Source organism: Eschscholzia californica, unplaced genomic scaffold (assembly GCF_041429995.1).
Source record: "Eschscholzia californica isolate CP2 unplaced genomic scaffold, dmEscCali1.0.p SCAF_1, whole genome shotgun sequence".
Taxonomy (NCBI): Eukaryota; Viridiplantae; Streptophyta; class Magnoliopsida; order Ranunculales; family Papaveraceae; genus Eschscholzia; species Eschscholzia californica.
This window is the reverse complement of record NW_028238198.1, coordinates 66,490,513-66,562,229: the sequence shown is the minus strand read 5'-3', so window position 1 is coordinate 66,562,229 and position 71,717 is coordinate 66,490,513. Positions and strand designations below refer to the sequence as shown.

The following is a 71,717-nucleotide window of genomic DNA, read 5'->3' as shown; positions in this document are numbered from 1 at the left end:
ATTAGTCATTGTCACTACTTTAAAGTTCACTGTATACATTTGTGTCATTTCGTTTGTTGACAGGTACTCAACCGGCTTTGGGGTCTCAGGTGGTAGTGCACTGATCCATGAATTTTATTCAAGAGAAGTACAAAATCCTGTTCATTTGACTGTTGATACTGGATTCAAGAACGGTGAAGCTAGCATCAAAGCTTTTGTTTCAGTTAACTTGAATTTAGGAGATCGACAGCTTGCAGCACAATTTCAGGAAATTCCTCTTGATCTTCGCATGATTGAAGCGGAAAGTGTTGGGTGTATGTATTTATCTCTCTTTTCTTTATAGACTTCTCTTGTATTTTAACAATTTATGAGTAAGATCCCTTCTTATATAGTATGTTTGCATAGATAGGTTGATCTTTTTGTATAACCTAATCAGTAAAAGTTCAAAAGCAAAACAGAACGCTAATGGAACAATTTTCTACACATCACCTCTATCTTTGTAAAATTATTAGAGTAGAAGATAAAACTAAGAAAACTTGTAGTGTTTCTCATACTTCATCGACTAAGTTTTATGTTCTTGTAGATCTCTTACACAATTTTAGTTAACAGCAATCTGATTATGTGTGTTTAGTGGTTGTTTGTATCTGATTCTGTATGTAGTTTACCTTCAAGTTACTCACGTGCATCATTTGAGTTTGTGTTTGAGAGAATTAAAAGTAGAAGAAATTGTGGTTCGGTACTGATCCTGTTTCTTGGGTGATTTCAAATTTTCACTTCTTTATATCTTACTGCTGTGCTATGCTTCTGTCATTTAGCATTAGGAATCATGTGTCCTTGACAATTGCCATTGTGTTTTAGTCCTGTTTATGAGGAATTCTTTTTGAACCTCCATTAATTTGTAACATTACAAATCCGGTGAACTAATCTATTTTTTTTTAAAGTGTGAACTAATCTATTGCATCTGTACTTTCAGTTGATGTTTTGAAGAGCACAATTGTGGACAAGCTTCCTAATGATTTGGAAGGAATGGAGGCTTCGATGGAAAGGCTGCTAGCTCTGATTGATGATGTTGCTAAATATGTTGACGATGTTGTGGTAAACACTCTTTCTAGTTTCTCTTATTATCACGTGCTCTCCCCAATTTTATGTCTTTTCAATTTCAGTAAATTATTGTCCCTTTCAGGAAGGACGAGTTGCTCCTGACGATAATATTGGGAGATTCATATTGGAGACTGTATCTTCCATTCCAAAAATATCACCTGGAGCTTTCGATAAGCTAATCAATGACAGCATTCAGGTATAACCCATATTAAAGATCCTTCAATGGAAATCATTTAATTTAGTTTCATATATCACTTTTGATCATTAATCTTTGATTTATGTGCTCTTCGCTAATATGCTTTGGGTTCTTTTTTTAGGACAATTTGCTACTACTATATTTGTCAAGTCTTACAAGGACACAACTCAGTTTGGCAGAAAAGTTGAACACAGCTGCTCAGATACTTTAACTTCAACAAATAGCTACACATTCTCAGTCGTGACAGCTTTCGATCCCAGGTTGTCAAGGAGCACCAGGTATTTTAGTAAGATTAGTTATCGTCCTTGTTCTGCTCGCACTATCTGAATAGGGGCATTTTGTTTTCCGGTTTGCTAACTGTAAAATTTTGCCGAAGATATTTTTTACAGACGGGAAGATATTTAATCCCTGGAGAATATTGTTAAACTATGGTTTATTACTTGCATCATCAAATTTTGCTTCTCTTAGCCACAAGGTTTTATTTTTGAACATGAGATGTTTATCGTCAGACTCGTGTGCCGAGGCCCGAGCCTGAACATTTAAAAGAAACTGCAGAACTAGGGCCGACAACGGCTCCTACTAGAGTTGTTAAGCTGAATATCAGTGAGGATAATAATTTTGTGATTTCTCGTTTATTTTAAAAGTTCTAGTATGTTGATGAAGGAGGCTTAGGGTACACTAGGTTGGCATTTTTCAACCCTCAATAACACAATATTTTTGTACCTCCATATGACTTGGGTGCTGTTTGTTTTTTATTCCTGCCTGAGTCTTTTGTGGTCAGAGTTCAATTCGGGTTAAGCTGACTTGCTCGGGTCCTATTTAGCTTAACCTTACTGGCTTTGTTTTTTTTTGAATTGTACCTTGCTGGCTTTTGTTCCTTCGGTCATGAAGGCCGAAGTCATTTCCGATTCTCCTGACATATTGGTGTCTGGTTATTTTGGCATTAAATAGAAGGAAAATCAGTTAGTCATTCACACGAGTTAAATGGAAAAAGAACAAATATTCTAAAGTTCGACTTGACGCAGATTTAGACTGGCTGGCACTTCTGGGAAACAAGAAAAAATTTGGAAGTACAAAAGTAAAGTGAAATTCAGTACAAAATTTTAAAGAGAAACAAGACATTTTCCTATCTTTTTCATCTCCTACTACGAGCATTGGCCATCACTAACGTTTTAGTCTTTTTTTTCTTTTCTTTTTTCCTCTTCTTCGCCCTTTCTTTCTCCCTCTCTCCCTGTTTCTCTCCTCAACCTTTTTTCTTCATCTATTTCACGGAAGGGGTTATCCTTTTGCTGGGAAACGGATTTGGTGTTGAGCCCAAATGATTTTGGGTGTTCCCTAAACAGGACTGATTTTCCCAAACCATTGGTTGGCGATTTCACTTAACTTAACTAATGCATTGGTCTGAGGAACCCCAAAACTAGTGACAGATTCACCAGTTCGGAAGAGCGCTTAAACTAGTATCTGTTTTTTTGACGAAGGGGATAAAGAATTGAGGAGAGACAGAGATATGAAGAGGAGAGAGATTGAGAGGACAAAGACAATGATGGTGGCCGGAGTAGGAAGAAGATGTTTTCTTCTCCGTAAAATATTGTATCTTAGAAAACGTGACAGTTTCTCTATTTTCATTTTTATTCTCTCCAACAATAAACAGCTTAGAGCATCTCCAATGGGACACTCAATCTCTAACACTTAGAGTGCCACATAGACTTCTTGGAGTTTTTGTTAAAAAATCATCTCCAATGGAACACTTTATTAGACACTCTAATATGAAGTGAACACATTTATTATAGAGTGTCTAGAGAGAGAAACTCTAAAATGAGAGTGTCTACTTGAGACTCTCTAAGTGTTACTTTTAAATTTCAACCAATAGAAAATCTTGCTTTTCAACTACTTTTTATCTATTGAATTGAAGAAGGATTTGTGTATTAAGTATAGACACTTTAGAGATCTCCATTGGAGACCAACAAAAATTAGAGTGTCTCTATATTGACATTTAGGAAAGAGAATCTCTATTGGTCCTTGACAACTAGGACTTTTAGAGTGTTTATTAGAGTTTCCCATTGGAGATGCTCTTAGAAATAGTTATCTGGTGCTATCTTATCGAAAGTTTGAAACATTTATTACATCTTTTTGTCTTCTTAAATTTAATGGCAGGTTAAGGTATTTTTGTTCACATTTTTTAATAATGGGGAATATATAGATTAAAGTTTAAAAAACAAGAAAACAAGAAACTAGATTTAGCAAGTGCACACCATTTTGCAGTCTGAAACTAAAGATTCAATGATTAGTTAATTTGTCAGGTCCTCAAATATATTAATAAGAGTAAAGACTAGTAGAGATATAACACGTCAACGGTTCATTAACATTAACATTCTAGTGTTGAAGTCTAGAAAACCTTTAGCATCCTCCAACATCCCATTTTTCCCTAGAGATTACAATAAAAATATCATCCTTTAGGTTGGATTGTACCATGGTTATAAAAGCCATTGAGTTTTTTTGGTTGAAAGATAAGCCATTGAGTTAGACTTCCACAATACATAAAAATTTGATGAATTGTAACAAAATGACACTATATATAGACTTCCTTTGAAGGGGATTTGCATGATACATAACATTACACTGAATAATTTGTTAATAGGTCATTCAATACTAATGTTATGAAGTATTGTGACGGTCCTTCAACAAAAAAAAGTATTGTGACGGTCACATATTTTTTCTTTATTTATTATCCCTAGAATATTTAAGGGGCTTTGACTAAAAAGGTCAAAATAATAGTGAAAATAAGTAAAAAAAACACAAAGCATTTCATAATTATTAGTCAGGTCAAAAAACATACAAAGACTAAAGTACCTTTTTGTCATTTTGTATAACTATTTTTTTTATTTCTTTTTAAAACTTTAAATCTATATAACTTGTTTTTGAGATGTCAGATTTTTATGAAATTTATTTATTTAGAAAGGACTTTTCATTGCTTTCTAACAAATGCACTTTCAATTTTCTTTTTTAAAAGAAAAAAAACTCAGGAAAAAAAAAAGTCATTTTTTCTGTTTTTCTACAAACTGGGTTTGCAATTATTATGGGGGTTTGCAAAATGTAGAATGTAAACTGGGGGTTGCGAAATGTAAATTGCAAATTGGGGTGTGCAACATGTAAATTGCAAATTGGACAGACTGTAATCTCGGGCTCAGATTTTACAAATTCGATTCTCAACACGATAATAAAAAACTGAAGTTTCTTCTTCAAATCTGAAAATTTTCATATTCATCATCACCAGATAAATTTTAGTTTCAGATATAAGGTTTGCAAGTTCCTTGATAGTCATGGATCTGAATCATTTGCCTTCTTCTGTTTCTATCTTCTCATTGCAGTAATAGCAGGGGTCATGATTCTTGGTTTAACGGAAAATCTGGGTTAGTGCTTGTTTATTTACTTCACTGCGGTTAGTGCTTGTGTATTTACTTAACTGAAACTCTCCACTTTTATTAATAATTACTGAACCCCTCCCCCCCCCTTTCTCTATAGAGAGAGATAATTTCGAGGTGTCTCTCTCTAAAGATTGTCGAATCCTGATAATACATCCCTCTCTCTCGTACTGATCGAACTACCCTTCAATCGAAATAGGGTTCTTCGAATTGGGGTGAAGTCAATACACAATTTCTGCAATTTCGAGTTGTCTCTCTCTCTCTCTCTAAAGATTGCCGATTGGAACCACATTTATTCGAGCTAGGAATCTTCGAATTAGTGGTGTACTCCATTAGAACTTCTTCAATTTCGAGCTAGGATTCTTCGAATGAGGGATTTGTCCAACTAGGTTTTCATTTTTGTCTGGAATTGACCATTAATTTGTTCAAAGTAAAACAAAAGGTGGGGGTTTCAGTAATTACTAATAAAAGGTGGGGGTTTCAATAAACGCATTACCAAAAAGTGGGGTAAAATGTAAGAGGGCAAGAAAGTAATATTGAAAATATCAAAGTTAAATTTAACGAAAGTGGGGGGTTTCAGTAATTACTAATAAAAGTGGGGGGTTTCAGTAAACGCATTATCAAAAGTTGGGGGTTTGAGTAATTCTCCCTTTTCCATATCATTTTATTAGTTGATTTATGGATTTAATTTTACCAATCTGGATTAAGGCGGGATGCAACTCTTATGAACTCTTTTTTATTCAATGTGGGACACATTAGGTCTGTAAAATCTATCTTCTAGCCTCTTATTTTGAATGCAGACTTTGAGATCTTAAATGGCAAACCTTTTCTCTAAATATTACTATAAAATAGATGATGTTATTGGTTGAGGTTCATGTCATCATAAAACATGTTTTAGTTGGTTGATAAGTGATTGCTAACGATTTATAAACACCACAAAAAAAATAACAAAAATCAGAGAAGAAGAATGATGATGGCGAAGAAGATTTGGACGAAGATGATGATGCCTTTGTGCCGTGTTCGCTCTCTGAAAATCCTCCTAATCCCGAGCTCCATCATTTGTTTCTCTCTAGAAATCTCATTTTCTCTATCTCTATCTCTATCTTAGTCAGTGAAGAAGAAGAAAAAGAAAAAGAAATCCCTAAAAAGAGAGCTTGTTGTCACAAAAATTGATTTAAATATATAAGGGTAGTTTGGGGATGAAAAAATACAAAATGACCTTGGGATCCGTTTGTTACGTGGAAAAGTACATGTATGTGAAAACTAACCTTTTGTGATCGGAAAGAAAATAGTTTTTCATATGTGAAATTAGCTTATAGGTGTTTGATGGGAATGTTAGAAAATAAGGGTGCCTCCAAAAACAATATCGAATTAGCTTTTAGGTAGGCCTTTATAATTTTAGCCTTGATCCCATCTTTAGTACCCCTAGCATCCTACTAGATCGAGAGAGATCGAAAGATCGAGAGAGAGATAGAGAGAGAGGGAGAGAGAGAGAGAGAGAGATAGTGAGTGAGTGAGAGAGAGGGAGATCGGGTAAATAATTTCAAATGAAGAAAGATCGGTACATAGAGAGGGAGGTCAGTCCCATACTTGAAGTCAATTGGTTTTTGCTTCAATCTGAGTTACAAAAAATTACTTGAATTTGGTTTCTGCAAGAGTGACCACAACTTCTTAGAATCAAATTGGGTTTTGCAATTAAGGTTACATGAATGATACTTAAAATCAAATTGGTTTTTGCAGTTATGGAAAGGGAAATCATACTTGAATCAAAGATTTTTCTCTCCATTGGTAGTACGATACCTAAGATGGTTAGGACATCAGAGATTTTCCTCTTTTTGGAATCAAATTGGGTTTTTTAATTAGGGTTACAACATCTTTGATGGTTATGCTATTGATTCACCAAAGAAGATCTGAAATTCGAAGAATTAGGAGTTTAAGGATCAATCTTAATCACAAAAATTGGAGAAGCTTTTGGACTATAATTGGATTTAAGGGTTGTAGTTGTAGAACAATTAGTGTTATTAGAGCCATGGGAGACAGAGCTTGCGACCATGGAAATAGAGAAGATCAGAGAGAAAAAATGATATTAGAGAGATAACTAAAGGTTTGCAGAGGTGAAGGAGAGAGAAGGAAGTTTGAGAGAGAAAGGCAGAAGACTGGAAGAGGAGAGAGCGTTGTTTGGAAGAGGATTAGGTTTTCCCACCTTCTTTTGGTAAAACAAAACATCATTTTTCCCACTTTTTTTCACAAGGATTCGGGTTTCTCACTCTTAAGGACCAATCATACAGAAGAGAATTGATTTTCTTACATAACTCAATTTTCTTAGGGTTATTTCCCTAATAGCCTCCAACTTTGTGATCAGTTTCCTGCCTAACCCCTACTTTATCAAAAATACCTAGATGGCCCCTTTTTTTAGATTTCGTTATAACACCGTTAACTAGTCATCATCTATCTCTCTTCCATCTCATCTCATCTCTCTTCCATCTCATCTCCTCTCTCTGCCACCTCATCATCTTCACCGGCGACCTTCAACATAAAAAAAAAAATTATTTTCTTTTTCCTCTCTCTCTCTCTAATTTTTTTTTCTTTTACAGACCAGATTTTGGTTTGTTCTTCACGGGCAGACCCTTTTCATGGTATGTTCTTCACGAACAAACCAAGATTTGATCTTCGTGAACAAACAAAGATCTGATCTGTAAAGAAAAAAAATTTAGAGAGAGAGAGGAGAGAGAATTTTTTTTTAATGTTGAAGGTCGCCGGTGAAGATGATGAGGTGGCAGAGAGACGAGATGAGATGAAGGAGAGAGAGATGATGACTAGTTAACGGTGTTATAACGGAATCTGAATAAGGGGGCATCTGGGTATTTTTGATAAAGTAGGGGGCTAGGCAGGAAACCAGTCACAAAGTTGGGGGCTATTAGGGAAATAACCCATTTTCTTACCCACTTTGCTCACGTATTAAACAAACCCTTAATGACAACTAATCATATTATTTTACACTTTATGTATCATTAATCGTAATGTTTTGACAACTTTTAGTTAATAGAAAAAATGTAGGCTTTTTTTATAAGTATGATAATTTTTTCAACCCAAAAAGTCATTTTCTAAAAATTAATATCACCATTTCGATGGTTGTTTGAACCTTTTCCTTAAGTTGTGAGAACCTGGGGGCAAAGGGAATGTTATTTTGGTTTTGGGTAATGGCTTTAGTTGGAAAAGGAGATTCCGCAACAGTGAATTTCCTCTTTACCTAATTTTTTTTGTTTTTCACTAGAGCAAGTCTAACTCAAGAGGGGTTAGGCCTATAAAAACTCTTTTTCTACCCAAAATTAAATCAAGGGACTCAATTTAAAAAAATCAACTCCAACCTTGAGGGACTCGGGCCTAAAAATTGTGTTTGTGTTAAACATATGTGTGAGTTTTTTGTGAGTGTGTGATCTTGTGTATTGATAGGCCCAAAATGGGTATACTTCCGCAAGTATACGAGATCAAGTTATAGTAAATCTGCTTCAACAAAAAAAAAAAATTATAGTAAATCTGGAAATCCGGATCGATCCATGAGGATAAGTATATTCGACTTAAATTTCATATTAACACCCCATTCATAAATTTGGTTTTGTTTTGAAAATTATTTTAATAAAAAAACAACAATAGACTAAAGAAGAATGAAGGCAATATGAGAAATGATTTAGGATTTTCAATTCCACAACATAAATTCACTCCCTAAAATATGCAACTAATTAACTAATCCCTTTTTCATTATCACTCGAAATCTAACATAATGGACTATTTATTGGTCGCGGCTTTGGGGAATAAAAAAAAAATCTCTGGAGAACGAAATTCTCTACAAAATTGGTCTACCAAGATTGACTTTTTTTTATATTCATTTTTGTTATAGGGCTCCCAATTTTAGAGTTAACCAAAACTAAATTTTTAGAAGATCATATAAACGAATTTAGAAAGAACTTTTATAAATTTAAGCAAAATCTTTCTAGGGTTCTAAATCCTAAACTCTTTCCAAGTTTCTTCTTTTCTTCATCTTATTTTTCAAAGCTTTGTTTTCTTCTAATTACAAAACCCTAAAAACATAGGAGAACAACCCAATATGTTTAGAAGTGAATATGTTTTAGGGTTTCAAAATTAATTAATTTTTAGGGTATAATATGTTTATCTTGGGGAGGATTAATGGAGGAAGAAACTTGCTTTGGACATCCCATGGAAGATGTATTAAAAACTTCAAAATATTTTGTTTGATGATTTCTAGGGTTTAGAATGTTTTTTCCTCTTTATCTCTCTAACCTTGTTGTTGATTTTAGAGAAATAAGGTTAGTATGTATTTGAGATTTGGGGAAGATAAGTAAGAGAAGTGATATAGAAGGAAAAAAGATGAGATGAATAAGTTTTTTTCCGGAGAAAGAAAGAAGAGAGGAAGAAGAAACATGTGTAAGTTATAAAAAAAATTGTGTTCCTCATAAAAAATATTCCCTAGAGATTTCACAAAGAAACATGCATTCCCCGGAGAATTTATTCCCCGGAGATTTTTCTTTATTCCCCAAAGCCGCGGAGATTTCGGAAGATATTCTTGATTTACACATTTCATAATTATGTATTTCTAATTGACTATCATATAAAGACTATACTCTTTTAACAATTATTCATCATCTAACAAGCATATTCTATCTAACAACTAAATGTAGCATGAGATATCTAATTATGAAGCATGAAAAATGAAAAGAATATAAGATCTAAATGGAATGACAATTAATAGACATTTAAGATCAATTGGAGGATTGAATCAATCAAATACACATCTCAAAATGATCCAAAATAGGTTTCCTCTACAACCCTATATATGAAATTAGTTATTCATTGAATATAAAGACACATTCATTGATAAAACAAATTACATGGAAATAAATGAAACAAAGAAAAGAAGTCACCCAAATCCTTGCTCCAAATATTCTCCACATATAATCCACATTATGCTCCAAATCCAAATAATATCATCTTTTATTGCAGGAGAATAGGTGAAAGAAGAAAGTTTACAAGAAAGAAATAGGTTGTAGAAAAGAAATGGGAGAAGAAGATTGGCTAGAAATAGAAATTAGATCTAGAAATTAAAAGTAGAAAAAAATTGAGGAGATGAGATGAAGGTGGCTAAAGAAGGTAGAAGAAGATGGATTTTAGGATTAGAATTAAAGTAGTGGTACACAACTATTGATATCATGTGTAACAAAAGCTATTAAGCGTTAGTTGAAGACGTTCATGGATCTAGGCGCGTATGGATGACCAGGACCACTGAACTCCGTGTTACACTGAATCGCTGGCCTAATAGACATTATTTGATGTTTCACGGGTCACTGAAAGAAGCTGCTTCGCGCTACAGATCCTCGCCACCTAGCTTATACCAATCCCGCTAGCCCGAAACTTAACCGAATGTGTGCCTTTCGCCCATTTTTAGTCATTTTTCACATTTAACTCCATAAAAAACACCTACTCAAGAAAACCAATCATTTTATTATAATAAAGACTTGAAATGGACTAACTTGCCCAAATTAAGCGACTCAGATGGATTTTCATGACCCATCGAACATCCACAAACTTAGGTTTTGCTAGTCCTCGAGCAAAACAAAATAATAAAAGAAAAGGCCAACTCACTTTCGGAGAATGCCGGTTGCATTTAGCATATGCAACACGCCGTTAAACCCCTAGGTTATTGCCTAGTTGATGAGTGTTGTCCCGTGAGGGTTTGCAGAGAATGTACCCACAAAATTTAAAAACTTTTCAAAAATACAGTAGGATCCAAAAGTACTCATAGTAAACTAAGATGGACAAACACTATTTATCTCCTAGAAAATTTTAGCAAGCTAATAGGAATCAGACAAAGTTAAAAATACTATAAAGACGTTAAACATTTCTTCACTAGTAATCTAGACTCGAAGTGTACGTAACTAGCCACAATGAGAATCACTTCAGTTCCGAACATACAGAATATTGATCTCTATCTTAATACATTTCGCCTCGACTTTGGCCTCACAGACATATGCTCCAAGATGAAATCACTCAAGAATGGTTCACTCGTATGCATGAGTGTGATCATTAAACTGGACTCAACGAATAAAAAGGGGTGAGGACAACAATTTAAAACAAATGATCTCTGAAAAGTAAAGTAACCACTAAATGGAATGGGGAAGCCAACTTACCCTTCTCACCTACTCTACCCTCTAATAATGTTTCCTAAAGGTCAAAAGATACATTGATGAGATGGATAAGTGAGATCCCGAGAATGTCGACGTCTTCAATGTTCAAGAACTTCAAACAACTTCCAAACTTAGCTTTTTTGCTTCGAACCCTTATTTAACACAACAAACTAAAGTTCACATGAACTTTTCAAAACACAACTACAAACAATACAAATACCAACACTAATATTCTCGTCAATCAACTTTTTTTTTTCGAACTTTGGTTTCACATTCTTCTTTCTTTACTTTTCATTATTTCATTCTCGAGAGTTGTATGATGAATGGATGGTAGAGTATCTGTCTTCCTAAGATTGACACTATTATCGAGTTTCATGAACTACAAGAGTAAGGTTTATTCACTATCATGATGTCACTCCTAGTTGCTATGAAAGTTGAGCACACGAGATCAAATGAGATCTTTTTATAATAGTTGTGGGGTTCAGTAGTTCTTCATTCTACTCAGAGTCAGCGCAGGAGAGTACGCTCAAAGATAATCGAAAGACTCAGATATCTCACGCTCAATTAATGATTAATCTAGTTCTCTCAGAACCATCTATCCTTCACTTCCATAATACTCACATGGCTAGAGCACAAACGACCTTAAGACTCGACATTCATGAATAAACTTTTACCAACTGGATAATGCGATCAACTCGACTTTATAACTATTAACAAGCCAAAAACAACTATTAGACTCACATTTTCAGGCCAAAATTTAAAAAATTTGAACCCTCTTGAATTTTTGAAATGAAGGACTTAGCAAAAGTTCTTCCATATCTCCAAACTTAAACCGAATACTGTCCTCAATGTTCTGAAGGCTATGCCAAAATAAAAGATGAGAGGAAAGATATTATATTACTCCACTGCCCTATACCAAATGCATGGGTTGCCTCCCAAGAAGCGCTAAATTTATCGTCTTCGACCAGACGATGATGAAAGAAAAAAAGAAAATTACTGTAAACCTACTGGATTTTAAGTTGAAGACTCCCATACAATAGTAATTAGAAAATTTGAGGATGAACCTAAAAAATGAAGTATCCAGGAAGGTTCAGTCTCACGTCTATGAAATGATATGACGATTTAAGTGAGACTTCCACTGTGGATGAGTTATCCCCAAACTTAGATGAAGCTATAATCATTAAGTTCAGCGATAAACTACAGTTGACAGACAATTGATAAAATGTGTCCTCATAGACATGACAAATGGGTGGAGAGATCATGTTAGAATTCACAAGTAATTGCAGCGGGGTAACTTGAACTTCCGAGGAACATAATGCATAATTATTTAAGAGATTGGACTCATCTAGATCAACACTCAAACTAGGAGTTTCTAAAATAGCCTCATTGGCTTGTTGCATAATTACTTCCAAGTTAGGTTCTAGTTCTTCAAATTCCGACTTAGGTAAAGACTCAGACAAACTTTCTAAACTTTCTTTCATGATACTCTCATTAGTGTCTAGGCTGCACCTGAGTCAAGTGAATCATCACTCTCTTTAGACATTTCAACTAGCCATAGTTCTTCATCTTCATCTTTAGTAAGACATCTAGTTTGATCCAAAAGATTATAATGGATAAGATGAGTAGAAGGTTTAGACTCGAGAGACAACACAACCTCAGGTTTTGGTTTCTCTGAAGGTGGTTAAAGAGTTTTCTCATCAATGGACTCATATAATGATAGTGGCGACTCTATAGTTGACAAAACACTATGCTCAGAAACTAAATATGGGGTAGAATCGAATAAAGTATTTGCCTCACTTATACTACGTTCTCGTCATCATAAGACTCATGTGTTGTGTATTGTAATCCATATTATCAAAGAACTCATCTTCTATGATGTTGAGTTTCTTATTGAGGGGCAATTATAGATTTTTACCAATTCTTTCATTTAGAGCTAATCTTTCAACTCGTAGCTCTTGACCTTTCCGCTCAAGCTGTATATTAGTCCTGACAAGACGACTATAAAGTTGGTATAATGAAGATGATGAAGAGTCATTAGTTTGAGTGTCATCCCATTGAGGTGGTTGGGACATGTTTGGATCATAAAACTCTTCATTATATTGCCTATAGGATGAACTATTGACATATGCATAGTGTATTGTAATCCATATTATCAAAGGACTCGTCTTCTATGATGTTGAGTTTTTTAGTATTCTCATTATATTTGATTCAACAAATCGTAGTTTGGATGATAATTATATGGGAGTAGTTGCTTGTAAATAGATCATAATCAACTTAAGGAAAGATATTCAGGACGATATTCATAGTGTGACTCGGTTCATGTTAATGGTTTATTATTCTTGTAGATCTCTTACACAATTTTAGGTAACAGTGTGAGAGGCAGTTTCAAGATTGGATTCAAGAGGCGGTTTCAAGATTGCTCATAGGCGGTTTTGGTGGTAGGAGGCAGTTTCCAAAATTTGAAGCAAATCCTTTATAATAGTCGATGGATACAATTGCCTAATTGAGTCGGCTTATAATAGTTATAAATAAGGGGGTCTTGAGTGCTTCTAATCACAACACCACAACAACTCAACAACAACTCTTCTTTAGAGAGAGCTAGTTAGTGAGAGCAAGAATGAGAGAAATTTTGTTCATAGTTTTGAGCGGTGTTTAATTTCTCGGTCGTCGAAGATTTAGTATAGAAAGTTAATTTTCTATACGGTATCATCTTGGGACGAACTTGCGAGTTGTGTGAGTCGTCTTCATCTATCTTCAATAAAGATTTCTTGTTCGCCCGAGGACGTAGGCTTTAGGCCGAACCTCGTTAGATTTCTGTTTACATATTTAGTTTTGGCATAGCTTCTCGATTAATTTTCGTAGTCGGATCAATTTCTAGAATAGGTTCGAGCTTCCGCGACTTTTAGTTCTAACAAACAGCAATCTGATTATGTGTGTTTATTGGTTGTTTGTATCTGATTCTGTATGTAGTTTACCTTCAGGTTACTCACGTGCATCATTTGAGTTTGTGTTTGAGAGAATTAAAAGTAGAAGAAATTGTGGTTCTTATCCTGTTTCTAGGGTGATTTCAAATTTTCACTTTTTTTATTTCGTACTGCTGTGCCAAGCTTCTGTCATTTAGCATTAGGAATCATGTGTCCTTGACAATTGCCGTTGTGTTTTAGTCCTGTTTAGGAGGAATTCTTTTTGAACCTGCATTAATTTATAACATTACAAATCCGGTGAACTAATCTATTACATCTGTACTTTTAGTTGATATTTTGAAGAGCACAATTGTAGACAAGCTTCCTAATGAATTGGAAGGAATGGAGGCTTCGATGGAAAGGCTGCTAGCGCTGATCGATGATGTTGGTAAATATGTTGACGATGTTGTGGTAAACACTCTTTCTAGTTTCTCTTATTATCATGTGCTCTCCCCAATTTTATGTCTTTTCAATTTCAGTAAATTATTGTCTCTTTCAGGAAGGACGAGTTGCTCCTGACGATAATATTGGGAGATTCATATTGGAGACTGTATCTTCCATTCTAAAAATATCACCTGGAGCTTTCGATAAGCTAATCAATGACAGCATTCAGGTATAACCCATATTAAAGATCCTTCAATGGAAATCATTTAATTTAGTTTCATATATCACTTTTGATCATTAATCTTTGATTTATGTGCTCTTCGCTAATATGCTTTGGGTTCTTTTTTTAGGGCAATTTGCTACTACTATATTTGTCAAGTCTTACAAGGACACAACTCAGTTTGGCAGAAAAGTTGAACACAGCTGCTCAGATACTTTAACTTCAACAAATAGCTACACATTCTCAGTCGTGACAGCTTTCGATCCCAGGTTGTTAAGTACCGCCAGGTTTTTTAGTAAGATTAGTATTAGCTGCTATTCCCTCACTCTATCTGAATAGAGGCATTTTATTTTCTGGTTGCTAACTTTAAAATTTTGCCGAAGATTTTTATACAGACGGGAAGATATTTAATCCCTGGAGAATACCGTTAAATTATGGTTTATTACTTGCACCATCAATTTAGCAATGAGTTTTTGTTTTTGGACATGAAATGTTAATCGTCAAATTCGTTTCCTCAGTCTAGAGCCTAAACATTTAAAAGAAAATGCAGAACTAGATCTGACATTGACAATCCCTGTATTAGATTTGTGAAGTTGAATATCATTGAGGATGATAATTTTGGGATTTCTTGGTTATTACTTAACAGTTCTTACTCCTTAGTATGTTGATGAAAATAAAGAAGACATAGGGTTAACTCACTTGGCAGTTTGCAATCCTCATAACTCCATATGACTTAGGTGGCATTTGTTTGCTTCGTCCTGCCTAGTGTCTTATGTGCTTGGGTCCAATGCGGGTTAACCTGTCTTGCTCGGATCCAGTTGGCTTAACCGTACTTGCTTTGTACCTCCAATGGAGGCAAAAGTCATTTCAGACTCTACTACCTAATGGTATCTGTAGTTATTTCATTAAATAGATACAAAAACGGTTATATGCATTCACACAAGTTTAATGAAAAATAACAAATATTCTCAAGTTTGACTTGAGCCTTTGATGCAATTTTTGTTCTTTCCAGACTCCAACCATAAACAAGAGCCTCTTGGCGGTCAAGTAGTCCCTGTAAATTTTCCATGTTAATTTTCTATTTATTTTTATTTATTTTTATTTATTTTTTAATCCAAGGGAAACATATCCATTAATAAGTGATAAAGTCACAATGATACAAGGATGATAATAGTTATTTCTCTCCTCAGAAGACTTCATGAGAGTTACATACCTTTAAATGCAAAGTGTCTCATGAAGGGAAAGAAATTGGACTAGACACAGACACAAGGGATCCTAAAGATCCGAGAAAAAAGACTTTAAAGGTCTGACAAAAGGATCCTAAAGATCCGTGAAAGGAGACCCTAAAGGTCCGACAAAAACGAAATTATTATAATATTAATACAAATAAACTCAAAGGACGACAAAATAACTGGAAGAACCACCGCCCTGTCACCGGAAAACGCCGCCGTCACTGGAAACCGCCACCGGACAACCGTCGCCATCACCAGAAAATCGTCACCGGTAAACCGCCGCCATCACCGGATTATTTATCTTCTCTCAATCTCTTGTCTCCCTCTGAACTCTCTCTCTCAATCTCTGATTTAAGTCATGAACTAATGTTCAATGTCCTTCTCATGAATTCCATCCCATAAGTTTGAATTTTTTGTTTTCTCTACATTCTAACATTCATTAATTACCATTGAAATAGCCATGAAGGAAGAGAAGAACTTTGAGAAATGGGATTAACCTTCTCTAATCACCATTGAAATAACAATTGAAATGCCCATTTTCTCAAAACAGACAAGATGATCCCCGATTCACCATTGTGTCACAATAGGATTGAAAGCCGATATTCTTGATTCACTTTCGACAAAGAACCTAGAATCCACAAGTTGATAGGGAGAGAAATTAATAGATATCAGAAAAGAGGGAAGTATAAAAGAGGAAAATCCGGCGAAGGGAGACCCTTCGCCGGAGAACTAAACTCCGATCTCTCTTTCTCTCTAGAAACAGTTATGCAGAGCCGTTTCTCTCCATGGAGACCCACAAACTTCCTTTTTCTTTATTACAAAACAATTTTCTGTTTTTTGTTTAGATCATTTTGGCCTCTTAGGTTGTATGGTTGGCTAAGATCTTTTAGGTACACTAATGCTACAGTTCCGAAGGAAAATGACGAAAGTTCTTTACGGAATGACGTGGTAGCACAAGTTTGAAATTTTGACTCAATCTGGGCCGTTCATCTATTAACGACCCAGATTCAATTCTCTGAATCTAAGTTTTGAGAGAGTGAATACCGGAGGGAGACAGTAAAAATGACTTTCTTCTCCCGCTTCTCTCTCTTACTTCCTCTCTCTAAAACTCCATTAAAAGACCTTGAAGCTTGATTTAGCTTCCTAAAACTCACTAAACAACAAGTAAGAATCAATGTTATACATTTCCTTCTCCTCCAATCTCAAATACTACTAATAAATTAGATAAGTTGAACTATGAGATCATCTAGAAACAATCTTAATTTGAACCTAGGCAGACCAATTCTTCAAAACATGTGAAGGGTTTCAATAAGAAAACCTTTAATCAGTTGCAAAAACACCCTAAAATCAATAGAAAACAAAACCCTTACAATCAGTAGCACAAAACCCTACAATGAGTAGAAAAAAAAAATCCTAAAATCAATAGAATAAAACCCTAAGTGGTGTAAATATAAATAGCAAAAAGCCTAAAATTAGTTTAAGAAGATCATAATATCTCAAGAAAATCTCAATAGTAGAGAGTTTAGGGAAAAATCAGTAGAAAACTTGGATCTTCCATTGTTTACCTTTCTCCCATACTCCCTCTCTCTCTATTTGAAAAGTGGGTGAAAGAGACGTGGACCACGTGGTATGCCATTTTGTATCTGGGCCGTTAATAGATGAACGGCTCAGATTGGGTCAAGATTTCAAACTTGTACTGCCACGTCATTCCGTAAGGAACTTTCGTCATTTTCCTTCGGAACTGTAGCATTTCCGCTTTTTTTATTAGTTAGGTTGGGGTTTTCCCTGTTTTGTTTTCTTAGTATTAGAAGTTATGCTTTCAAATGAAGGAGCTAATATAAGTAAATATTATTTGAGCATATTTACAAATAATTTTGCACGAAATACAATTTGTAGCATACATATTAATAGATAAACGACCTCGAATAAGTTTAGTCTGGTATAACTCCTTGTAATCCTACTATAATACATCTAAGATCTGTCCACCATCATTTGGTGCAGTGGTTGAACACCCCCTCTTATGTCCATGAGGTCGTGGAATCGAGTCTCGGTGGTTTTAAGCCTCTTTCATGTTGTTGGACTTTAGGCATCTTTCGTTAATGGTTTAAATTAGGCGGTTATCGTGTATCAATGCCTTACGACTAACGTAGACCGTAGTCGGTTTCTAACAAAAAATACATCTCGACTGGATCTGTCTATAACCCATGCCGGGGATGCTTCCCTAGTTGAGCAGTGGTAAGCAAGGGAAGGGGCGAAGCCGGACAGAAAGCTCTTGAGAGCGAAAATAAAAACGAAATGACACAGATCTGTTTGTTAGTAGGAAAATCGTTTTTCATGAGAAAATCCATTTTTTGTTGTTAGTTTAGGCCCAGGAAGTATGAAAACAAATTTCATGTGGGAGAAATAGTTGATTTATTTTACCACAAAAGGTGTTACTTCCTCGCTCTCTCTCTCTCTCTCGTTCTCCTTCCTCTCTCTAACTGAACTATTGAAAGCTACGGAGTGGAAGAAATGGTTTACTATTGAGATTGATAGATCAAAGATTGAAGATGTTGGAAGTGATCAAAGATTGAAGAAGTTGGAGGTGAGAATGTTTCTGGAATCTTTGTAGAACGAAGAATCAGGTTCTTTCTATTGCGATTGGAGCCATTTTCTTGATTACTATTGCAGTTGAAGCTCGTTTCTTCGATTGATGGAGTAGGTCAATTGTATTCCGAAAATGTCTTGAACCTAGAAAATTCCTTAAAACCAGTTTTGGTTATTCTAAAATCATATTGAGAAGTTTCTTCCATTGAAGAGGAGGAAATAAAGCTAGAAATGGTGACTGGAAACCCCAACTTGAAATGGAATCCTAACTCCTAAGATCAAACTCTAAATTGATGGATCCCATCCATAAATCTACTTATCCTTAATCCAACATTAAATTGATGAATGTAGAACGTTGATTAAAACATCGGTACTTAGTTTTGAAGGATTCCAACATAGGAGAAACCGCAGTAAAAATTAACTTAGAAGCTCAAGGTAATGAGAGGGTTTTTCATGGTTGACTATGTATGGACGAATTCTTAAAAGTAGATGAAGAACAGATTAATACCTTCATGGTCTTGGAGTAAAAAAATGAGAATAGACAGAAGGAGAAAATAATGTAACGGATTAACTTTTTATTTCTAAAAATAGGATTTGGACTAATTAGAGAAAGAGAAGAACAGATAGAACAAATGAAGAATGACCAAATTGAATGGCGTATGAGAGTTAATATTTTTCCACCTGATACCTAGTTGTCTGCATAAAAAAGAATTTGTTGTCCTATCCTTTTCATGAAGACAAATTCACACGTGAAGGTTAGAGGTCTTAATTTTTAATTCATAAGTTAGTTCCCTCATCAACATTCTTGTGTCTCCTCCAAGCTTCCATAGAACTATATATATTATCAACACATTAAGCTTGGAAAACCTTTAGCATTCTCCAACATCCCATTTTTAGTATCTAAGATAAGGGTAAAACATGATTGTTCTGATGAGTTGTACCATGGTTGATTATAGAAGCAATTGAGTTAAAGACTAAAGCCAAATAGGAAATTTGATGAATGGTAACAAACTGAAACGAGGATATACAGACTTGGCTGAAGGGAATATGCGTGATAAATGACAGAAGGATGAATAATTTATTGATAACTTCTTCAATACTAATGTTATGAAGTCTTGTGGTTGTAACAGATTTCTTCTTTCTCTATTATTCATAGGAAAAATGACGTCACCCTTTCTATCGTTGTATGACCGTTTTCTTCAAAAGTTCTGGAACCTCTTTGAGGCGCCAAAGAGGATGCTATTTTAAGTACACCATTAGTTGGAAAAGGAGATTCGGCAAAGGCGAATTTCCTCTTTGTCTAAGTTTTCGAGTACACCACTCTAAATGATAAGCCCCTTCAGTTCTACCTTCCTTGTGACTCACTACACAATCTACATGATGGAAATCACACTGCAAAATGTTAATCATTTTTTCGAGACCCATTTGTAAATCTTTCGTCAGCATGCAAGCAGGGACGGATCCATGGGGGTGCGGCCGCACCCCCTGGATCCTCCAGAAAAAACATTATAGTAGTAGTAGTGGATTTTTTTTAATATGTATATAAATATATCTAATATATTATATCTGATGTAATTAAATGACATGTAGAAGACTTCGGCTTTTTTTTTTTGCATTTGTAATGTTATTTTTACATTTATGTGTTTACACCCTATATATATATATGACCGTGTGTGTTGATGACATGGAATCAAAACTTGGCTCAATAGTTGAGGCCTTGTGGGAGCGCGAGATGTTGTGTTCGAACCCCACTACTTGAAATATTTTTAACATTTAACAAATTACAAATTTTTATCACTATCAAGTGGAGATTTTCTATACCTTTATTGATATGCAACTTCAAGAATTAAATGATCGTTTCACTGAGAAGAATATCGAGTTGCTCCGTTGTATGGCATGTTTGAGTCCATCTAGACGTTTTGCTCTTTTCGACAAAAGTAAGTTGATGCGTCTTGCTGAATTCTATCTTTTAAGAAATTACAAACTTTTATCACTATCAAGTGGAGATTTTTTATACCGTTATTGATATGCAACTTCAAGAATTAAATGTTCATTTCACTGAGAAGAATACCGAGTTGCTCTGTTGTATGGCATGTTTGAACCATCTAAGAGGTTTTCCCTTTTCGACAAAAGTAAGTTAATGCTTCTTGCTGAATTTTATCCGTCAGATTTCAGTAGTCTTGACACTATGCTACTTAGTTCTCAGCTTGATAATTACATTTACGATATGAGGCAGAACGATGATTTCTCAAATTTAGATGGGATTGGAGCTCTTGCTAAAACATTGGTAGAAACTACGAGAGATAAAGCATATCATTTAGTTTATTTGCTTATCACTTTAGTACTCACTTTGCCTGTTGCAACTGCCTCCGTTGAAAGAGCCTTTTCAGCTATGAAGCTAGTTAAAACACGCTTAAGAAACTAGATGAGTGATCCGTGGTTGAATGATAGTTTAGTAGTCTTCATTGAAAAATAAGTTTTTAGTGAAATTGACAATGAGTCGATTATGCGAACATTTCAAAATATGAACTCTCGTAGAGGTCAATTGCGTTTGTAATCGTTGGTGTATTAATATAATTAATGAATATAAGTATTTTGTTAATTATTGTGTTTGAAAAAAAAAATTAAGTATATAAATCCACACCCCCTAAGTGAAAATCCTGGATTAGTCCCTGCATGCAAGTAAATTAAACAAACGTAACTATAGTGTCTATTGTAAGTCAAAAATTCTATTCTTTCCTCCATTTGCTCCCTCTCCCATTCTTCCCGCTGATGTGGTGACGTCTCACTGTACATATTCTCTCTCCATTTGCTCCATATTCAAGTGAGAAGTCGTCACATTAGCTAGAGGGTTTGGAGGGAGCAAATGGATGGAGGGAGGAATAAAAGTTTTCATTGTAAGTTGTCATTTTGGTGGTCTTGATATATTCTTCTTCAATTTATTATGCTCGTCAATTTAGCAATTAGAAACAGAGATTCTCTTTCTTGGAAACATATTCTTGTGAGGGACTTAGGTGACAGTTTTTCTCTTGCTTGAAAACATATTTTATTCCGTAGCATTACTCAAAAGTTAAGCTCAATCTCCATCTTCAACTTTGAACCTTAAGAGCATTTTCAATGGGACACTCTAATAAACACTCTAAAAGTCTAGTTGTCAAGTGTCAAATAAAGATTCTCTTTCCTAAGTGACAATATAGAGACACTCTAAATTTTTTTTGTCTCCAATGGAGATCTCTAAAATCTCTTTACTTAATACACATGTCACTCTTAAATTGAATAGGAAAAAAGTAGTTGAAAAGAAAATGTTTCTATTGGTTTAAATTTTAAAGTGACAGAGTCTCAAAGAGACACTCTAGTTTTAGAGTTTCTCTCTCTAGACACTCTATAATAAATGTCTATAATAAATGTTTCCACCTCATAATAGAGTGTCTAACAAAGTGTTCCATTGGAGATGATTTTTTAACAAAAACTCCAAAAAGTCATATGTGTCACTCTAAGTGTTAGAGATTGAGTGTCCCATTGGAGATTCTCTAATATTTTCAAACTTTCCCTCTTTGGAAAAAGCCGCAAATCGATTTCACATGATTTTGATTTATCTTGTTAATGGACAAAGTAGCACCAGATTTTTGAAATAGTGATGTCCAAACTTACTATATTTCTGCAACTCTATAGATCCCAAATCATCAAGACTTGCTCATGTAAATGAGTTAGAATGTGAAACAAAACACAGGGATTGTGAAGTTTGACTTGAATTGGTTTAGATTTCGAGAAATCTTGGTGTACTCATGTGCCCATAAGGCTCGGGGCGCGGTGCTCTTGTGCGGTCGGTTATAGGGAAGAAAGAGAGAAAAGACAGAGGAATTATAAGATAAATAGTTTGTATTATAAGGTCCTTAAAATTTGGTTGTAGTCTATTCTAATAAAGTAAAGTATCGGGTTGTTTTGCGAAAGGGTATTATGTATCGAGTTTTGCGGAAACGGCATCACTGTTTATTATTTTGCAAAGAGGTCGTGGACTATGATTGACCAGTTAAGTTTAACGCAGTTAAACTTTAACACCGTTAATTCTAACACCATTACTTAAAACGTTATGGTTATATTTAAGTAAATTTTATACAATTTTGACACTAATTCGCGAAAGTAACGAATTGTGACATTCACTATTATTTTCTAGATTTCTTAGCTACTATTAAGAACTCATGGAGCTTCGAATTTCTTCTAAATTAGTAGATCAAACAAAATCATTAAAATGGTCGATAAATTGGTCATTTTAGTGTACATATTGTGCCACTACAATGCATTTTAGGCACTTCCAGTGCAGCCAGTGCAATCATCTCAAGTGTACAAAATTCAGTTTTTTATGCCTTGTTGGCTCCATGCATGTAGGTAACATAATGTACACATTCCACATACATGAAGATCGCCCAGAAACCTAAATTCTACTATGTTTGTTCAATTTAGAGAGTTGGAAAGTCTTAGGAATTTAGGAAGTCGAAGGAAGATTGGTAGAAGTGTAGAACAATCTAGAAAACCTTAATGACAAAGTAAAAACTCTAAGATACAAAGTAATAAATCCTACAATACAAAGTAAAAGAACTCTAAAATACAAAGTAAAAAACTTTTGTTGTACTTACAGATTCCGGCCAAAAAAGATGACTTTTTTTTTAAGAAAGAAAATGAAGGGTTAAGCAAGTTATATCAATCGGCAGCGCTTCTTCATTATCCGCTGAAAATCAAAGGTTGGAGAAATAAAAAGGAAAGAAGATGAATTGAATAAGTTATTTTCTTTTGAAACAAATGTGAGATTAGGCAAGTTTTAGCAATAGATTTTAGCCATCTATGTGGAGGAATAGCGTCCATCGGATTTACTTGAGGTAACACCGTTACATCCACATAACGGCGTTAACTTTTCATCTAACGTCAAGTTAAATCTAACATTTATTTAACGGTCAATCCTAGTCCACGGCCCCTTCGCAAAATAATAAATTGTCATGCCCCTTTCGCAAAATACGATATTTATGTACGATCTTTTCGCAAAATAACCCTAAAATAAATTAGGTCAAATTGGATTGACCCAAAATCTTCATTTGTCACCAAATTTTTTTCATATTCTAAAACAACTGGCTTTTGGTTTTATAATGTTTTCTTTCCTTCATACTATAACTCTAGTAATGTTGAAACTTAGCACAAATAAAACTCTAGCTAGTGAAGTAAATATTATCTGCACATTCTATTTTGTTTTACTGCTTATGATTTATTGTAGCATATTAACCTCAATGGAGTTATGTGATTTGGAGTAAATATTTGCATACAAAGGAAATTTTAATTTATTATGTCCAAAAGTTTCAATAACATCAAAGAAGTTCTTTTAAATATTAATTTAATTAGAAAAGAATAGTTTAAGTTGTTACGCTTGATTAATCTCCAAACTAGTTTAGTTATTGCTCTAACCCAATATTAGATTAGATATATGTATATTGAATATTGGTCATTCTTGGAGAATGTATGATAGAGATGTGGTGTTATTGTTCAAAGGCCTAGCGGCCTATTAAGTTTAAGTAACATGATGGAATCTCCTAGAACTTTTACCAAATCTCCCTTTTATTGTAGGAAGTCTTATTGATTATTTTCAACAAAAAAAAAAGTCTTATTGATTAAATAAATGTGTTTCATTTTATTGAATATATTGCAATAACAAATTTGTTTATTGTTTTCAACAAAAAAAAATTGTTATTATAGTAAGTCTAAGTTGCATGACGTAATCTCCTCATACTTCTCTTTATGTCGTAAAGTGGCAATTAAGTGAAATTGTAGTTTTATCAGCTGAAAATAAATTTACTTAGTCTGACAATCATCCTTGTTACTCCATCAAAAGGAAAAAGAAAAGCGTATTTGACATTTTCTGTGAAATTATTAAGAATGTGTCAAACTTCTAATAAGTGTATTGAGATATGGAAGATATGCTGGATATGGTGACTACTAATATATCAGATATGGAAGATATCGGAAGATGCAAAATATATGAGACGGATCGAGATGAAGAGATCCGACGATAAAAGAAGAGACCAAGATATATGAAGATCAGAAGATATATTCATATATTCAAGATATCTCTTATATTGTATTCTTTCCTAAGTTTAGTTAGGAAACTTAGGAAACTAGATATCCCGAATCACTCTATAAATATGAGTTGGGTTACAGAGTTTAAATTATCGAGTTATGTCAGACCAATGTAACCGATCAAACCCACATACAATTGTATGTGGTGAATTATAATAATAAAATCATTTCTCCGTGGATGTAGGTTTTGAGTATTCGACCGAACCACGTTAAATTATCGTGTCTTTTACTTCATGTTCATATCTCCGATTATATATAATCGTGAACTTAACATGGTATCATGAGCAGGTTATTTGTTCATGTTTTCTGCTTCCGCAAATTTCCAACCTTTCTTTTAGTTGTGATTATATTATATTTCAATCGTGTATACGATTTGTTTTCCAAGATTAGTCTCGTGATTATGACGAGAAAATCAAGTAAAAATAGAAGAACTTTTTCAACCAAGAATAGGAGATCCGAAATTATCGATGATTTTATGGGATTATTAAAGTTTATCGAAGACACATTTCCTCTCCAACAAAGGTATGATTCTACATTTATTTTCAATTTTTTTGGATTTATTTACAAATTTTCAAATATTTTTTAGACCTAAAATAGGTCTGAAATTAAAAATAGAAATTTACGGCGAATATTTCTGTACCAATCGATCACTTCCATCGATTTAGACTAAAAAAAACAATTGATTCTTTTTTGATTTGGCGAAGAATCAACTATTTAATGACCGAAAATCATTTTTTTTTTGGAGCTTTCTCTCTCTACGAACCAGATCCATCACCGGCAATTCATGGTCGAGTTTGATTTATATAGATTATACCAATCATGGACTAGGAGCCTCATACATATTAAATGTAATTTCTCTTGTTTAATTTGAATCCTAATTCGAGATTGAGAAATCCTAACTTTAGGAAAACCCTAATTTCTTGTTAGAGATTTCAATTTTCCCAAATTAATAATTTGTGACGACTTCTCTTGTTACTATTTTGTGACAGTCACTTGCCACAGTTTTTAACTGTCGGAAATTTATTTTGTGACTGACCTCTTCTGTCACTTATATCCAACTTTTTCTAGTTGCGACACAAGTTTTTTGCCATGATTTCATACTGTTGGAAATTTTATTTTGTGACAGACGTTTACTGTTACTTATACCCAACTATTTATAGTTGTGACGCAATTTTTCTGTCACCTTTCTCTTCTATTTGTGACACTAAATTAGATTAATTTGATCTAATTTTATTTCCGGATTCACCCGTGACATTTACAAACTCATATTTTGTCTATGATGACTTATCTTTCTTTCCAATTATATTTTGGATTTTTCCTACCTCGAATAGAATATATTTATTTTGACTTTTATTTCCGGATTCTTTCGTGACATTTTCCAACTCATACTTTGTCTATGATGACTTGTCTTTCCTACCAAATTACATTTTGAAACATTTCTTCACCGAATAGAATTTTTCTTTCAACGAATAGAATCTCTATTTTGATTTTCATTCCGGATTCAACCGTGACATTTTCAGATCATACTTTGTGATGACTTATATTTTTTTCCAAAATAGACTTGATTCATCGATCTATTTTGGTTTTCTTCCGGAATTATACCCGCGACTTCGACATTTTCACGACAAGAAATCTTTTGTCGACAATTTTTCCTGAACCATTATCATGGTTATTTCTACACATTTTTTGGTAAATTGACATTGCTTTCCTTGTCAAATTAAACACAACTTTGTTGTCGACATTTTCTTTCACATTGTTTATACAATGACATATTCATCATACATGACAACGATAAATTTACTTTCGTTGCCATTGATTTTCATTCAATCTATGACCTTCTTTACCAACGTTTTCGTTGTGACTTTATCATTCTTCCATAATCTTCACCAAGCATCCAAAATCGAAGAATTGTAAGAAAAAAAAAAGAATCAACAAGTTTATCTTCTCTCCAAGTCGGACACTTCAAAATTACGTGCTCCAACTTGCGGGGGGGGGGGGGGGGGGGGGGGGGGGGGGGGGGGGGTATTGAGATATGGAAAATATACTGGATATGGTGACTACTAATATATCAGATATGGAAGATATCGGAAGATACAAAATATATGAGACGGATCGAGATGAAGAGACCAAGATATATGAAGATCAGAAGATATATTCATATATTCAAGATATCTCTTATATTGTATTATTTCCTAAGTTTAGTTACGAAACTTAGGAAACTAGATAACCCGAATCACTCTATAAATATGAGTTGGGTTACAGAGTTTAAATTATCGAGTTATTTCAGACCAATGTAAGCGATCAAACCCACATACAATTGTATGTGGTGAATTATAATAATAAAATCATTTCTCCGTGGATGTAGGTTTTGAGTATTCGACCGAACCACGTTAAATTATCGTGTCTTTTACTTCATGTTCATATCTCCGATTATATATAATCGTGAATTTAACAAAGTGCTTGATGCTTCAATTTATTGAATATGTTGGAAATAACAAATTGTTTATTATAACATGTCTAACTCGCATCATAGTATCTCCTTATGCTTCTCATTATAATGGGAATTAGTAGTTAAGTGAATATTGTAGTACTAGCTGGTGGTAAAAGAATTTTTTGAATAATCTTTGTTGATAAGTAGGAAAAAGAAAATTTTGTTTAGCATTCTCCAATGTCTCAACTTTTCTCTCAAAATTGACAATAAGCATTCAATTGAAACAAATAACCTCTAATTCGTTATAACCTAGGCCATGTTTGGCTGACGGGAATGGAATGTGATTCCCGGGAATCACATTCCCATAAGGCGATTCCTAGGAATCAGATCATTCAGTTTGATGTTTGGTTTGACCAGGAATAGGAATTCGGTTCCCGATAGATTCTTAACTTGGTGTTTGGTTCGTGTACGAATCAAAATATAATTTTTTTTTGTAAAAGTCCTATTATATCCTTAAACTACATAAATAAAACGTCAATTTATTATATACTTTAATCAGTATTATTTATTCACAATTGTAGATATGAAATAGTAACGTGACACACCAATTAAGTAGTATTTAAAAATGTATTAAAAATGCCAACAACCTTTGGTTGGAGTGGTAAGAGGTATAATCTTCTACTTCAGAGGTCAAGGGTTCGGGGCACGCTGACCATTCAAAAAGAAAAATATTATTTACGGCTAAAAACTTTTCTTTTTAACCATTATGAAATCGATTGGAATGAAAAAAAAACAAGAGAAAAGGAAAATAAACTAGGGAGAGAGAGTTACATTTGAGCGAGAGAAAGAATTGCTATGGTGGTGGCTACCCATAGGTTTTTAATTTTTTTAGTTGTGATATTGTGTGGAGGACAACTTTAATAATAGTCATTCTAATGTTTTATTAAGGATAATTTGGTCTATAAATATTAAAACAAAACATTCCCGGGAATGGAATCACAAACCCACCCCCTCCTTGGGTTTGCTATTACCCCATTCTGAGGGAATCCTATTCCCCTGCATTCCCACGAGCCAAACAATATCAGGATTGTGATTCCCAGGAATCACATTCCATTCCCACGCGATTCCCGCGCACCAAACATGACGTAATAGTTAAAGGTAGGAGTGTACACGAGCCGAGCTCTTAACGAGCTACTCGAGTTCGGCTCGACTATTGCTCGTGCTCGACTCGAAGATTAACGAGCACGAGCTTAACACGAGCTCAAAATCGAGCTCGTTTATGTAAACGAGCCGAGCTTGATCATTCTTTAATGAATCACGAGCTACTCGTGAACAACTCGTTTAACATACTCTTATAATTGTGTAGTATATAATTATGTATTAGTATTAAAACTCGTACAGGAAATATTAACCATTAAAAAATTGTCAGAATATGAATTATTAATCATTATTATTGTATGTGACAAATGATCATTGAAGTGTTTTGATAATTTAGAAAGTTTTAATTTCAAGTACTTTGATAAACGAACTTAAAACAATGCAAGCTCGAGCTCGAGCTCGAGCTCTTTCAAACTTATACGAACCGAGCTTGAACAAGTGGACAATTACTCGAACGAGCTCGAGTTCGAGCTCGAGCTCGACAGTCAAATACACGAACCGAGCTTGAACATCTTACTACTCGGCTCGGCTCGGCTCGAGAACACCCCTAGTTAAAGGATAATTTAGTCTTAGGAATTATCTTTTTTTTTACTTTAAGTTCGAAATCTAAGTTTTTGTAATACAAAATCTAAGTAAATCTTAGGGGGTAGGGGGGATTTTGGTCCAATACAAATTTTGGACTTAGGAATCCTTAAGATTTAAGAGTCCTAGGATTTTTGGTAGCCAAAAAAAACCAAAGAATCATGATTCATACCAAATCTCACTTTTGGTAGGAATCGTGCAACACACTATTATTGAAGGTCCTGCTAACAAATATTATTAATTTGGCCGGTTAGAACAAAATAACAAAGTCTCTGACAAGTTAGAAGGCAATCAATGGAGAAAATTTTGCAACAAAAAAATAAATTGAGAAACTAATCATATATATGAAGAGACTAATGTATTTGTGGTGTGCAAATTAATGAGTTATGGCTTTTTTTTAACTCAGTAATCTAAATTTGTATCTAAGGAGATAACTAGTCATAAGATCAATTGAACACAAGACAAGACAAATGAAAAATACTCCTAATTTATAAAATTAAGCCCAAATAATTGAAACTCAAAATGACATACTAAAAGCAAATTCTAATCTATAAAACCAAACAGACACAAAAAAAAAAAAAAACAATTTCCAAGAGTAGAATATTGGAAAATTCTCTTAGGGTTGACTAAGTGAGTGAAAAAGGATGATTTTGCTTCCCTACTTTGGCATTTGCATCTGCTTTTGACCAGGAACTCATTTGATCCTCAAAACCAACATTACCAATGTTGTTATTTTGAAGCAGAAAATATGATGATTCCCCTCCATGTAGTATTTGCATTTGTATCTGATGAGAGAGAATATTAGCATTCATTTGATCTTCAAGTTGAACATTATTAATGGTGTAATCATCAACCCCATCTCCCTGAAGTATCTGCATCTGATGAGAAGGGACATAATTTGTTTGATCATTAAACCCCACATTAGCAATGTTGTTGTTATTCTCAAGCACATAATTCATGTGTTCTCCAAAATATGATGATTGCTTTCCTTGCTCCATCTGCATCTGCTGAGAAGAAACATTAATGTAATTTCCGATGCCTATACCAGTATTTCGAGACCTCCCCGTTTCATTATCAACATGATAAAAAGGGGAAAGAGAACGAAGAAAGTTGTTATTCATGGCATTCCCGTAACGGTTGCTCACTTCCGTTGGTGAAGTAGTCTCACCGATTGCTAGTTGCATCTGCATTTGATAAGAAAGATTCATGTTTTGCTGACCATGAGCACCAATAGAGAAACCAACCTGATCCTCATGATAAGTATCATTTCCAGCTCCCTGCTGCAGAATCTGCATTTGATTAGTAGGATCCACCCTTTGATTACCGAACCCGGTCATTTGATTACCATTACGAGGATGAGGGGCAAGACCAGGAAGAGTTGGGTTTCTAATCATATATTGAGAAGTATTGGAATATCGCTGGCTTCGTAAAGGAACCTCCATATTTGCAGCAGGCTGCAACTGCACCTGAGGTGCAAGAACCATGTCTTTCTGAACACCACCGACGTTATTAAAATTATTGTAATTAGCATGAAGCTCATCTAGATTTTGACCATTCTCAATATCATTAATATAGTTCATCATTATAGTACTTAAATTTGTAGTATTACGAGTACTACTTGGAAGACCACCACCAGGAGCCGTAGTAGGACTACTAGTAGCAGCAGCAGTAGTAAGAGTATTAGGGTTTCGTAGTACAAGTCTAGACGACATAGATGATTCAACAACAACATTCCGACTCTTCATGAGCGAATCTATTCGACTTTTGATTTCCTTCTCTTTTAGCTCAATCATATTATGAAGAAAATTTAAATCATCAGCACTATTCACATCTTGTAAACTCTTACCATGAAAATGTATTTGTTCCATGAGCAAATTCATCTCCTTCCTTTTATTTTGACTCTCAAGCTTTTCCAGCCGAGATTTCTCCTTCATGACCTTGCACTCATTCAAAGACACTATATTCTCCAAATTCTTGAATTTTTCCTGCTCGGATAAATTATCAAACTTCTCAAGCACATGTCGTACCTGTAATTGTGAAGATGGCCAGGTTTCCGGTGGTTTCTCCTCATCCCCTTCATAAATAATTGCGCAAGCACGAACCTCACAAAGGGTGCTCAATTCTTTTACCTTTTTCAGCAAACAATTCTTTCTTTTCTTGAAAGTTATTCGCCTTTTAGCGGAATCTTTAATCCGTTCTAGTTTCACCTTTGACCTCCCCATGATACTACTAAGTTTGCAGGGAGATAAGGAGAGCTAGAGAAGAAGAAGATGGTGAGAAAGCTTGCTTGTGGGGGTATATATATATATACACAAGGGGAGGGAGATGAGTGAGAGATGGTTACAAGAGGCCGGGTGAGGTTGGTAGCACTTGTATATTCATTTCACTTACAAAGATCTTCAAAAATCCGGAAACTTAATAACCTTCCTTGCAATTATATGATGACTTTCTTGACATACACATGCTAAATCCTATAATACTTCTAGTTTTAACAAGCAAAGATTCGACTTTCCTTCGCGATTTCATCTGTTCTAGTGTTTCTAAGTTAAAAATAGAAAAATCGTGTCAAACATTTGCCTAAAGGGGCATGTTAGGAAAATCGTTATTTAATTAGCTTATTATACATGTTTAATTCCTAGTAACATCTCATATAAATTAACTTCTATGCCGTTTTAACTCGTATGATTATTCTACATAATTAGTGTTACATTTTTGAATATATATGATTATTCGATATTACTTGGCTTCTATATTTTTCCTAGTTTCATGATATTATAAGATATTGATTAGCTTGCACAATGTAGTTTTTATGCTTATCATTTAATTTTGTCAATAAGAAGGAATGAGAAGCCTAATGGGTATAGGAGATTCCAACACACCACATAACACAAACATCTTGGGTGTCATGTGCAAGAGACACCACAACAAATTGAAATTTTAGGAAACTTCTTTTTGCAACAGTAGTATTTTCATCGCCATAACGCGGTGATTGCAAAGTAAGATGTCAACACCTGTGTATGTCACGATTTCACACAATGTAATATACTGTCACTTAAAATTTTATATAATAAAACAGATCAGTCGGTTGTGGGAGAGATGAGTTTCGTCGTCCTTTTTTATTGGGAGTTTGATAAAGATCAAATCCAACGGACTAAGATATCTTAACAAACTTTTTGAGTAATCATACTTGTAACAAATAGAAGATTGGAATGACAACTAGAAGGACAAGAAACTTGACTTCCCTTCAAGGGAGTCAGGGAGTTTGCATGACAAATGACAAAATAAGACTAATTTGTTAGAAAGTTCTTCAATATTAATAGTATGAACTATGAAGTCTTGTGTGTTAAACAGATTTCTTTTCTTCACTGTTTTCCGAATTTAGTATTGACCTTATAGTTTATCTAAGATAATATCAGTTGCATTTGTATGGCAGTGAGATCTGTTTTCATTCCACCATTAAAATTTAAAATTAAAAATCATTTCAGTATAAAAATGTGGAAGGTGGATGACCGTATAGTTTTACATGGCAGTTATGAGTCGGGTAGGAATCAGGTAGGGTTGGACAACCGCAAATTTACTCCCTCATTAGGTTGGGTTTGTCGGACTCTGGAATTTTATGCCCCATTATCAGATGGATTTGAACGAGTAGTTTATCAAAAATTAATGTCGAAAACCCGTCCCAACCCGCATACATATATTTCAAATTTTTTCGGATTTTAGGTGGTCTAATACAACATTACAAAATGAGGGACTAAAACTATACCACTTTTGATTGTGATAGTTCCAAAAACAAACAATTAACATCATCACTGTTATGAAATACTAAATTGCAATATAATATGTTTAGGTGTCATACAACAACTACTTGGTCGATCAGTTGGTTTTGTATCTACTCCAAATATTCAAAGATCACAGATTCAGTTCACGGTAGAAGTGGAATCCATCTTTACTTAATCTTAGAGTCCATGTCAAAAAAAATAGAAATTCAATCTAAGAAAGAAATCAGTGTAATAAAACAAAATTTTGCAATTACATGAATAGATAAATACATGTACCGTACTGGCTAACAATATCCAAGGGATGAATTGGGGTTGAATGAATTTATATTAGAAGGGGATGTTAGGGTTTTAATCGACCTAATCTCCGTCGTTGATCAAGACGTGTTGTGGCGCGTTCTGAGGGAGATCAACGGCTTGCGTGCGAGAATCCAAAACCGACACCTGGTCCTCATCTACTACCCTAGAGTTAACAATCATGACGCTCACTCTCTTGCCGCCTCAGTTTACCACAATCCAAGTTAACTTTTGCAAGTTTGCCTCTTTTAATGTTAATTTTGTTACAGTTTTAGTCCCTCATTTTGAAGTGTGTTGTGTATTGATCTTGGAACTTTGTAACGTTTGGCCTTTATTGTTAGGTTTTACTCAAAAAGCCTTTTTGTTAGGTTTTACTCAAAAAAAAAAAACTAAAAAAATATGTGCAGTCTAGCCTTTTTCTTAATTGGTGCTTAAAAAAGAAATTTTGGGTCATGCTTCTTTGGGCCATGCTTCTTTGGGCCAATTTTGGCGTTGCCTAAATCCTTATCCACTTTTTTATTATACATGAGAGAACGAAATAACGGGGATGATACATGTACCCTCTAGTCTAGGTTCACCGCCTACTAAACCGCTTCATATACCATAAGAGGTATTATCATTTTCATAGGTGTGAAATGAGGATTTTGTCCCTAGTCTTATTAGCCATGTAAACACGGGAGGTATGCTTGGCGATCAAGTGGGCGACTGCGACTCATCCATCATTTCCGATGAAACAAAGGGTTTCTAACTCCCCTGGTGTCCGTGTATTAGAAAACGATGTTAATTAAAAACCTATAGTAAAATTTTGGTTGATGTTGCTTTGGATCTGGACCGTGCTGCAGAAATCCTTATCCACTTTTCCTTTATACATGAGAGAAAGAAACAAAGGTTTCCTAGTCCCATGGTGTATTGAAAATGATGTCATGTAAAAAAGCAAGGTAAAAATTTGGGGGTAAGCATTCCGACAAGAACGACCAAGACAAGAGAACATGACATAAATTTGGGCGGCCTAGATTTCACGCGTGCTTAGTTTATTAAACAATTAATTAACTAATTAAAAATATTTTATTACTGTAATGTTGCCTTTTGATTTTAGGTGTCTTAGGCTGTGTGTTGACAATTTTTGTATTCAGATCTGACATAGTCTCACAATGACTAATTCGGTTCAAATCAAATGTCTTTTTTTTAGGAAATTTACTATCAAGTCGATGCAACGATAATGATGCACCAATAAACTGCGATAAGCACGCCAACTGCCAAACTTCAATTTTCACAGGAAGGGACGTAAAGTCCAACCAAATTACGGTTTAAAATCTAATTAAACTATTTTATTTATATTTTTTTAACAATTTAAACTCAATAAACAATGGATTTCACTATTAGGAATCGAACTTGAAATCTTTAAGATTTTTTAGTACATGTAATACCAACTGAACTATCAGTTGTTGACAGTATATACGCACTTTACACCCTTCCCTGCCACCTTTGAGCGAGAGAACTGATAATATATCACTTGTTCAGACCTATCAAATATTGTCTCTTCGCATTCCATCTTATTTTTGTATATTTTATAGTTGAAAATGCCTGTATTTCATTTAGATTTTAGATTAACTTTTTTTTTTTTGGAAAGGAGATTTTAGATTAATTTAGAAAAAGACACAACCACTATCTTAGTCTCTTAGACTAATTACTAGTGTACACACGCGTGAGTGATCTCACTGAAAACCATTTCCATGATCTCTTCTTCTTCATGTAAGATTGGGATTCATTCCATTGAATTGGATCTCTCTACTCTCTCTCTCTCTCTCTCTCTCTCTCTCTCTCTCTCTCTCTCTCTCTCTCTCTCTCTCTCTCTCTCTCTCTATATATATATATATATATATATATATATATATATATATAGAGATGTACAAATATGCATGGGAAATGTGATATTTTGAGAGATTATGTATAGAAAGACAAAATGAAAGGACAAGTATTCCTTAATTTACCTAATTTATTTAATAACATGAATCTCTCTCTATGCTCCCCCATCCTATGGATCGTCCATTCACAGGCCTATATGTCTGCATTCCCCAAACACACCCTGAATGGCCGGATCCACTCATGCACGTCTTCATTGATATAGTTGTGATCCTATATTTTAATCAAACGCTCCATTAGCTGCATTCTTTTGCTCAGTACGTCGAGGTTTTTTTTGAGAAATGTAGATGTGTTTCTATTATGGATATGTTTTCTGATCGTATTGTCCTAATGTATATAGAGAAAAAACTACAACTAAAGTTGCCAAAAATACTTATTAGAGGCAATACTGGCAGCGTGAAGTTGAGACGGTTTATGCGCCTTTACTTGTATCATGGCACAATTGTCGGAGCTAATACCTTGGACAGAGCACGACAACCCCTCAACTTGTCTCTTGTCTCAATAAGAAGCGGGGAAATGCTACAATTACTTAGAAGATGACATTTTGATTCATTTCACTAAAAGACAAAAAAACAAATTTAACTACGATCTAGACCGTTTTTCGACCCTGGATGATTTAACATGTCATCCTTTATGTAAAAAATTCTAATTAAATGTAACATTAGTAATTGTCAGCTTGTCAGACCACGTCCATTTGAGATGGATGGGAAGAAAAACCATCCAAAAACTTCTAAGACATATATATGTTTAAAGATGCAATAGAAAATATGGCAGTCTTGGGTCACTTTTTCTGCTTTCGCTCTTTCCGTATTTTTTTTTCTAAGGGCAGTCCACTATTCTGTTTTAGCTCATATCTAAATCCCTAACCTTAATCTTTCAGTGAACTTTAATAAATCTGAAACTTCTGACTCTGATTTAATGAGATATGGAGTCAGAGCCATCAGTTCGCACTTGTAAGTGGCAAGTATATATAACTAAATAAATTTAGAGCACTACTTTTCAAAACAAAAAAAAAAAAGAATTAGAGCACTACTACTACTACTAGTCTACTACCTTGATCAAGGTCCAATGTTTCAGGCAGATTAAGATCCATTTAGACAGCCCTAATTGGGAACAACACAATTAAATTAGTAAATAGTGATGATAATGGGAGAGGGAGGAGACAGAGATAATCCATGCAAATCGTGAGAGAATATGTGTAGTGACATGATATCCGTTCCCGTCTTGGGAATTGTAGAAAGAAAACAGCACGCAAACACGGATTTTCCGTCATCTTTCTTTACAAATCGGATAAGATGATTAGGGGACCACTAACTAAAATGGTCTTCCGAGTGGTCTCCGAGCATCTCTAATACAAGCACATTGTTGTAGAAATCCAGAGTCGGACATAAGATTTTTAAAGTTTTTATTTAAAAAATTCTCCAATTAGAATTCAGTTTATATCGATAAAAATTAAATCTTCGTATATTTCCAAAATAATTAATTATCTTTTTACAAAGTTAATCATGTCACATAAGTAAACATAACAAATTTAGAGATTTGTACGAGAGACACAAAAGAAACTCCATTACGTATGTGTTAAATTTTAATTAAGTATGTGTTAAATTTTAATTAAGTTTCTCATTGTTCCATGGCTAAATAGAGATCTTCCAATATTTCTATGTCTCCAGTATGCTAAGTTTCTAAAGTTGTATGTTTACTTGTGTGGCGTGATAATCTTTGTAAAGAAATGTTTAGTTATTTTAGAGAGATATGACGACTTGAAATCTATTGGTCCAAATAAAAAAATGATGAATTGGATAATTATAAATATCTCAACTAAATTTTGCATTAGAGAATTTTTTTAACAAAAACTCTAAAATTTTTATATGGTGTTCAGAATTTTCTAAGATTGAGTGTTGCATTAGATATGCTCTAGTTTAGCAATTTTTTTTAGATTTGCACTGAGAAATGCTCTTAGGTAGTAACTAAAGTATTGCTTCGAATTCTCGATTTACTTGAAGTTAAGTTCCAAATTATTTATTTTTGTCTAATTTGCGGTATTATATCTGTTTGAATTGCAATATTGATTCGATTTTGGGACATTTTGAATAAAACGATTTAGATTTAAACGAGTCACCACCCAATAGTCATTTTATGGTACTTCATGGCATTAGCTCATAATTCAAACACTTTTTTTTTTTTTGTTGCAAGACATAATTCAAACTTCTTTACAACAACAATGTGTTGACAAAGTCTGTCAACCAAAGTCGTGCTAGTTAATCCTTTAGGTCGGTTTGTCAACCAATTGAATTGAACCATTTGGTACAAAGTTGAGCTTCAAAATAGACAATTTAGTTTGGTGAACCATAGTTTTTAATTTGAGCATCAAACTTATTTACAACAAAAATGTAGTAAATGTAATTGACTTCTAAAAATGATATTCTCTCTAGATCTGAACCAGTCATTGGCCGAAATTCTTTCCGGACATTGACCGGGCAAACAACACGGTCGATTAACTTCCATCACTATAAAGGCCTAAACCTTCAGCCGGGATATTGACCAGACATAGCGTTACATTCGATTAACTTTCATCACTATAATTCTATAAAGACCTAAACCTACTAACACTACGTATACATTTGATTCGTCCCAAAACCTCTGGTCTCTATCATACTAATCGTTAACATTAAAAATAAGAATAAAATAAAGTTGTTGAAAACTTTTAAAGTATTGTCTTCTCACCTCGCTGATCTAAACTTTGAACACTGTCAGCTTTTCTACTCTCTCTTTCTCTCTCTCTAGATATCGATCTGCACAAAAAACCAGACAAAACACCTCCATAAAATCCTAAAATCAAAGCAGGCTGAAATAAAGAAATCTAACTTATATACTCAGATCAAATTTTGGAAAAAGAAATTCAGTCACTTTTTTATGTGGGGTTAATTCCAAATTAGTCCCTAATTTGTGATCAATTCAACAACCCACCTCCATATTTATTTAGCATTGCAAGATGGTCCCTAAGACTTATTTTCCGTCAATTAACTTTATCTCCTCGTTTATATTTTTTTCTTTTACCATTAATTTGGTTTGTTTGTCTTTTTAATTCTTCAAATATATCACTGGTAGTCAGTCGATCACCTAACAACAATCATCATTAACAAATTCATCTTTTTTTTTCCAGTCTCCTTCCACCTTTAACATCTTTCACCACACCCCTATCTCCTTCAGTCCTCACTAATCTCCCTATTGCTTTATGTCTCGTGTCCCGGACGAAGAGATACTTAATCCTTTTCGTTCGGGATTCGAATCCCTCTTGTAGTATTTGAAATCTCAAAGACTCAGGCGTGGGTATTCTCACCTGGGTCGATACCCACACAACCGAGGGTTTCATATGGAGTAATAACTGTTAAAGACGACTAACGAAATCTGGCTTTCTGTGACATTTTAGGAAGCAAGACAAATATGAGGGCCAAAATATCTAGTTAGTCACATACTGGAGACCAAATTGAAATTAACTCTTTTTCATAGTATTATATATAACTGAACTGGGAATTGGATCTTTTCAGTTCAGATTCTTACTTCAGAGAGTTCAGAAAGAAAGTTCAGAAAGAGAGATCCAAAAGAGAAAGTCTGAGTTTTAGAGAGAGAAAGTAGCAGTAGTAGTACCTGAGTAGTAAGTAGTTTAGAGAGAGAGAGAGAGAGAAGATGGAAGGAGGAATGTCAGGTTTTTGTATAAAAGGAAGAAATAATAATGGTGGAAATGGAGGAACAAAATGTGGACGTTGGAATCCAACAACAGAACAAGTTAAAGTATTAACTGATTTATTTAGATCTGGACTTAGAACTCCAAGTACTGATCAAATTCAAAAAATTTCATCTCAGTTAAGTTTTTATGGTAAGATTGAAAGTAAAAATGTTTTTTATTGGTTTCAAAATCATAAAGCTAGAGAAAGACAAAAACGTCGAAGAATTTCTACTACTACTACTACTCTTGATTCTGCTTTGATCGAACGATCAACTGATCATGAAACTATATCATTCTTACCTTCATCTAAACGTGAGTAATTAACCCTAATTTCGATCATCAATCTTTTTCTCATCTTCTATGATTTCTAAATTTAGGGTTTCTGATTGATTCTTCTTTTTTTGAGTTGCAGATTTGAATCATTATCATCATAATCAGGAAACAGAGCATGAAATAAGGGAGATTGAAACTCTTCAATTATTTCCATTAAATTCTTATGAAGATAGTTCTGATTATCATTATCATCATCAACCAGAGAAGTTTAGATTTTATCTGAATAATAATAATGGGTATTCAATTGGGAAAGAGAATGATCATCCGCCATTAGATTTATGTTTAAGCTTTATGTAATCTTAACCATTAATGTTGATTAATTTGGATGAATTAATTTAGGATTAGGGTTTAGGTTTAGGTTTAGGTTTAATTTAATACTATGAGTAGAATAGATAAATTAATCAAAATGCTTCGACATTCTCTTCTTCCTCTACTAACGTGATAATAGTATTTCTTTTGTTTTGTTTTGTTTTATCTCTCTGTGTTTACTCTGTTGGATTGCTTGGAACTAGTTTCATGACTTTACTCTCTCTCTCTCTCTCTCTCTAGAATTTGATTGGATTTTCTCTCACTAGAATTGAACACGTTCAACATTGGAGGTTGTTGCATGATAGAAATGAGTTCTGTTTTAATTTTAATTTTCTACCACTGATTCCAAAGGTGTACTACCCACCATTGACTGCATTTTGTACTACTATAACTATGTCAGTATACATGCAATTTCAAAGGTACTACTACTTCACAAATAATTTCTTCCTGCCACAGTTTAGGCTGAATCCCAATCCATACACAACACATGGCCGTACATGATTTAGGGAGATGTATGCGGTCACATATCCCGGTTGGAATATAGTCGAGGTTATGGTCGAAAATAGTTTCATTTCTTTTTACCAATTTGTGTGAGGTCTTAAATGGGTATTCAATGATCCGATATATTTATATCTGTGATAATAGTCCTACATGGGAGAATGGGTAACTAGCAAACAAGAATATAAAGTATAGGTCATCTCCACTCGTTGCTAATTGGTTTTGAGGTGGATGACCACAAACTTAACAATGTCTTATGTGGCGTTTTTTTTTCTCTAAGTGAGTGTGACGGACTGACGGGTCTGAATCTCAATTGTTTGATCCAAAACCAAATATTGACAAATTTGACTCACAGTCAAACACAAAGTCTAAATTAGATGTTAGAGTTGATTAGAAAAATAACACTACTTATATAGTAGTATATGTCTTAATTGGCCAAATAACTTTTATATAATCAAGTGGTTTTTGTCCCAAACATTGTTGGAAAATGAGAAATATGGCTTTTGGAGAATTTCAAAGTCTGGTCAAACATGAAAAAGATTAAAACAAGAAGATAATCATGTATGTTATGTTTTCTATAGAATTTGTAAAAAACAAATCTTGTATAAGTCTAGTACTTTAATGTGTTTTTAGACTCAAGATGCATAAAGTTTTGAGGTGGATCACTTAACACACAGATGGCGGGAAACAAACATAAAGAGAGAGAACGAGTATTAGAGAAATGCTAAGATCACAAAGGATTTTGACAAAAGAAGGTTCCCAGCTAATGTGGCAGTTCTGGTTTGAAATTTTGACTAAATCTAAGCCGTTGAGAGATGAATATCGCAACCGCCACATCAGTTGGGAACCTTCTTTGGTCAAAATCCTTGGTGATTTTAACATTTCCCATTATATTATACAAATATATGTTTGGGTCAGGTTGCAACTCAAATGAGTATTATCTTTTTAACAAATGAAAAACTTGTATTGCAAACGGGTATGTGCAGTTGTGCACCCTCTTACATGAGAGGGATACCGGTTAGTTATCGGCGCTTTGAACTTGTAACCAATCTGCTATAGTCATCTTATAGAAGACGCCTGTTTGTACATACATACCACCTCTCGATGCACGGAGCACCTCAGAAAAATATAGAGATGAGGTACGTGTGTATGGGCCAAAATACGCCACCAAGAGTGCCCCAAGAAATTCACGATTAATGGGCTTACTCGGTGGCCAAACCCATAAACTAATGGCTAATGGGTCCGACCCATTTATCTTCGGACACCCGAAGCAACACCAAAGTAACGAAGCACTTTCAGCCCGGGAGGAAGAAGTCCGCCCTCGCCTCCTCACTAGGCTGAAATATGTAAGCACTTCCAGCCCTGGAAGAAGAGGTCTGCATCGCCTCCTCCGCAACCTAAGTACGAAAGCACATCCAGCTCGGAATAAAGGGGTCCGCCCTCAAATCCTCAACGGACCTCTTGCCGTATATCCGTTGGAGAGACATTACAGTCATTCAAGATGACCGTACCCCGGATATATCCGTTAGGGGGTTACGAAATCCATACTAATGGTGACAACCCATGCGTTACCACCATTAAAGATGACAACTCATCATCGGGTAACAGCCGACCCAAGACACTATAAAAGGACGGAATCAAGAATGATACAGATCATCTGATTCCGGGCAAACACATCGAGTACAGATTCAATACTAACATCCAATTTCTCTCTCATACAGAGCGAGCATCTGAGCAACCATCGAGCTTCCTTCCTCTCACCTAAAAACAATTGCGATCTAATATACGTGTGCAAGACCCTTCCAAGTACAGGACCCCTGTCAGGTGCAAGACCCTTCCCAGTGCAGGACCCCTGTCAGGTGCAAGACCCTTTCAAGTATAAGTCTTCCTCAAGGTTCTACCTACGTTTCTCTCTCCTGGACGACCTGACAACCAAGGAAGGGCGACCTACCATTATCTCTCCTAACGATCAACGTAGGCAAGTATTTTATCTCTCCTGGAGGTCAGGCTTTCCTTACCTCACCCACGTGAATATTTACAAGGTCAGACCTTAAAGATTCTCACTTCTTTACAATACATACCCCTGGACAAGGCAAACCATACCAGGGCTGCTTTATTTAAAGACAGACCTCATAGGCTGTCATATTCTCTCTCCAATCAAGTGAGTCATTCGTAGAGAGCGAGCTCCGGCCACTCTACGAGCCGTGCCTAAGCTCCTACCATTATCCAACCAACGGTAACATTCCAAGGCTAATATCCACGTACATTTTACTTCTCTTGCAAGCTTACTGACTTGACCTTCGGAGCCCCCTTAGGCTGGCACCATCCCGGTGTCCCCTAAGACCTCACGGTCACGTGTGTTGTTGTCTCTTTTGTCATAGGTTAAGCCCAAAGACGTCGTCGGTGTCTGCAAAATTATTAACAGGTGGAGGTCCGACATTCGGTCAACGGCCCGGTCCAGCTGACTTCTTGACCCGCGATTTCCTACCCCCACAACGTGTAATTTTCTCCATCTCTCAAAAATTTCACTAGCAAGGATTTCATCTCTTAATTCCTAATTTCTAATATTTCCATTTTACCAAAAATACAAATAAAGAAGAAAATATGGGGTAAAGAATTGAGGATAAGATTCTTGTGGAGAGCTTGTGCCCAAAACACTTCCTAGTTGCATTTTCTTATAATCTTATCTTCATCCAATGGTTCTAATTCAATTCAACAAAAAGAACACCACCACGAATTCATAATATCACAACTAATTAAATTGTTTATATCTCATTCCCCATTGAAGAACATCAATCACTCCACTAGAGAGAGAGAAAGTACTAGAGAGAGGAACTAGCTAGTGAGATGGCTTCATTGACAATTGGTTTTGGTCCAGCAGTAGTAACAGGGGGAAGAGTATATGCAGCAACAGCAGCAAGTAAGGGAGCCAAAGAAGAGAAAGGATTTCTTGATTGGATATTGGGTGGAATGCAAAAAGAAGATCAATTTTTTGAAACTGATCCAATCTTAAAAAAGGTTGAGGACAAAAATGGAGGTACTACTACTAGTGGTAGAAAGGGTAATTCTGTTGCTGTTCCTCCCAAAAAATCTGGTGGTTTTGGTGGTCTTTTTGCCAAAAAATAAAATAAACTAAACTATATATATATTTCAGTTATTAGTATGAAGATTATCAAGTTGTTGTTTAAACATCAATTTTTATGATGTCTAATTCAATTTATGCACTTATGAAAGCTTCATAAAGTTGGTTGATTATGCATTTGATATTTTAGTTGGAGACGAAAATTGTTGTGATGCTATAGATTTGCTATATTCCTAAGTGATTTTGAAATATATTCATTTTTTTCTGTAGGCAAGTCTAGAATTTTAATTTGCACAGATAGTACAGAGTATTAACATTATCCCACATTATCTAAACATCAAAATTTGCAACGAAGTTGGATGGTTTGGAGTCATTTTGTTGTAAGCCGATTTTTAAGAATAATGAAGTCAAATGGTCTTTTAGCATAGCGTTCTAAAATGATACTCATCCAAGTTTGAAATACTCTATACTGGAACCTTAGTGTAGAGTATTAACATTATCCCACATCATCTAAACATGGAAATTTACAAAGAAGATGAGGGCCGATTTTCAAGGACAAGGAAGTCAAATGGTCTTTTAGCACAACGTACTGAAACGATACTCTTCCAAGTTTCAAATATCCATTCCGTATTTTGAAAGAAAATTCTATAGACTCCCACTAAAACATAGGAAATATTGTGAAGGGGCGCCTTTAGTAGTAATACTTCCGTCTCACAAGTATATACAAAATATTATATTTTATAGGCACCACTAAGAATACTTTCTCAACCCAAATTTGCTACTATTTGGTCAATTTACATAGGATAGAAGCCTAGACCAAATGTTTGGTAATTGCACCAATTTTTGGTAGTTCGGAAGGAGAGAAACGGATACATGATTAGAGGTTATGTACGTGGGCTGGTACAAATGATGTATTTTTCTATTAAATTTAAATATTTGTTCATTTCCGACATACAAAAGGTGTGTTAATTAAGACTTAGAGTTTTTATGTGCATCAAAAGATTTATTTCTTATCACATCAAAAAAAAAAAAGATTTAATTCTTTATGTTCCCGGATTAATTTTTAAATGAATAATGCCAACCATGTGTTAGGTTTGTAGCAATTAAAGAAAGGGCCTACATCCAAAATGAAATATAATGTTAGAAAGGAGGATAGTTCAACAAAAAAAAATGTTAGAAAGGAGGAAGTATGTAGGCGCCTCCCATTTTTTACTAATGGCGCTTCTCTTCTATTGGCACCTGCCATTTCACACAAATTGCTATTAGCACCTCTTCCTAGATCGTCCCCAACTTCAATGTTCGATCGGTGATGCCGTTAGCGCCTTTTCTTCTTCAGTCTAAACGAGTGTGACTTGAAGAGACTTTTCATATTTGTTGCACAACGACATTCAAAGGGTGGTTGAAGGTTTCAAGCTTGCACCCCTTTATAGTTCGGTGAAGACGAAATCAATTTGATTCCAAGTAATTTCTTTTGTTCTTTTTGTTCCTCACTTAATCCAGACAAATCAGTCCAATTAATGGTACAAAAAACAACGGAGTCGAGCTGATTATGAGTACGACATGAGGCATCTCATATGTTTAGAGACTCTCTGAGATATGTAACGAAATTCAGACTATTCCCATTGATTTTGGTTATATATTTCAAATTATCTAGTCTGAACTTGTGCAAATGTTTTGTCTCTTGATAGATAAATCAGGCATAAAAACGAATAGATATACAAGATTTGGTAAAAAATCTGTTTGGCCATAGTGTTTTCTGAACCAAATCTTAAAGCATCTCAATGCAAGACACAATCTTAAAATTCTAAGTGCCGCATAAGACTTCAGAGTTTTTCTTTTCTAAAAAAAACTCTCAAATGCAAAACTCAATTGAGATCTTAAGATGATGTGGAAGTATTTAATTTTAAGATGTCTCAATTACAAATTCAATTTTTGAGATCTCTTTTGAGTGTCTCAAGTATCCTAGTCATGAAATTTAATTTCAGGACTAATAGAAAGTTTATTTCACTCAATTACTTTTTCCTAATAAATCTATGTGCGACATGTGTAACTATTAGGTTTTCTTGAGTGTTGCATTGGAGAAAGACTTGAGTTAGAAATGCTTAATTTAGTCATATAGAAAAGATAATTTCAATTGAGACTTGACACATTAGTTAATTAGAGTTGGACGATGTTTCGGGGAAATAAGGATGTTTAACGAGGAAGACAGTTTTAGGTGGAAACAAAATTTTTTTGTTTCCTCCAAACACTACCAACTTCTTATGTTTTGATTTTTTTTCTTCCACCAGCTTCCTTCTCACCAACATCAACTCCGGCGGCCATTAATTTTTGCGACAACAACTCTGGTCATCTATCTCCCTCTCTCTCTTCATCCCTCTCTTTTATCTTCTCTCTTTGTTCTCTCTCTCTCTTTCCTTTCTCTTCTCTCTCTTTCCTCACTTTTATTTTCATAGTTCCGGCGAAGGGGCCTCTTCGCCGGAACCCTCGTCTGACAAACTAGACGAGTTGTCTGGTGGAACCAGGCGAAACTCGTCTAGATCTAGACTCCAGATCCAGACGAAGGAGTCCTTCCTTCGTCTGATTTTCCAGACGAAGGGTTCCGGCGAAGGGACCATTCCCTTCGCGAAACTTACAGAGAGTGAGTGAGAAGAGAGAGAGAGACTGAGAAGAGAGAGAGAGAGTGTGAGAAGAGAAAGACTGAGAAGAGAGTGAGAAGAGAGAGAGACTGAGAAGAGAGAGACTAGGAAGAGAGAGATAGAGTCGGTCGGCGGTGGCTGGAGAGAGAGGGTCGGCCGGAGAAGAGAGAGAGGAAAGGGATAAGATGCGTTTGGTTTGAATTTTTTTTGCTTTCCACCATCTTCTCCGGAAACTTTTCTACTTTTCCCAAAACGATAGCCTTAAAGTTTTTCTAAAAAACACTCACTTCAAGTATAGGAAAAACTCCAAGTGAAGAACACAATTTCAATGTTAGTAAAAGGACAACGATGATGCTTTATTATTTATTTTTTGTTGAAAGAAGATAGCCCTTATTGGGTCATAGAAAACCAAATCCAATGCATACTAGTAAGAAAATGGACCTAATCAAATCCATAATTTATGCTTACAATTATACAAATTCATAAATTAAGGTCTCAAATTGGATAAGAATGAAAATGATTATTTTTTTTTTGTGTTGCAACCAAAGTTCTTTGCTTGCACGAGTGGTTCATTTCATCTTAATACCTCTGTAGTAATTTCGTTGAAATGAATATATATTTGTACACCAGTTTACTGTACAACATGTAAATATTGGTTGTTTTAAAAACTTATTCATATTGGCCAATAACTGGTAGTCCAGTTGGTAAGTGCATCTACTTCGCATTACGGAGGTCCCAAGTTTGATTCTAAAGAGGTGCAAATTCAAGAAATGTTCATGTAGGTTTTAATCCAGTGGTAATTCACATCGTGATGTATCAATGCCTTTGTACATGTAGACAAATAGAGAGAATTTGGTAGTTCTTGTGGTAAATAACCCCTCACATTCACACGGAGAGAGGTAGATGGAGTTGGCAATTGGCATTATAGCATATACTGAGTATACTACAATTTTATTCCTCTAACTAATTGAGAATATCCAATCAGAATTCTCTCATTCCAAAACCCCAGATTCCTTTCTCTCACTTTCAGGTTTAATTATCAATTAATTTTAAAATCTAAAACTTCAACACCACCTTTGGACACCCACCATGAGTACTAGTATTTCTCTCTCTATAAATCCTCTCTCTCCTCTATTTCTTCCTTCTACCAACAACTCTTCTTCTTCTTCTTCTTCCTCTACTAGTCAACTTTCTTCTTCAACTCTCAGAATCTCATATTCTCTGTTTACTTCAACTAGAAATCTAAAACCCAATTCCTCAAACTGGAAAGAAACCCATTTTCTGAAATTTATTGAGAGAAAGAGAGGAAGAAAAAGAATGTCAATTACAGAAGTTTTATTGGAAAATGGAGGAGTCAATGAAGAGAATCCTCCTGTTTTGGAAGAAACAGAAGCTAATTCTAAACCAAGACGAATTGCTCTTTTTGTGGAACCTTCCCCTTTTGCGTGAGTAATTTAGTTCTAATCTCTGTGGGTTTTGTAATTAAGTTTTAGTATCAAACTTCTAATCAGAGCTATAAACTTGTTTGTTATTTTGGTATTTGAATCTAATTTGGTTCTAGTGTTGACTTATACAACACAAAGATTTAAGTGGTTAGGTGGGTGAGGCTACTCTATGGTTAATAGTGGTTTGGTGGGTGCGGTCTACTCTACGGGAACAATGGTGGGATGATTTTCACTCTGAATGAAAAATAAGATTAATGAGATTTCTCGGCCTCAGAATTTGTGGCTAACTAAACCCGATATACCCTTTATATTGATACAACACGTTATAAGATTAGGACAAACATAGGTAAAAAGGGTAGTCAACAACCCTTGGTTGGAGTGGTAGGAGGTATAATCTTACACCCTAGAGGCTAGAGGTCAAGGGTTCGAGACACGCTCAACAATTCAAAAAAAAAAAAGTAAAAAGGGTAGTTTTTCAAGTTGAGAACCACGTTAGATATCGACCTATACTCAAGGCACTTCCAAGTTTCTTACCACCTCCAATTCAATGGCTTTTTTTAGTTATGTTAAATGGTACTTAATTGAGCAATACTTTCATCATTTCTTAGTCTAGGTATGTCTGATTTCACTGGGTCTTATTTCATAGTCTTCTTTTTGCAAACATGTCTGTGGACTCATTGACCAACAACTTTTTGAATTTCTGTTTCAAGATCTAATATTTGGATGGTTTCAGTTGTCTGGTTTTATGGCTTCTACGACTATAAAGTTTTTTAGGTAGCCCAGTTGGTACGTGCATCTACTCCGCAATACGGAGGTCCCAAGTTCGATCCCGTGGAGGTGCAAATCCAGGAATATTGAACTTGGGTATAAATAAAGTATTATCTTTGGGCTTTAGGCCATTAATTTCGTCGGACTTTAGGCCATTAGTTCCGTTGGGCTTTAGGCCAGTAGTAATTCGGCAGTTCTCGTGCTTATCACATCGTATCGATGTATCAATGCCTTTGTAATGACCATTGTAGTCAATATTAAAAAAAAAAACTATAAAGTTTTTTTTTGGAGAGATTCTAGTTTAGACTGTTCATAATATTTGCATCCTATTGACAATTTGCTGTTACTAGTACTTACTAGAATTCATTTTGCAGTTATGTATCTGGGTACAAAAATCGGTTCCAGAATTTCATCAAATACCTGCGCGAAATGGGTGATGAAGTAAATTCCTATTAATGTTTTTGTTAGTATTTCATTCATGTTATTGTTTAATCTGCTTAATCGTTTTTTTTTATCATGAAAATACATACTTTGTGTTAATCGTTAAGTTACTTCTAGGCTCGGATATTACCCAAGTACCCTTGTGTGGTCATTTGTAAATTCTAACTTCTAAGAAAACACATACTTCGTCAAGATCCCGATAATTAGTAATACACTCATAAGTCATAAGTCATGTTCAAGCGAACTTGTTAACTCATACATCCATAAGTTCATTTCAGGTTTTCTTCCTTTAGCAGTCAAGTTATCCAATTAAACTTTATGATGATGAAGAGGTTACAAAAATGTGTGTTTTAGGTTATGGTTGTAACAACCCATGAAGGAGTTCCAGATGAGTTCCATGGAGCCAAATTGATCGGGTCAAAGAGGTAATTCTACTACTTGCGAATAGATTTCCGTACTTATCTGCCTCGAGTTCTTTATCGTTGCTATATCTTACCCGTTTTCTCATAGTCTTATAGACTATGCTTTTGAAATAGTACAGGATGTATTGTTCTATTAAAGAACTCCACCATATGTTCTATAATTTTGATTTGTCGCTTCCTCCATTCTGTGGCACTTCGACTCATCAAAACACTTATCCTTTAAGGCTCACCGGTTCTCATTTCTATTCTCTTTCACTCATTGTACTAATGGTTGTCAAGATTTCCATGTTTTCAGCTTCCCCTGTCCTTGGTATACTAAGGTGCCACTTTCACTAGCACTTAGTCCTAGAATAATATCGGAGGTTGCGAACTTCAAGCCTGACATTATACATGCATCATCACCTGGAATTATGGTAATTTCCTGGAAGTTCTTTGTTTTCCTATTTACGGAATTCTCATGGATTGTGCCTCTCTTCGCCTTGGCGAGGGCCCACTTCCTCGTTGAAGAGTCAGGGCTCCTCGGAAGACATCCTCAGATTAGCACCATCTTCCTTGATATTGTTGAGTATATAAATCTTGTAATAATATAGCTAATATCATTAAAATTTGGCATAGGTATTTGGAGCTCTCATCATTGCAAAACTCTTAAGTGTTCCGATCGTTATGTCATATCACACCCATGTGCCAATGTGAGTTCTGGTTTCCAGTTCTTCTTTAGGTTTTAAAATTGAATTATTACGTAAAATATTTTGGTTATGGAATACATCAAAGTATCAAATATTTAATGGTGTAAAACTGATACTTTGTATGTCATCTTACAGATATATTCCAAGATACACTTTTAGTTGGCTGGTGACACCAATGTGGATGGTTATAAGTAAGCTTATCTCCGCACTAGCTTGATATTTTCGAGATCACTGACTAATTCAGCTGGGTAACCATCTAATATTCGACCTTTCTGTTTGTCAAGAATTTCTTCACGGGGCTGCCGATCTTACTCTTGTCCCATCAGCTGCCATCAGTAGGGATCTCCAAGAGTATCAAGTGACCTCAGGTAAAAGATGAACTCAAATGAAGCTTATTTTCTTTATTACTTTAACTATTCTTATCGTCTATGTTTTATTTTCATGGTATTGATATGGGGTTCCTCATTTTCTGTATAAATTTTTAGCTAATAAAATACGTCTCTGGACTAAGGGTGTTGATTCGATAAGCTTTCACCCCCGCTTTAGAAGCCACGAAATGAGATGTTTACTGAGGTAAATCGGTTATATCACATTTATTCTTGACTATCATAGTAAGATTTCTTCTCTCTCAATCTTCAGTTTTTTTGTTCAAACAGCAACAACGAACCTGAGAAACCATTGATAATTCATGTTGGACGACTTGGAGTTGAGAAGAGCTTAGATTTTCTAAAAGGGTAAGTTGCTAATTTTCTTTCCCCTGTTTTAGAGCTTAGATTTTCTAAAAGGGTAAGTTGCTAATTTTCTTTCCCCTGTTTTCAAGTTTTCATTCTGTTCACTTCGATTGAAATTGTGGTGGATCAATCATGGTTACCCAAAAATGTTTATAACCAATCTCACTATGATTACGAAGGGTTTAAAACTCATGAAAAAATCGAACTCGAGAAGGAAATGAAATGAGTAGGCAGTAAGCTGAGACTCAATTAAAAAGACACATACTTTGCTTGATTGAATCTAACCTCTAGACAAACTTGTTATAATGCAGGGTCATGGATAGACTTCCAGAAGCACGGATTGCTTTTATTGGCGATGGACCATATAGGTAAACAAGAACAAACATCTAATTTAATTGGTTTCTCAAATAGATTCCAATCTTAATATTACCCGCCTTATGAGCTTTCTTAGCGAAGTGTTAATTCACATCACTAATAATATCCCACATGGCTCGGTGAAGCGTCCGGACACAGTGCTATAGGTACGAGCCATAGCCATAGTGCTTTCATGGAAAACAAAACCCTTAAACCACCGCGTTTGGGCATGGGTTGCAAAAATAGGAACAGTACTGATTACTACTAGGGCTCAATTACAATACTAATAGCATTTCAAGATTTCACTTTCTTGTATTCAAATGCATCCGTAATACTATTTGCAGGCCGGAACTAGAAACCATATTTTCGGGAATGCCTGCAGTATTCACAGGGATGTTAAGTGGTGAAGAGCTCTCAAAAGCATATGCAAGTGGTGATGTTTTCATAATGCCATCAGAGTCGGAAACTCTAGGACTCGTTGTCCTAGAATCCATGTCCTCTGGGGTGCCTGTGGTCGGAGTTCGTGCAGGAGGAATCCCAGATATAATCCCAGAAGAACAAGAAGGAAAGACAGGATTTCTTTATGCTCCTGGAGATCTTGAAGACTGCTTAAGCAAATTAGTACCTCTCCTTCAAAACTCTGAACTGAGAGAAACTATGGGTAAAGCGGCTCGAGAGGACATGGAGAAGTACGATTGGAAAGCTGCCACGAAAAAGATTAGGAACGAGCAATATAATGATGCTATCTGGTTTTGGCGAAAGAAGCAAGAAGAACTACTCAAACCCATTGAGTGGTTTAAACAGATCTTCGCTCCACAAGCCAAAACTACACCTACTTATGTGAAATGATGGTAATGGAAAAATTGAACTTGGGTGTTTGTACGACTTTCTAAAAAAAAAGGTGCCGAAGAAGACAATTTATAGGTTCTTAGGGTGATAATTGTAATTAGTGATTTATGTGTATCTTGTACGAGTTTAGAGAAGTAGGATCTAATGGTGAATTTGTGGTTTTTAGCTTGTCTATATGAACATGTTTCATCTAGTGTATAATGTACTTTCTTTTATGTCTTTCAGCTTGTCGAAACGATGTTAATAACTTCACTCGTAATGTAATAAGTGAAGTTTCCTTTTGTGTGTTCGTAAATTGTCGAATTCTAAGGGTTTTTTTATTAATCAATTAAAATTTTTTTTGTATATTACCTACGAGTTCCCAATCATGGAATTAGACAAAATGGAGTATATCATTGGGGATATATGTTAAAACTAGAAATGTACTTTGATATTGTAATAACATATGGGGTTTTCATCAGATAATTGTGAAAGTACGTGAGGAGAAAATATAGTTATTTTCGGATTTATTGATAAATATGATAATAAGAGGTTAGACAACCTTCTCTCTAGAGTGGTGAATTGGTGATATTGCACAGTTAGATAGAACTGCATATTTTAGATTTGGGTTATTTCCCTAATGGCCCCCTACTTTGTGACCAGCTTCTTGTCTGGCCCCCCACTTTACGAGAAATACCCATATGGCCCCCTTCCGCTATAACACCGTTACTCCTTCTCCTCCACCTCTTTTTCTCTCTCTGCCAAGTCACATCACATCATCTGTTACGCCACCTCATCACCTTCTCCGGCAGAGGTCGCCGGCCGGTCAAATTTCCGGCCAGCGACCTACAAACTAAAAAAAAAAATTCTCTCTTCCTCTCTCTCTCTATAACACTACTCTGGCGAAGGGAGACCTTCACCGAAGTGGTCTGTTCTTCAATGAACAGACCAAGGTCTGTTCCTGAAGAATAAATCTCGGTCTGTTCCTGAAGAATAGATCTCGGTTTGTTCTTCACGAACAAATCTCGGTCTGTTCTTCACGAACAAATCTCGGTCTGTTCTTCAAGAACAGACCACTCCGGCGAAGGTCTCCCTTCACCGGAGTAGTGTTAGAGAAAGAGATAATTTTTTTTTTTTTTAGTTTGAAGGTCGCCGGCCGGCGACCCCTGCCGGAGAAGGTGATGAGGTGGCGTAACAGATGATGTGGCGTGACTTGGCAGAGAGAGAAAACATGATGGAGGAGAGAGAGTGACGGAAAGTTAACGGTGTCAGAAAAAGGGGGTCATATGGGTATTTTTGCTAATTTGGAGGGCCAGGCAGGAAGCTGATCACAAAGTAGGGGGCCATTAAGGAAATAACCCTTTAGATTTAGATGATTTTTGTTACATTTGTCGTAGAATTTTAATTCAATGTTTCATATGGTTGAATTTACTCTTTACACATTATCGTGACCTTGTCTATTAGGATAATAAAATATCATTTTAAAGAAATATATAAAATTAAATAAAATATAAATGTTACAAGATTGTGTAGATCAACCTTCTAGACTACGCACTATTTATTTTAGCATTACAGGACCTCACAATAATAGAACATATAATTAAGAAAATATTTGTAATCTCTTATAAAGAGTGACCACATTTTTGTTTTTCCTTTATCTCCGATGCAAACCTCAAAATAAAATCGAATTGTTTTATGTGTCAAGTTTCATTTTAGATTTTCTTTCTTATTAGACACTAATGAGATCTTCAAATGAAAATACATCTTCAATATAACACTTTAAAAATTACGTATCTGAAATTCTCTAAGAGCATCTCCAATGCAAAACTCAAAAAATCTCTATTCATCCTATGTGTTAAGTTTCAATTGAGATTCTCACTCCTAGGTGGCGTTAATAGAGATTCTTAATTTTTTTTATGTCTCAAATGCAAAACTCTAAACTTATCTTATTTACTTATGTGACATAGTTATTTTCGTAAATAAATTAATTAGTTATTTTAGAAAATATAGAAGACTCAATTACTATTGATGAGTTGGACAATTAGAGATATCTCAAGAGGAAACTCTAGAAATAGAGTGTCCTCTTGAGATATCTCTATTCCATCCTCGACACGTCATCTTAGAGATCCAAATAGAGTGTTGCATTGGAGAGGATTTTTAATCAAAAACTCAAAAAATCCGAGGTGGCACTCGGAGTTTCTAAGATTGAGTGTTGCATTGGAGATGCTCTAAATAGGTAGTTTTGCTTTTAAGAGCATCTCCAATGCAACACTCAATCTTAGAAACTCTGAGCGCCACATAAGATTTTTAGAGTTTTTGCTTGAAAACTCTCTCCAATGCAACACCCTATTTGGATCTCTAAGATGACGTGTCGAGGGTGGAATAGAGATATCTCAAGAGGACACTCTAGAAATGGAGTGTCCTCTTGAGATATCTCTAATTGTGCAATTCATCAATATTTGAATTATAGCCAATAGAAATCGAGTTTTCCATATAATTAATTATTTCTTTACAAAAATAACTACGACACATAACAAATAAGAGAAGTTTAGAATTTTGCATTGGAGACACAAAAAAGTTGAAGATCTCTATTTCCGCCACATAGAAGTGAGAATCTCAATTGGAACTTGACATATATGACAAATAGAGATCTTTTTGAGTTTTGCATTGGAGATTTTATAATATTGAGTGGACAGTTGAGATCTTTAACAGATCTCAGAGCATCTCCAATGCAAAACTCAAAAAAATCTCCATTCATCATATGTGTCAAGTTCCAATTGAGATTCTCACTCCTATGTGGCGTTAATAGAGATCTTCAATTTCTTGTTGTCTCCAATGCAAAACTCTAAAATTATCTTATTTACTCATGTGGCATAGTTATTTTTCTAAATAAATAATTAGTTATTTTAGAAAATATAGAAGACTTGATTTCTATTGGTTGAAAATCAAATATTGATGAGTTGGACAATTAGAGATATCTCAAGAGGACACTCTAGAAATAGAGTGTCCTCTTGAGATATCTCTATTTCACTCTCGACACGTCATCTTAGAGATCTAAATAGAGTGTTGCATTGGAGATGATTTTTAAGAAAAAACTCTAAAAATCCTACATGACACTCGGAGTTTCTAAGATTGACTGTTGCATTGGAGATGCTCTCAACTGTCCACTCAATATTTACAAAGTGAAATGGTTCATGGGGACCCCTTTTAACAAAATTGGGGTGGCCTTATAAAACTCCCCTAATCTAAGAGCATCTCCAATGCAAAACTCAAAAAATCTCAATTCATCCTATTTGTCAAGTTTCAATTGAGATTCTCACTCCTAGGTGTCGAAAATAGAGATCCTCAATTCTTGTATGTCTCCAATGCAACACTCTAAACTCTTTTATTTTACTTACGTGTCATTGTTATTTTTGTAAAAAAAATAATTAGTTATTTTGCAAATATACGAAGACTTGATTTCTATTGGTTGAAATTTAAATATTGATGAGTTGGACAATTAGAGATATCTCACGAGGACACTCTGAAAATAGAGTGTCCTCTTGAGATATCTCTATTCCACTCTCGACACATCATCTTTGAGATCTTAGTTGAGTTTTGCATTGGAGATGATTTTGTAAGAAAAACGCAGAAAATCCTATGTGGCACTCCGAGTTTCTAAGATTGAGTTTTGCATTGGAGATGCTCTCATTCATATAAGGGTTAATTCCGTTTTGGCCCCCAATTTGTGACCAACTCACCGTTTTAGCCCTCATAAGTGTCCGGGAGTTCGTTTTGACCCCAAAAATACTTTTTGGTCAACTATTACATCATCAATTTCTGGCCAGATATTTTGTATTCCCAGTCTACCCCTCTCACCAAATTAAAAATCAATACGGGTCAAATCAACTAACCTAGTTATTATCACCCTATTTCATTCCCCAAGACACTTTCTTTTTCTCTCTCTCATTAATTTCCATTTCTTTCTATCTCTCCCATTAATTTCTAGGTCTTTCTCTCTCCCCATTTCTCTCAATCTGATCCACCATTGAAGAAAGCTTTTTTCTCTTTACATTTCTCTCTCTCTACAGTAAAGTTTTTTCTCTTCACTTTCTCTCTCTATAGTTCAGTGTCCACTATCACTATTAGTTATGGATCCGACACAGTTTTCGGGAAGAAGCTATAGTTAAAGATTTTTTCTTCACAAAAAGGTGAAAACTTTAAGCCACTTACTCCATGGAGAGGGTTTTATTGTGGGATTTTGAATAATACCTATCAGGTTGTTGGGGGATTAATTCAAATAAGGCAACTCAAATTGAAACGGGTTTAGGAACATTTCCATGTTGAGTTTTGTGGGGGAGATTCTCATGTGTGGGTTGATTTCTTGTGGGATTAATTTATCTTCATCTTTCAGATTATCAATTTGAGGTTTGCATTGAGGTGAATCATAGTCTAATAGTACTATGATTTGTTGGGGTGGAAATGAAATTGAAGGTTCATATTTCTTTTGAATTTTGTTGGTTCTAATTTCATATGTGGATTTGACAACAAAGAACTTATTTATGATATGTTGGGGACCTGGTTGGTGTGTAAACCCTAAAACTCTATTAATGGATATTCCAGGTTTGTGTACTAAATCTTTATGTACTTGTGGTATTTATCTTGATTCACCACCACAATCATCACCCGCCATCGAATTTGATAATTAGAATACAAGGATTATTAACTTTCGCCATTGTTGACTCAGTTGGAGTTCTATCTGGTATATGCACAAAGATGGAATATGTTGTAGTGATCAGCAAAGCAGTAGTCCTTCGTCAAAACACGCATACACAGCTGAAGAATTTATCATAGAAATTGTTGATGCGGCTAATGGCTTCGTCGAAACACAAGACTTGTTTTTTTCTTCAATGGCGGATTAAGGAGAAAAGTATATAGAGAGAAAGAACCAGAAACCTATACCAAAGTGTAAAAGGTAGAGAGAGAAAGAAATGGAAATTAATGGGAAAGAGAAAAATGTCTTGGGGAATGAAATAGGGTAATAATAACTAGTTTGTTGATTTGACCCGTATTGATTTTTAATTTGATGAGAGGGGTAGACTGGGAATACAAAATATCTGGTCAGAACTTGATGATGTAATAGCTGACCAAAAAGTATTTTTGGGGCCAAAACGAACTCCCGGACACTTATGGGGGCCAAAACGGTGAGTTGGTCACAAATTGGGGGCCAAAACGGAATTAACCCTTCATATAAACTTCCCATATGGTCTCTACATACTGAAAGTTGATTTCCGTTTAGTAGTATCAAGCGTTTTTTTCCTCTGTCTAAAAAACGCAATCCCCGAGCTCGCAGTAAACAAACTATTAGAAAGAATTTCAGATCTCGGCTGAGGAAGAAGAAGAAGAAGAATGGGAAGCACTGACAGTAATAACGATTCTCCTGCTACCAAAAACCCTAAAAAGACTAACTTGTTAGATCCTCATTCAATCAAACACCTTCTCGATGAAACCGTCTCTGAGGTATAAAATTCACAATATCTATTCTTTTCTCAATACAAGTTCTTCAAACCCTAGATCTCTATTTCTCTCTCTTTGAAAATTCTAGGGTTTTGAGTGTTAAAATTGTTGTTTTGATCTTTTTGCAGATCGTTACTGGTCGGGGTTACAAAGAAAATCATACGATGAGCAATATTAGATTGTTCATGGGATCCCTCATCATTATTGTTGCTCTTGTTGCTCAATTCTACCCTAAAAAGTTTCCTGAGAACAAGGATTTCTTGATTGGATGCATCGTATTATATCCTTTTCCTTCCTGATCTTATTTCGTTTAGATCTTATTGTTATTGATCGAAATTTAATGACTTTTTTCTTGTTCTTGAAAATGAATTGATTTTTTAGATGATCTTGTGGTAAAAAAAGAAATTCTGGGTGATCCTTGACTCTGCACAAATATGTTATCTTGAATGTAGTTTTGCAGGTGATCATTTACACCAAGGAGAAGGATGCTATCATGTTTACTTATCCTCTACCTGTAAGTTTTTTCTGCTAAAGATTCTTAAAAAGTTGAATTACGGTTTACTGATGCTCAAAGAGTTGATAGGAGTTCATATTGATTCAATATCGGAGATGCTCGTGAATTAGAATTAACCCTAGAACAGATATATGTTGTTATTATCTTTATAATGCCCTTGACAAATACTTGTTCAAAATTTACTCATGCATCAATTCAGTAAGCCATGTTAGTAATTTGCAAATCTATATCATGATCATGTTTGCTTTTTTAGTTGCCCAAAGTTGCTTGACAAGCAACTGTCCACTACAGAAGCCAAATCATCATATTAGTGGAGGATCATCTGGTTAGGTCCTTAGGGTTTATCCTTAAATTTGCATCTTCTGACTTTTACTTATAATACTGTAGTGTAAAACCAAAGACGGTGATCTTGGTTTAGGAAATCCGTAGTAACGTGATCATTGGAATTCATATCTCATTGAGTTTGTATAAAAACCCAAATCGTTGTTATTTGCTCAATAATAGAAGCTAATTGGTACCAAGATATATACGGTAACAAGCATGCCGATATCGTTGTCCAGTGATTAAGGTGAGAAGGGCTTAAATCTCCTCCTTCACAGAATACCCGGCTGTACAGGTCTATGTTTTTTTTTTTTAGGCATCTCTTTAAAATTAATAGATACAAAAAAACTATTTTTATAGTTTTAACTAGGAAAATAGGTTTGGACTTTGGACATCTGGTCTATAGCATAAGTATGTCATGCAAAGGTTTCTACTTGCGTGATATCTATGTGTGGAACCACTGGGACAGCCCGGTAGGGATAGACCATATCCAGTGGGAGACTCAATCTCCAAAACTTAGAGTGCCACATAGGATTTTTAGAGTTTTTGTTAAACAATATCTCCAGTATGCTAATTGGAACTCTAAGATGATGGGAAGGTAATTAATTTAGAGATCCTAAAGAAGACACTCTAAGTTTAGAGTGCCCTCTTGAGGATCTCTAAGTATCCTAGTCATCAATCTTTAGATTTAAACCTATCGGAAACCTTTTCTCAGAACTATTTTTTGTCCTGTTAAATTTAGGATGACATGTATCAAATGAAGGTATTTTTGAGATCTCCATTGGAGATACAATAAATTTGGAATATTTTTTTTTCGCTCTCTCGGAAAGAGTATCTCAAGTTCTCAACTGAGATTTGAGACATTGGATTTTTAGAGTTTTACTTGAGTCTCCCATTACAGATGCTCGAAGTGTGGATTCAGGATCTTGCTGGGGTATAGCACTAATAAGTATCAACTATCAAGCCATCCTTATCTTTGTCATGTGAGGTTCACCTCAGGACATTGCTCGTTCTGAAAGCCTGAAACACTACAAAAAGACAAAATAGCTGCTAATTGTTCATTTGCTTGGTGTGCCACGTATCTTGTGAAATGTTTGCAACCCTATTTATGCTTCAAAGTTGTGCGATTAAGTGCTTGCATATAATCTATTATGTATGTTTACGTGAATTTGAGAAAGATGTTTGTAAAAATTTATAGTTTTAATTTGTTGTTAATCTTCAGACCATCTTCCCATATTAAATTACTAACTTCAAAGAGGGTGGAATGGTTGCACCCAATGGAACAGCTTGAAAGTACAATCTAAAAATTTTCTGTTTAGTATAGATCAGACTTCATCAAGAACCAAAAGGACAATAAGGCTCCGTTGGTTATCTATAGCAAGATGATATTCTTTTGCACATAGTGTACACTATTTAGAGTTAGTACTGCAATTCTCTTTAACAATAAAACTTCCAATTATAACGCGTCCAAAGTTGTTTTCCTGACTTTTTATGTAATGCTTAGTTCTTTTTTTATCTTGCGAAGTTCTTCTGAACTTGGTGGAAGATGCTATATATAAATATAAAGACCTAATCCGCTAACATTATTGTGCTAACTTTCTTGTTTTCTGTATTTTTTGCAGGGATCCTTTAACAGCACTGGCTTGGTGATCTCTTCTAAGTTTACAAGATTCTCTGACACGTACACACTGTCGATAGCCAGTGCGGATCCCAAATCAGTTTCAGCTAAGGAGAAAGTTGAGTTCACCAAGAGCGTTACTCAATGGTATATAAACCCTCATTACATACATTAATTGTTTTTTTCCATTTTTTGCTTTTCAAAGTTATATCTAGTGATGAATATTTTGTAGGTTCACCACCGATGGAATTCTCGTTGAAGGTCTCTTCTGGAAAGATGTAGAGGGGCTTATCAACAAGTACTCAGGAGAACCAAGGAAAAGCAAGTGATAGTGTGATTCGATGCCATCAAAATTTTCTCTTTAGGACTTTAATTTAGACAAAGTGAAAGTATTGTGACAGCAAAATACTTACCCAACTTGTTACTCCATTGAAACCACCGATCGCTTAGATGTAACTTCTCTTTTGAAAAGTTTGTTGTTACAGATTCTTAGAAAGATAAAATATAAACTCAGATTCCGAACCATTTTTTTACTTACCTATATTCATTATTATGGATGGCATTTCTTGTTTTCTGCTAGCAGAGTAGCAGGTGCGCCGGCCATTATCTTCCTTCCTGCGGTATACTTGGAAGATGACACTAGATTTCTCTTTCAAGGGGCAAAGAACTTGAGTTTGTTACTCTGGTAGGTACCTATTGAGTGGCTTAACAGGGAAGACTTTGTAAAAGTGGTGGTACCAGTAAGACTTCACTTGTTGGCCGAACTTTTTGGGTGTCTTCGTGCTTTTTGTTTTGTGCTCGAGAAAGCATTGTGCTTCCCTAGCTTCTTTTCAATTTTTGTGATTTTATCCTCAATCGGTAGGCTATATTACCATGATTTGGGTAATTAGTAATATTACCATGATTTTGGTAATTAGTTTTTCATTCACGTCTTTCTATCTTTCCATTATTGGATGCTACAACCACTTAAACTTTTACTCTATGTACTAGTTGCGTGTTCTTTATCTTTATTTTGCCCCACGAAAAATATTTTCAATTAACAGAATGCACAAGAGGGCTGACCTTCAAATGAGCTCAAGAATTAAGGCTGTGGGCGAATAAATACCTCCTCCAATTTTACCATCTCGTTCTGCTTTAACAGTTTTTCTAGCTTTTATAAAATTCAGCCTCATGGCTTCCTCAGCACACCCACAACCATGTTCCTTGGCATATTCTCAAACATCCTCTGTAATCTACACAGGACAGAAATTTACCTATAGAGCAGAAATGGGGCACTTTGACCCCACCAGATTGTAAGGAGATAGAGAGATATTTGTTTGATGAGAGAGAAAGGAAAGAGAGAAGGAAGAACAACTTTTTTTTTTTCTTGATGAAGGGATCGCTAGGAGATGTCAATAGACCGATTGCCAGTGACCCTTCGTTGAAGGACAAAGGTAGGGGCTAAAGGCGCTTAATAGTTGTTGCAGGCACCCAAGTTGCATATAAGGCATTAAGGTCTCCTCTAAATTTAGCTGTAAAAGGGTGCTTAAAATAATTATTCTGGACCCTTAAGAGTTTCTCAAGGACAAACATGAAAACGATGGAGAAAGAAAGACTTTTGAAATTTGAAAAAAGTGTAAGAGGGTAAAGGTGTTGACCTTATAAGTTGACGAGGGTAGAACTCGTGCTTGTCGGGCACAGACAGTTCTATCTGATGTGTCACGTGAGGTTGGCTGTAAGATGATTGTGGTTGAGCTAACGCCTCCCACATTGCAGCTATAGGCACCCTCAAAGGCTGAAGTTTAACGGCTCCATATGTAAATGAGGTGGCTACAATAATAATATGGATATTCCCAAACGAAAATGGGATCTTTGAAAAGATGTTCTTTCTTATAATCTCAACCCTTGAATGAATTCTAATCAAATCTAAACCCTCAAACTTTGAGAAAGTGGATTCCAACCATTCGAGATAAACATGGGAGAACAAATTTTGACCATTGGAAGGAGGGGGAAAGATACCCTCCTCCCTTATTATATAGATTGACAAAAAAAAGTTATTTTCCGACCGTCAGTTTCTGCAAGCAAATTGAGGCCGAGGTCGAGCTTACCTGACTCGTTAAAACCGACTCTAGCAGACGGGACACGGGCAGAGCCCTTTGCCTGATGTCCGACCCGAAAAACCCGAACAATAGGTGTCCGCAAACATAAACCCGATAACTCGCCCGATAGAAACCCGTTTGTCAGGTAAATTGATCCACGACTGAGATGTATAGGGATGAAACTAAAGAAGCAGTAAAGAAAGGTCAAAACTAATTCTTTATCTTTTGCATTCTCTCATTCTTGTATTTTCATATATTTTTATTTTCTATTTGATCTTGTACTTCATGAGGATAATTAGTTCTTGATCTATACTGTGCATAACTTTGAACTTTAGAGATCTAGATCTATGTTCACATATTTTCTTCTATAATACTTTTTTTGTGAGATGAATATCGGATGTATATTTTTGTTGTACATAATGTTGAGTTTGTTTTGTTATATTATTTATGTTTTCTCTTCTTTTTCTTTTTATCTATATTTGTTGATATAATGCTGGTTTTATGTATTTTTTTTAACTTTTGTCTTGTATTTTTGAATGGTATTCAGTTTTTTTATTCTTAATGATTTTTTCTTCTCGGGTAACTCGGAGCCCGTTCGACCCCTGACCGCCGAAGCCCGATCAGCTGGCGGACGTTAAAATGGTGTGGGCACCTCCAAGGTGGAAAATGACCGACAGGATCTGCCCGAAGATCTCTAATGGACTTCAGATATATGAGCCCAATTCGCCCGATCCCAAAGGCAAACTGCCTGTGGTCGTCCGAACCCGACCGATACCACCCCTAAAGTAGTGTTCTGGTTTATAATAGATTAAGAAAAAATCAAAGTGGTGGGGAAGAAATTGAAAATAGTATAAAGAAATGGAAAGCTGGAACAGTTGAAAAGAATTTTAATGTGGGTAAAACAAAAATCAAACAATAGTGTAGATTACGATGATGATGAAGATGAAGATTTGGTTGAGGAGAGAAATTGGTGAGGATTTTGATGATAAAGAAGTTAATATAAAAGAACAACTATTTTGATTCGTTCTAGTAGTGTGGGTAAGAACATATTATGATGATGATGAAGATTTGGTTGAATAGAGAGAAAGTGAGGATTTTGATGATAAAGAAGTTAATACCGAAGGGTTTGCCAATGTACAATCCGACCATTTGCCTGTGACACTTCGCTGAAATTCAGAACTAGGAAGAATAGAGAGAGAAATCCTTTTGAAAAGAAGGGTAAACAGGTAAAGAAGAAGTTAACTTTAAAGTTGACTAAACGAAAAAAAAAAAAAAAAATTTTTGCCCCATTGGGAAGTTGATTATCTATGGGGCCATTTTAGTGAGTTAGTCATGTTAGGGGGGCCAAAACGGAATTAACGGAAAATATCTTAAACTCGCGCAAACCGCAGGGATAGAAAACCACCAGCAAGGCGTCTGACGTGGGACTAATCAGCATACGCGAACCACCACCGGACTCAAAACCCGATGATTAGTTGTAGTTGATAAAAGTTTTGAAGTCCGGAGGGTATTCTTATATAATTATTTCATTCGTCTACTTGTTTATAAACAGAACTTGTCGCCGGATTAAATTGAGAAGACGATACTTAAACACAAACCCTATCTTACCACCGCCCATCTATCCAACGTTCTTGTCGATCGATCTACTAATCCGAGATTTCTAGGTTTTCATTTTGAATCTTTATTCGTTATATCATTGTCCATTGAATTTTGATTTGTGATTTTAAAATGGTTAATTCAAAAGAAGATAAATTTGTTAGTGACGATGAATTTGAAGGTTCCGATCTTGGAAATCAAGCAAATAGTGATATTTCTAGTGATTTATTATCTTCGATGAGTTTGGATATGTCTGAAACTGAAGTTTTAGGATCTTCGACAGTTAGCCATGGAAGAACAAACTCTGGATCTCAAGGCGGTTTTTCGGAGAGGTTGAGAGATGTTCTCAGTGGTGAAGGAGATGAAGATCGTGATAATTACTTTTCACAGTGGTTACAGGCTTTGGATTTACAACTTATTGGTGCTTGTCGTGCTGATGAGAGGATGAAACCCTTGTTTAAGTTGAATGTTTCTAGTGGTGTTGCCGAAGATCGATTACTCGCTCAATTAAGTCAGGTTCGTAGGGTTTTACTATCATTTCTTTAAATTTTTCATTGAATACTCATTTGAAGTTGAATTGATCTTATTGTGTTGTTATTTATAAACAGCATTTTGATGCAGCGGAGGTTGGAATTCTGGGGCGGTGCTTGTTTGTTCCTCTTGTATCAATTCGTGTTGGGAAGGTCATCAAGCGTGGATCACTTCTTTGTCCGACTGCTGAAAGGTGATTATCACTATTGGTTTTACATTTTAACCTAATTTTATCAGCATACAGTTTTTAAAATGTGTTTGTATTGATTCCATGATTTTTTGTTAGAGTGACATTTTCACAGCCCCCTATATCTTTTTACTAACATGTTACTCGGAAACTTGATCGAGGTGTCTTCCCTTAGAGTCGATACACAATGGGTTATAAACTTGTCCTGAAAGAAGCATTTTTAATTAGTATGTTAATAAGTACGAAGAAGAAATATGCGTAGTATACTGATAATTCAATTGCATAACAATTTCAAATAAGGTAAGAGTATAAGACAGTCACAGTAAGAAGCATTTCTCTTTTTGAACGATTGATAGTCTTTTATGAAAAAAAGCAGCATGAGATATACTCATACGAAGATGAACTTATTTGCAGCATTTTTTGATGTTACTCGATTCCTTCTTTAAAAGTTTCTTAAAACCTATCAGTTATCAAATATGTATTCCATACTCGTCTTATGTGAATTCATGTATTTTTTGTTTATACTTAAATGAATTTTCTCTGCCAAATGATTTCCGAATTCCGCATCGTTAGAAAATTTCTAGACCTGTTATATATAGAGCTGTGGAACCTTCACCTACTCTGTCTCTGTGCTTTAGAACTCTAGTTTCTTAGCTTCATATTGTGTTTTGGTTCACGAATAAAATTCTAAGCAAGCACGCGAGTTAATTTTTAAGGTCCACTAAGGGAACACTATTAAGAAGGAATTACCTTTTTTGAGAACATAAATAGAGGAGAATAAGAGGAGAATAATAGAAGAAAGGACGAATCTTTTGATGTGTCAAATTATTATTTGAGAAAAGGAACGTAAAAAAGTATCTTCAAGTATTATGCAAGTTTTTGGACTTAACTTTGTGATGAGTAGAATATATCTGTTGATAGTACAATTATTTCTGTCTTTTTTTTTACTGTCTGGACTTGCTAATTTGGCTGAATAACTATCATGCATTTAATCAATGTTACAATAGTCGTTGTTGACTTCTTATATTTAAAATCTTAATCATGGGGTATTTTTGGTGTCATAGATTCAGTTCATTAGCTTCTAGCCATATACCTATAGTTTCATGCTCATTTGAGTCATTCTGTATTTATATTTGAAAGAATAATCATTTGATTGTTGATGAGGGGACACTTCAATACCCCAAGGAATTTTCATGGAATCGTTTTTTATTTACTTATTGCTAGAGTTGGTAGACTTCCTCACTGCCTCACAAAATGTTAGTAAAACTGTACCTGTTAGGAACTTCGTAAGTATAGTTTTTATTATTACCAAGTGATATTTACTCAATTTCATCATTCTAGGAGTTCTTATCATCTTTAGACCACACATCGAGCCTATGATTGTGCTAGGCTTGGTCAAAATCTTCAGTATTATGATCTTAGAACTTGCTAGGTGCATATGTTGAGTGCCTTTGTATACATTGCAGATGCATGTCCAGCCTGACCTTCTCATGATACCTCTTTCCCTGCTGGATTCAATCTTGTTGGTTCTGATTCTACCATCTTGATTGAGAAAATGAAACGTCTAGGACTTTCGTTATGAACTTCAGGAGACAACAAAAAGGTCGGTAAATTGATTATATATTGTCACGTTTGATGTTATATCGGTAATGAATGAGCTAACCCAGTCCTTGAACCTTTAAAAGAAATCTTGCAGTACAGAATAGTTATGATTATGATGAGCTGTTGATACATATCTTGGAATGATGTACCGTGGAAGTATATTATATACTTATTGACTAACTTGTTTTTGAAGGTGTCTATATTTTCTTGGAGCAATCCCATCATATCAAATGTATTGTAAAATAGTCTAAGTTGAAAAATGTGTCCGGTATCTGTTGATAATTTACTAGATGTCACAGGGTTATGTGTTTCAACTTATTACTAGTCACAGTTCATTCTCCCAAGTAAATATATCTTTTGATTGTAGGAAAAGTGGCGTTTGTGATGTCTGTTATCTCTGAATTAAGGGGAAATAAAGGTAGTTTCATGTTCTTGTATTACATGGTTTTATTCCTTCACGGTGCCTATAGTTGCGGCTACTATATTCGTCCCTTAATTCCATTTTAGAAATTCAGTGAGAATATTATGGTTATAGATATTTCATTGTCATTTATCATTTAATAACAATTTTGAGTATTTTATCTACTTTTGTACTAACTTACTTTCTCAGTTATGGACGTGTAACAGCTGTCTAAAATCCTACATGTAACTACTTCATTTGCTTCAGAGTTTTTAATGACTTTATTTCGTACACTTGCTTAAAACCTTCTGGCGAGAAGTATCTTACGCTATTATTTTTTAAGATGAGGAATGATGGCATTCCTTGGAAATATTATTAATGTCACCCCAACAAATGACCAAGGAATTAAGATTTGAAAGTGAGTGAAGTACATATTTCACCAATTACATTTTTTTTCTGGGAGCAGGTCCTTACAGTAACAACTTTACGGACTTAGTAAACTCAATTTCTTTATTGTCGGAAAACATCTCTCTACTGTTTCAAACGGCCACTGGGATCTGGAATCCGGACAAATTGTTTAGTCTTACCTATTTAGTTTCTAATAGTTATATGGCTGTTCATTCCTTATTTATTTAGTCTTACCTATATAGATTCTAGTACAGTAGTGCTTACCGTACGACATTCCATATCTATTGTTATTAGTTTCTCATTATGTATGAAGTCACACAATCTATATAACTCTCTGTTCAATAAGCGGATGGAATTAAAATACCAGCCAGATCTGCAAACTGAATTGTTATGGGAAATCAGTCTAGCACGTAGAAGCACAAATTAAGATATTTATTTATTTTAGAAGTTGCAGTTCTTGGAGATACCATTGTTCTATATCGTTAGCAAATGGAAGTAAACAACTGCATACATCTGTTGAATGTTGAAACTTATCATTTCTATCTTCAGTATACTGCTATCAGTACTCCAATTTGCTTTTTGTTATCGAGTAATCCTAAACTTTATGTCCCTCTTTTATTCTACTTTGTCACAGGGGTAATCTAAACTTGACAATGTTACCTTCTTCCAATTTGGCGATCTCATTTGTCGGCGATGATGGCTGCACTGAGAAATTGGCTATGTTGAGGAGCAAGTCCGAAAGCTCTGCGGTAGTAATTGAAGATATCCAGTCTGATAGTTCTGGTCGCTCTTTCCGACTTCAAGTACCTGATGGGCAAGTCTCATACTTTTGGTGCTCTGAGAAGTCACATGCCCATGGTGCAAAATTGCTGGCTAAGGTATTCATAACCTTCTAACAATTAAAATAAGGTCTCATTGACAGAGATGTGTATTTATCCTTTTTCTTGCTGAAGCAGGTGAAGAGTCTACTTAGGAAGAAGCCCTCTCTAGCAAAACTTAGTGGAATTAGCGAGTCACGACTCGACTGCTTTGCCATTCATCTTCATACATATCTTCATGGATCAACAAGTGGCACAAAAGCAAGTACACCAGATGATTCACCCTCTCTATTAGGTTCTGGGCTTGAGAACTCTGCTTTACAACTTGATTCAAGTAACCATCTGTCATCCTCTTTGTCGGAGCCTTCCGATTCGAAAGGTAGTTGCAGTGTTGTGGTTAGCCCATATTCAACCAGTCAAGGCAGCCTGTGTCCAAGCTTAAATTCTTTGGCTGACTTTGTTCATGGAAATGAGTTCATGGAAAGATTTGGACAGGATCGAGACAGTAGTATTTGTAGTCTATCGGTCATTGACAATTTGCCAGTGGTTTCTTCGTCCACGGTGGATGTGGCTAACCTAAGTCAAGCCGAAACCAAGCTAGCAGAAGCAGTCTTACCCATTCCTATCTTGCCTCGTGGGTTCCTTGAGGCTCCGGGGAAATCTGAGTTTCTACCTTCTGTAAACCTATTCCCTTCATCCCAAGTTGTTCCTACTGGTCCTCTTCTTTTTTCTCCCTACTACAATTGGGCCCCTCCTTCGACATCTACCCTGCAATATACTGTTACTCCGCCGCATCTGCCAACGACATTATCCGACTCACTGTCTCTCCCACCACTATCATCCTTGTTATCAGCTGTGAGGTCATCTAGTCCATCAATCCCACCTCGGCAGTCTCTCGATTTAACTAATTTTCCACCCTTGGATTTGCCTTCTTTCATGCCCGACCCATTGGTTATGCCAGTCTCTTCTTTCCTTGGAGGGTCGAGCTCACAACAAATTCCGACCTTTACTCCGTTTATCTGCGACCCAATTGTGCATATCCCAGTTATGGATGTTTGCTCGTCTGGTGGTTACCTAGTTAGTGCAGGCCCTACCGTTTCGACTACCATCACCCCTTTACACCCAAACCCACTGATGACACAAAACGAGTCAGTGCTGGAGAAGAACGCCAGAGAGACTTTGCGTTTATTGCTGGCATCTGCTCATCAGGTGCCATTTTCCACAAGTGAAGAGCAACCTGGTGCTGCTTATGTTGGTGGAAGTCGTGGTCTGTACACGGTAACTAGAGATATTGGTTCATCTCCAAACAGTGTTTCACCTTTCTCTATGGTCTCGTTTCCCCCATGTCTGGTTAGCACAGGTGCTGCTGGTAAGGAAAAGGAACGTGAAGGAGCGGACCGTAATTGGGAGACAATTTGGACTAAGTCTGGCGGTGCAGATACCGATAGTGAGAGTTCAGTGGATCCATCAGATGGTAAAGTTTGATTTTGAATGTCTGAGTAGATAGAAATATATCTTTCTTTTGTGTAGCTCCTTCGCTGCTAAATATAAAAGTGTAGATACTGTGTAGTTGTTAAATGACTGTCTTTTTTTGTTAGTTGAATGAAAGGGTGTCTTGTTATTGTATTTGTTTTGTTTTCCTCGGGTTTTTTAAATTCAAAAGCTGTAAATATGTCTTAATCGGTATTTTATGTATACTGTATCGCTCGTTACCAGTAGAACGACCGAGAAAGAACACATTTGTTAAGCCTCCACTCTTCACACAATTAGCATTTCACAACTAAATCACCAATTATTCATTATTTTGTCATTTGCCATGGGATTATACCTTTTACCTTTAATGGCTTCATGTAAGTTTGCTTCTTCTTGGTTTGTTGTGCCTTAGCAATCTTTTCCTATATATATATAGAATGAAAATTGTTCCAAAAGAAAGACTCAGACCTCTCATTCTCTAATCTTGAGAAAGCATACCTATAAGTTCGTGTCTCCTTCACTTGGCATTTCCTCGTAATTTTAGTTTTGTTTAACAAGTTTCTTTTTATATAGACTCAAGAGTCAAAGTTTTTGAATTAACACTAATTCTTTGAAGTTTTCTAATATTATTTTTATTATTATCACTAAAGTTTTTGGTGTATAATTACTTTTTGATAAATTTTCACTTTAATCCAAGTTTTTTTTTATACACATTATTTTAATATTGCTTCTACAAATAGTTTTGATTGAAATATTTAGATATTGGAGAAAACTAAAAAACACTAATTTTCATTTTCTAAAAATAAAGACCTATTTAATCAAAGTTAAAGGAACAGGAGCAAAGTGAATCAAACAAAATTTTATTGCTTAATACAAGAGATTCCTTATATCTCCGACCTCTTTCTTCCTACTAGAATTCATCACTGAAAGCATAATCTAAAACGGATCAAATATGATCCCCAAATGAAAGTCCAAGATGAACAAGCAAATTCCATTGAAGCTAAAAATGAGTACCAGCTCAAAAAATTTCATTCTCTTTTTTCTACTATTTAAATTTTGCATGTGTTTTTCAGAAAATAAAATTTTCTATTTGACGCAAGAAGGGGTTGATTCATGTCATTTTGACTTGTTCTGATTCCACTTCTTTTTAACAACACTTAGTCGGGATCTTCTCCTACCCATATATATATGTGATAGAGCTCGAAAACGCAAAATTGAAGATAGAAAGCGAAATGAAACCCAAGAAGACCCTTATAACCTAACTTCAAAGAAGGGAATAATCCCACGTAATATCTAAGTGTTGTTATCTCATGTAATTGGACCTAATAAGATTGTTATACCTAAAGGGTGATTACTAATTAATATCTAAGTGTTTAACAGTATTTTCTTGCAAAACTTATTGTAACATTTTTAATTGATTATCAAATAGTATAATAACAAATTTCATAGCAATTTCTGATGTATAATACTAATAAAAATTGGTGTAGTGATTGAACATCCATTCCGCATACCCAAGGTCAACTTTGATTGCCACAGAAGCGAAAATATCATTCTTAAATTTGGATATAAATAAGATATAAGTATGAATAAATGAGCTCTCATGCCCCATAGGAAGACCACAAGGGTCTTTATAAGACCCTTACGACCCGAGATGTATTTATCAATGTCATGCAATGATATAATGATTCTTGAGTCTATACCAAAAAACCAAATAGATCTAAATTTTAATAGATTTTTTTCTCGAAAGAAATTTTAATAGCTTGGTAATATAATCATTTTTTAATGAGGTTCAAATGAAGTAACTGGAATTCTGAATTTGTAATGGATAATGCTACTCAGACTCCCAAAGTACAGAAGAACTTAAAATTAAAAAAAAAAATGTAAATCACTTTTACTTTGGGTGAAATGACATAAAATGCCGACTTTCTTGACTTCTTGTGTACTTTGAGAGTCTGAGTAGCATTATCCATTTGTAATAGGTTCCAATTATGAGGAGATAATAAAGATTTAGTAAGCAGGTATGGATGTTCAGATGTCCAATGACGGGTTTAGCTCTTGTTTTTTCGTTACAAATAGATTAAAATTGATTCATATTCGATATTTATCACATTACAAAATTATTGGGGTTAAAGTCCAAAAAGAGTTAGCGCTACATCCATAAACGGATAAAGACTATAACTCTCAAATAAAATTTGAAATACGAATCAGGTCTAAGAGCAAGACTAATGTAGGGGTTCAGGCTGGGAGTCCCGATTTTTTTTCAACTCCAGACTTCCAAATCCAAATGACGTATGTGTGAGGTTTTGGTTTCAATTTTTAACTATAAATTATGAGTATTAAAATAATTTTGAATTTAACAGTATTCTAGAGAGAGAGAATGTTAAGAAGATAAACAAAAAAAATTGATAAAAATTAAAAAAAACAAAGAATTTAACACAATAAATAGATTTAAACAAAAACATGGGAGATAATTTAGAAACCCAAAATTGGGGGGAAAGGAAAATTTGGTTAAAACTCCCTATAATATTTGGGATTTAGTTTAAAAAGAGCAGTCAACTGTTTTTAGTCCTCAGCTCCCTAAGTACTTTTTTAATCGCGACAGCTTTGCAACACCTTGCGACATCCTGAGAGCGCCTTGCAACAACTTTGTAATCGTTTTACAATAGTTTTGGAGTGCCTTGCAACACCTTGTAACAACTTTGCAACACCTTACAACATCTTGTAACACTTTTATAAAAGAAATTGGGTTTTCAACCAAACAAAATACAAATATTTGGGTTTTTAACAAAAGAATATACAAATTTGGGTTTTTAACAAAAAAAATATAACTTGTCTTTTTATCAAAAAGAATATTTAAAATTGGGTCTTGGGCCCAATTTCCTCCTGTAATGAAAACCACTAGGGTCGCCCAGTGCTTCCGGAGTCACCCCGTAGAACTATTTTAGGCGCTCTCTCCAAACATGTGACCCGACTTTCCATACTTGATATTGCTATATTTTGGATACCCTAATTTTTTGGTATTATTTTTTTTTGTTTCATTTTCTTAAATTAGTTATTGTTTTATTGAGAGATTTTAGTTTCTTTTTTTAACCCTTGAAATATCTTTTGTTTCATTTTTTTTTTAAATTAGTTATTTTTTTTAAGGACACGGTTAATTTTTTTTCTTAAATAGGTCATTTTATTTCTATGTAGGGATATATTTTAAATTTTGAGAAGGGCTTCTAGACAATATCTAGTGCTTTTAGAGTCGCCACATAATATTGCTATATTCTGGATACCCTAATTTTTTGGTATTATTTTCTTTTGTTTTCCTTTTCTTAAATTAGTTATTATTTTATTGAGAGAGATTTTAATATTTTTTTAACTATTGAAATATCTTTTGTTTCCTTTTTTTTTAATTAGTTATTTTATTTTTTCTAATGACACAGTTATTTTTTTCTTCAAATAGGTAATTTTGTTTCTAAGAAGGACTATATTTTAAATTTTAAGAAGGGCTTCTAGACAATATCTCTTATTGAAAAAGGATGTCTATCTCAGTCATCGTCTTCCCTTCTGTTTTATTATATAAATGTCCAATTTGGAATAATATTTGAAAAAAACGTAAAATTACAACTTTATCCCGAATCAACGTGAAAAATATTTTTGAAAATTTTAGAGGAAATCTTAATTTGCTCTCAACAACTTTGTAAATTTCTAAACAAATTCGTTTTTGCTCAAAAACTGTTCTGGAAAAATGTTTTCCATTTTGTCTTTTGCATTTGACTACTTAGATTGATATTAACGTTTTGGCGAAAGCATTTTTCGATTTATTATGTGAAGAAAGAAATGGTTCTTGTACTTTTTGT

At 34.9% G+C, this 71,717-nt stretch overlaps 6 protein-coding genes across 6 annotated transcripts in view; all 6 read left to right on the top strand.

Annotated features, from left to right (window-relative positions):
* LOC147568419 (eukaryotic translation initiation factor 3 subunit F-like) overlaps positions 1-1,743 on the top strand; it is a 3,042-nt gene extending 1,299 nt beyond the window's left edge. Inside the window, exons 3-6 of the mRNA XM_086654859.1 lie at positions 64-293; positions 953-1,074; positions 1,163-1,276; positions 1,398-1,743. Coding sequence (XP_086510985.1) covers positions 64-293; positions 953-1,074; positions 1,163-1,276; positions 1,398-1,487 — 556 coding nt within the window. The 3' untranslated portion in view covers positions 1,488-1,743. The remainder of the gene's footprint in view (positions 1-63; positions 294-952; positions 1,075-1,162; positions 1,277-1,397) is intronic.
* A 12,388-nt stretch (positions 1,744-14,131) lies between these two features.
* LOC147568418 (eukaryotic translation initiation factor 3 subunit F-like) lies at positions 14,132-14,737 on the top strand. Its single transcript, XM_086670958.1, has 3 exons — positions 14,132-14,272; positions 14,361-14,474; positions 14,596-14,737. The coding sequence occupies exons 1-3, from the start codon at positions 14,204-14,206 to the stop codon at positions 14,683-14,685; spliced, it is 273 nt and encodes a 90-aa protein (XP_086527084.1). The 5' UTR covers positions 14,132-14,203; the 3' UTR covers positions 14,686-14,737.
* A 23,423-nt stretch (positions 14,738-38,160) lies between these two features.
* On the top strand, positions 38,161-39,097 carry LOC147568417 (WUSCHEL-related homeobox 5-like). The gene is made up of 2 exons (XM_086670947.1): positions 38,161-38,609; positions 38,704-39,097. The coding sequence occupies exons 1-2, from the start codon at positions 38,258-38,260 to the stop codon at positions 38,925-38,927; spliced, it is 576 nt and encodes a 191-aa protein (XP_086527073.1). The 5' UTR covers positions 38,161-38,257; the 3' UTR covers positions 38,928-39,097.
* Positions 39,098-45,849: 6,752 nt separating this feature from the next.
* Positions 45,850-51,136, top strand: LOC147568416 (sulfoquinovosyl transferase SQD2-like). Its single transcript, XM_086654858.1, has 11 exons — positions 45,850-46,600; positions 47,743-47,809; positions 48,164-48,234; positions 48,527-48,644; positions 48,847-48,920; positions 49,053-49,108; positions 49,202-49,285; positions 49,403-49,490; positions 49,574-49,651; positions 49,960-50,016; positions 50,347-51,136. Exons 1-11 carry the CDS (start codon positions 46,245-46,247, stop codon positions 50,849-50,851), a joined length of 1,554 nt encoding a protein of 517 aa, XP_086510984.1. The 5' UTR covers positions 45,850-46,244; the 3' UTR covers positions 50,852-51,136.
* Positions 51,137-56,116: 4,980 nt separating this feature from the next.
* On the top strand, positions 56,117-59,304 carry LOC147568415 (signal peptidase complex subunit 2-like). Its single transcript, XM_086654857.1, has 5 exons — positions 56,117-56,329; positions 56,455-56,610; positions 56,763-56,840; positions 58,784-58,926; positions 59,012-59,304. The coding sequence occupies exons 1-5, from the start codon at positions 56,219-56,221 to the stop codon at positions 59,106-59,108; spliced, it is 585 nt and encodes a 194-aa protein (XP_086510983.1). The 5' UTR covers positions 56,117-56,218; the 3' UTR covers positions 59,109-59,304.
* A 3,126-nt stretch (positions 59,305-62,430) lies between these two features.
* Positions 62,431-68,025, top strand: LOC147568414 (uncharacterized). Its single transcript, XM_086654856.1, has 4 exons — positions 62,431-62,969; positions 63,062-63,177; positions 66,216-66,459; positions 66,538-68,025. The coding sequence occupies exons 1-4, from the start codon at positions 62,586-62,588 to the stop codon at positions 67,882-67,884; spliced, it is 2,091 nt and encodes a 696-aa protein (XP_086510982.1). The 5' UTR covers positions 62,431-62,585; the 3' UTR covers positions 67,885-68,025.
* Positions 68,026-71,717: the final 3,692 nt, after the last annotated feature.

Coding starts and splice junctions, on each gene's coding strand:
- LOC147568414 (XM_086654856.1), top strand. CDS start 62,586: ATGGTTAATTCAAAAGAAGATAAATTTGTTAGTGACGATGAATTTGAA. Junction 62,970..63,061: donor TACTCGCTCAATTAAGTCAG/GTTCGTAGGGTT, acceptor ATTTATAAACAG/CATTTTGATGCAGCGGAGGT. Junction 66,460..66,537: donor GTGCAAAATTGCTGGCTAAG/GTATTCATAACC, acceptor TTGCTGAAGCAG/GTGAAGAGTCTACTTAGGAA.
- LOC147568416 (XM_086654858.1), top strand. CDS start 46,245: ATGAGTACTAGTATTTCTCTCTCTATAAATCCTCTCTCTCCTCTATTT. Junction 49,286..49,402: donor AGAGTATCAAGTGACCTCAG/GTAAAAGATGAA, acceptor ATAAATTTTTAG/CTAATAAAATACGTCTCTGG. Junction 50,017..50,346: donor ATTGGCGATGGACCATATAG/GTAAACAAGAAC, acceptor TACTATTTGCAG/GCCGGAACTAGAAACCATAT.
- LOC147568415 (XM_086654857.1), top strand. CDS start 56,219: ATGGGAAGCACTGACAGTAATAACGATTCTCCTGCTACCAAAAACCCT. Junction 56,841..58,783: donor TGTTTACTTATCCTCTACCT/GTAAGTTTTTTC, acceptor TATTTTTTGCAG/GGATCCTTTAACAGCACTGG. Junction 58,927..59,011: donor ACCAAGAGCGTTACTCAATG/GTATATAAACCC, acceptor AATATTTTGTAG/GTTCACCACCGATGGAATTC.
- LOC147568418 (XM_086670958.1), top strand. CDS start 14,204: ATGGAGGCTTCGATGGAAAGGCTGCTAGCGCTGATCGATGATGTTGGT. Junction 14,273..14,360: donor AATATGTTGACGATGTTGTG/GTAAACACTCTT, acceptor TGTCTCTTTCAG/GAAGGACGAGTTGCTCCTGA. Junction 14,475..14,595: donor TAATCAATGACAGCATTCAG/GTATAACCCATA, acceptor TTCTTTTTTTAG/GGCAATTTGCTACTACTATA.
- LOC147568417 (XM_086670947.1), top strand. CDS start 38,258: ATGGAAGGAGGAATGTCAGGTTTTTGTATAAAAGGAAGAAATAATAAT. Junction 38,610..38,703: donor ATTCTTACCTTCATCTAAAC/GTGAGTAATTAA, acceptor TCTTTTTTTGAG/TTGCAGATTTGAATCATTAT.